Source organism: Sorghum bicolor, chromosome 10 (genome assembly GCF_000003195.3).
Source record: "Sorghum bicolor cultivar BTx623 chromosome 10, Sorghum_bicolor_NCBIv3, whole genome shotgun sequence".
Taxonomy (NCBI): Eukaryota; Viridiplantae; Streptophyta; class Magnoliopsida; order Poales; family Poaceae; genus Sorghum; species Sorghum bicolor.
In genome coordinates this window covers 51,696,136-51,766,781 of record NC_012879.2, presented here as the reverse complement: position 1 = coordinate 51,766,781, position 70,646 = coordinate 51,696,136, and the positions used below count along the sequence as shown (strand labels likewise).

Below are 70,646 nucleotides of genomic sequence, written 5' to 3'. Positions count from 1 at the left end.
CTCTGCGTCGTCAGGAAGGACAACAAGGCCGCGCTACTCGCGGACGCCGAGGCGAAGGCGATGGTGGTCGGCGAGGAGCTCGAGAACGGCGTCGTGGTGGAGTGGTGCGACCAGGTGCGGGTGCTGTCGCACGCGGCGGTCGGGTGCTTCGTCACGCACTGCGGCTGGAACTCGGTGCTGGAGAGCGTGGTGGCGGGGGTGCCCATGGTGTGCGTGCCCCGGATGTCGGACCAGCGCACCAACGCTCGGCTCGTCGTGCGCGAGTGGCGCGTCGGCGTGCGCGCGCAGGTGGACGACGGCGGCGTGCTGCGAGCGGCGGAGGTGCGGCGGTGCGTCGATGAGGTGATGGGGAATCTGGAGGCCGCCGCGGAGGTGCGGCGCATGGCGGCAGAGTGGAAGCAGGTAGTGACGAAGGCTATGGGCAATGGAGGGTCGTCGGATCGTAATCTCATGGCGTTCGTGGATGGCGCGAGCTAGCGCCGTTTGAAGATTGGCCTGTGTTGTTTCTTTCTTTCAGTGACAAAGGACAATGTTTTTTTTTTTGCGAATAGACAAAACAATGTTGACTGCGGATATTGCGGGCCTGTTTGGATTTCTTGCCGTATGGCCACACCGACTCTGGTGGAGCACGGAATAATCACTTTGTTTACATTAAAAAGTTTTTGGATTTTGATATTATATCATTTTCGTTTTTATTTAACAAATATTATTTACAATCTGTATAATTAGTTTTTATTTTTATTTTCATGCATTTGCTACAAGATTTGATGTGATGAGGAATCTTAAAAAGTTTTTTGTTTTTTTGGTGAATTAAACAAGGCCTAAGATATGACGAAATTAATAGTGTACTTATGTACTAAAAATTCGTTCCAAAATTATAGTTCGTTTGACTTTTTTACGTTTAATTTAACCACTCGTCTAATTTAAAAATTTGTGTTAAATATCATCTCTTTTGTGGTGGCTTACTTTATTAATAAAAGTTCTTTGAGAATAACTTAAATTTAAGAGTAAAGTCCATCACCAGTCCTTAAACTTGTTCGGGTGTGTTATCCCGATCCCTAAACTTGCAAAACGATCACTTAGTTAACTAAACTTGTTCGGTTGTGTCATCCTAGTCTCTAAACTTAGAAATCTCTCATATAGGTCCTCAAATTTGTTCAGTTGTATCATCCCGGTTCCTAAACCTGTTTTTAAGTCTCATCTGGATCAAAACAGGGCGAATCTAAAAACTCTATATAGAAAAATAATTCATAACTTTTACATATGAGTTCAAATGAAGATAAACTTTATATCAAAATTGTAGTCAGCAACACGATCTACAACTTTGTAGTTGAAAAGTTTTAAATTGAAATCTTTTAGGGTCCCAAAATATTTTTTGAAAATTTTTAGATCTAGAAAATTATAATTTAAAAATAAATTTTGTGACATTAAATGACTTTAAATAAAAAATATTTCAACTACAAAGTTGTAGATCACATTGAGGGCTACAACTTTGATATAAAGTTTGTCTTCATTTAAGTTCAAATGAAAAAGTTATGAATTAATTTTTGATATAGAATTTTTAGATCGCTTTGTTTGATCCAGATGAGACTCAAAATCAAGTTTAAGAACCGGGATGACACAACTGAACAAATTTGAGAACTTAAACGGGCGATTTCTAAATTTAGGGACCAGGATAACAAAGTTGAACAAGTTTAGAGACCGAGATGATATAGACAAACAAGTTCGAGCCCTAAACGGTCGATTTATGAGTCTAGGGACCGATTTAACACGACAATATAAGTTTAGAGACCGGTGGTGGACTTTACTCTAAATTTAACTATGTTTACACAAAACTTTTGAATCACACGAGCAGTCAAACTTTGGAAAAAAGTCAAACAAATCATAATTTGGAACTGAGATAGTAGACAACAAACTATGATGTAAAATCAAACTATTTATACCTATATCTATATTGATATCTATATCTATACCTAATAATAAATAGACAAAATTTCCGTAATATTTTTGGTTTGTTTTTTTTTTCTGTCTACTTATAAGAGGGAGATCGGATATAAAAATTAAAATTGCTTCGGACACAACAAAGAAAAAAAATTCTCTCCCAAATCGGACTCTTACCACTGTTGAAATCTAATCCAACCAATCCAGTCCAAGTTCAAATCAAACCAAAGGAAAAAACATCCCACCAATTGAAACCACCACGCGGCCCCTGTTTGATCCATCACTGGTTTTGTCCTTGTGTCGAATGAATCATTGCAGTCTCCTTACCCGAGTTATTATGTCTCACAGATCTTCAACTCAAACACAACTCAAATTCTCCAAATTGAACCAAAAATCAAATACAACAATGCTAAAAATTAAATCGAACCACAGAGTAAAAAGAATCAGATGATAAATTTTCCACTTTATTGCCCGGCTCATTGTCCAAAAACCGAAGAACGGACAAAGTTTATCTCAAATCCTTGAAAGAGATTCGTTCTTTTTTTAAACCCTATAAATTCTAGGGATCAAAATCAGAAAACGATAGAGAATAAAATCAAAAGAGCACAATATATTGGTCTTGTTTAGTTGGTGAACAATTTTGGGTTTGACTATTGTAACACTTTCGGTTGTATTTGATAATTATTGTCCAACTATAAACTAATTAGGCTCAAAAGATTCGTCTCGTAAATTATATATAGTACTTTGTATATCTATATCTATACCTAATACTAAAGAAGCAAAATTTCAGCCTAATTTTTTGTCTAGTGGTTTTTTTCGTCTGACCTTTCCTGGTGTCGGGTACCATAAAGAGGGATACCCAAATCAGAGCAATAAAAAACGCAAAAAACATACTAACCACAATCACCAAGGTACGGGCCCCAGTTCATTCAACTCGTTCGACCCCCCAGGGCCTCGGGCGCAAGTTCCGACTCGCCCGACCCCTCAGGGCCTTGGGCGCAAGTTCCGACTCGCCCGACCCCTCAGGGCCTGGGCCTCGGACGCAAGTTCCGACTCGCCCGACCCCTCAAGGCCTCGGACGCAAGTTCCGACTCGCCCGACCCCTCAGGGCCTCGGACGCAAGTTCCGACTCGCCCGATCCCATCTGGGCTCAGGTGCCGGACCCCGCTCCACCAGGTCGACAAGACTTCCATCAGTCGGCGCCCGTACCCCCGAAGTGACAAGCGCGATGACTCCCATACCGCAGCAGGGCATGGCGCCGACTGTTCCAACCACCCCGGTCACTGTAGCCTTACCTCTGTCACTATGCATCCTTACCTCTCTCACTGTGGCCTACTGCCTCACAGTAGAAAGGGAATGGGGGAGGTTAGTCAGCACCACTATTTGAGGTCATTTCCCACTGTTGACAGAATGTGCAGCAGTGCCGGCGATCCGACCCCCACGACCCCTACAGGGCTCGGTAACTCTCTACAGGAGCAGCCATACTGTCAACCATCCCCCAAGGACGAGATGGACCAGCTTCAACAGGGTCGGAACTGTGGTTTCACCATTCAACAGAAGAAATCTACTCATGTAAAAACCTGTCTTCCCTTGAGGCTATAAAAGGGGAGCCAGGGTTCACAACTAAGGACAGGTTCAGAAGGTTCACGCACACGCCCACCGCACTCTTTCATAGAGCAACGATCACCACTCTGTCCACCACTAAGCCGAGACCTGGGACTTAGCCCTCTCTCGCGACTAGCTTGTACCCCCTACTACAAGCACCTTCGGTGCAAGGTTATACAGAATCCACAACCACACTGGACGTAGGGCATTCTTGGCCTGAACCAGTATAAACCCTCTGTGTCTCACTTGCATCACCATCCAAGTTTGGGTAGTCACGCAGACTTATACTTGTTAGTGTCTAGACCACGAGTCTAGACGCCGACAGTTGGCGCGCCAGGTAGGGGCCTTCTGCGTGACATTCACCTGTCCCTACTGGAAAGATTTGGATGGCAGACGGATTTCACCCGCTCCGCCGCGGCACCATCATGACGTTTGGGAGTTTGGAGTTCATGTCCCTCGGTTCCGGCTACGACATGGTCCTCCTCCCGCCACGTGGTGATGTCGAGCCTACTCCCGAGCCAATCCCACCACAGTCAGTGCGTGGGAGCCGTTCGGGACACCGTGCGGGGGGCGCCCGGCGGGGGCGTCAGAGATCTAGGATCTCCGACCCTACCACTGAGGCCAGGACCCGTCCGGTCCTCCCCCCGCATATTCCTCACCAGGTCGCCCGCTCCTCCAGCCCGACAGGCGCTAGAGGAAGGGCTCGCGGGGCATCAAGCTCCGCTCCCAGGACCAACAGAGGATCATCGCGGCCACCCGTCCCACCCCGTTCGAAGGGGAAGACACGGCCCGCGCCCGTCCCCCGCAAGGGGGACAAAGGGGCCTCAACATCCCGACCTCCTCCACCCATGGGTAAAGGAAGAACAGCGGCACCCCCCGAGTTACCTTTTGGGCTCAGGAACGCCGCCGCCACCTACGCCTCTTCCGCGAGCACTTCGCTAAGTGCATACGTGGAACTTCCAGGTCACCACTTGAGGTCTACGCTGGACCTCATCTCCACGCCGCCCGTTTCGTCATACCCGGAGGATCCTACCTCAGGCGACGACGAGCGGGCCGGCGCTTCCGGGTGCAGCGACCCGGAAACCTTCATGCGCTTCTTGGAAGCCAGCAACTACTGTCTCGGCTACTCCGACTCCGACGACGGGAGCTACGACCCGACACGAGAATGCTTCAACCTGGAAGTCGGGGGCACACCGCATAACGCCTGGGGGGATGCAGGGCCCTCTAGGCAAGAGAATGCAACCCCACCACCCAACCCAACTCCCGGAACCGACCTTGGAGCCCGTGGGGTAGCATCAGCCCCCGTTGGGGGGAACCGCCCTGACCTCGAACAGCTCGATGAGCTGGAGGCTAGGCTCGAAGAAGAACGCGCACGCCTCCGTCAACTCCGCGAAGCCCTGGTCCGAGACCCATCCGGCCGCGGAGACGGGGGTGAGGCTAGACGCCGCGCCCGTGACGTCAACCGCCGTATTGTCGAGGACCAAGGGGGTGACGCCCCAGTCTTCAGCACGGCCAGCCAGAATGTGATAGCCGCTGCACTCCTCCTTAGAGCGATGCCCGAGCCGTCGACTCCTGAAGGAAGGAGAGTGTGCCAGGGGCTGTGTGGCCTCCTGGAGCAGGCTGTGGTGCAAAACGCGGAGAGTTCTGCCTCACAATCCCACGGCACGAGACGTCGTGAGGAACGACCACCCCTAACAAGGCACCAACGGTACAGGGTCCGCCGCCCCCTAACCCACAAGGGGGCAACAGGGCCCCGTCAGTACACGAGCGCGTCGGAGCCGACGCGGACGTGCGGGCGACCCTCGAGGCCAGGCGACGTGACAGGGACGAGGCCGAGTCCCGACGATACCGACCGCGCCGAGGCGGGAGGTACGACCCCGATCACGACCGTAGCACGTCACCAGAGCCTCCGGGCCCCCGCGTCTTCAGCGAGGCCATACGAAGGGCCAAGTTCCCGGCGCGATTCCGACAGCCCGCCAACCTCACCAAGTACTCAGGGGAAACCAACCCTGAGCTCTGGCTGGCGGATTATCGCCTAGCATGCCAGCTAGGCGGCGCGGACGACGACCTGCTCATCATCCGCAACCTCCCACTCCATCTGGCCGATACGGCCAGGGCATGGCTCGAGCACCTCCCTGAGCGCATGATCCACGACTGGGCTGACCTGGTCAGGATCTTTGTCAGGAACTTCCAGGGCACATACGTGCGCCCTGGGAACTCCTAGGACCTCAGGAGCTGTCGGCAGAAGCCCGATGAGTCTCTCCGAGACTTCATCAGGCGATTCTCCAAACAGTGCACCGAGCTCCCCAACATCACGGACTCCGACGTGATCGGAGCCTTCATTTTCGGTACCACCTGCAAGGAGTTGGTACACGAGCTCGGACGCAAGACCCCTACAAGCACTAGCCAGCTGCTCGACATCGCCACTAACTTCGCCTCAGGGGAAGAGGCAGTTGGCGCCATTTTCTCCGACGGCGCGGCCAAGGGGAAGCAGAAGGCCGAGGCCACCGAAACCTCGGGCTCACGCGACCCAAAGAAGAAGAAGAAGGGTCGCAAGGGGAAGCAGGGTCAGTCGGACGACAACCTAGTCGCCGCAGCTGATCGCAAGAACCCCAAGCGGGCTCCTGCCGACCCCGGTCTCTTCGACGAAATGTTGAAGAAGCCGTGCCCCTACCACAGAGGGCCAACCAAGCACACCCTTGAAGAATGCACCGTCCTCCGTCGGTGTTACACCGACATCATCACCAAGGAGAGTGCCGAAGAGCCTCCCAAGGATGACGACCCCCAGGGGGAGGTTTTCCCCAAAGTCAAGAACTGCCTTCTGATCTTTGGGGGACGTGCGGCTCGCCTCACTGCGAGTCAGAGGAAGCGCGAACTCCGAGAAGTTTGCGCAGTCAGCACAGCTACGCCCTCGTACCTCAAATGGTCCGAGAGCGCGATCACGTTCGACCGACAGGATCACCCGGATCGGATCTCCAATCCCAGGAGCTATCCTTTGATCGTCGACCCCATCATCGCCGAGACCCGCCTCACCAAGGTGCTGATGGACGGAGGCAGCGGCCTCAACATCCTTTATGCCGAGACTCTGGCCCTCATGGGGATCAGTAAGTCCCGGCTGAGGAACGACACAGCACCATTCCATGGAGTAGTGCCGGGGCATCGCGCCCATCCTCTCGGGCAGATTGATCTATCCGTTTGCTTCGGAACCCCTGACAACTTCAGGCGGGAGGTCCTGACTTTCGATGTGGTCGGGTTCCCAGGGACCTACCACGCAATCCTGGGACGACCATGCTACGCCAAGTTCATGGCCATCCCCAACTACACCTATCTCAAGCTCAAGATGCCGGGGCCAAAGGGCATCATCACCGTCAGCACGACCAGTCAGCACGCCTATCAGTGCGACGTCGAGTGCGTTGAGCAAGCCAAGGCTCTGGCTGAATCACTGGCCATCCTTACCGGACTCGGCGACTGCGACCAGGATGTACCCGACCCCAAGCGTCACGCCGGGAGCTTCGAGCCGGCGGAGGAAACCAAGCTAGTCTTCCTTGACCCCGGAACCTCTGAGGGCAGGGCATTGAGGATTAGCTCCAGCCTCGACCCCAAATAGGAAGTGGTGCTCGTCGACTTTCTCTGCGTAAACGCTGACATATTCGTGTGGAGCCCTTCAGACATGCCTGGCATACCGAGGGAAGTCGCCGAGCACTCCTTGGACATCCGAGCCGGCTCCAAGCCCGTGAAACAACGCCTGCGCCGATTTTACGAAGAGAAGCGTCGGGCCATCGGGGAGGAGATCCATAAGTTGCTGGCGGCCGGATTCATCAAGGAGGTATTCCATCCCGAGTGGTTAGCCAACCCCGTGCTAGTTAAAAAGAAAAATGGGAAGTGGAGGATGTGTGTAGACTACACTAGTTTAAATAAAGCATGTCCAAAGAACCCCTTTCCATTACCTCGTATTGATCAGATAGTTGACTCCACTGCGGGATGTGAAATTTTATCTTTTCTTGATGCTTATTCCGGTTACCACCAAATCAAGATGAAAGAGTCCGACCAGCTCGCGACTTCTTTCATCACTCCTTTTGGAATGTATTGCTACGTAACCATGCCTTTTGGCCTCAAGAACGCGGGGGCTACATATCAACGATGTATGCTCCAGGTTTTTCGGAACCTTATAGGCAAAACAGTAGAGGCTTACGTAGACGACATTGTCGTCAAGTCCAGGAAAGCGAGCGGCCTGGTCGCCGACCTGGAAGAAACATTCCAATGCCTTAGGGCAAAGGAGATCAGACTCAACCCCGAAAAATGCGTTTTCGGGGTCCCCCGAGGCATGCTCCTCAGGTTTATTGTGTCTGAGTGAGGGATCGAGGCCAATCCAGAAAAGGTCTCAGCCATCGCAAACATGGGCCCAGTCCGTAGCCTAAAGGGAGTACAGAGGGTCATGGGATGTCTGGCCTCCCTAAGCCGTTTCATCTCTCGTCTCGGGGAAAAAGGGCTGCCTCTGTATAGGTTACTCAGGAAATCTGAGCATTTTTTCTGGACCCCCGAGGCCCAGAAAGCCCTTGACAAACTCAAGGCTCTGCTCACCAACCCTCCTATCCTGGTGCCCCCCGCCGAGGGGGAACCACTACTTCTCTACGTCGCAGCCACTGATCAGGTGGCCAGCGCAGCTATCGTGGTCGAGAGGAAGGAAGAAGGGCACGCCCTACCGGTCCAAAGGCTGGTGTACTTCATCAGTGAAGTGCTCTCCGACACAAAGACCCGATACCCCCAGATCCAAAAATTACTCTACGCTGTAGTGTTGGCCCGGCGCAAGCTCCGACATTACTTTGAATCTCACCCGGTCTCAGTGGTCTCATCTTTCCCTATGGGAGAAGTGATTCAGAACCGAGAGGCCAACGGAAGGATTGCTAAATGGGCCATAGAGCTCATGGGCGATGGGATCACCTATGAGCCTCGGAAAGCCATAAAGTCCTAGGTCCTGGCAGACTTTGTGGCAGAGTGGACTGAGACTCAGCTCCCACCACCTCAAATCCAGCACGAGTGCTGGACCATGTACTTCGACGGGTCTTTGATGAAAACCGGGGCCGGCGCGGGCCTTGTCTTCATCTCACCCCTCGGGGTAAGGATGCGATACGCAATCCAGCTCCATTTCCCCGCTTCAAACAATGCAGCAGAGTACGAAGCCCTTGTTAACGGTCTCCACATCGCGATCGAGCTTGGGAGCAAACGGCTCGACGCCCGAGGCGATTCTAGACTCATCATCGACCAAGTCATGAAAGAGTCTAGCTGCCACGACCCCAAGATGGACGCGTACTGCAAAGCAAACAGAGTTCCGACCCCAAAGACGCAGCCGCTCAAGAACAGGAGGCCATGGACATCGAGCCAGAGCCACCTACATCTGACGACTCGCCCGACTGGCGCTACCCTTTGCTTCAACGCCTGGTCGGCGGCACTTTGCCCCCGGACCAGGCTGAAGCAAGGCGCGTGGCTCGTCGTGCCAAGACCTTCGTCCTCCTTGATGGGGAGATGTACAAGCGAAGCCCCTCGAGCGTCCTCATGCGTTGCATCCCACGACAAGAGGGGGTCAAGCTCCTACAGGACATACATTCGGGGGCTTGTGGCCATCACGCCGCGCCTCGGACGCTGGTAGGAAATGCCTTCCGACAAGGCTTCTACTGGCCCACCGCAGTGGCCGACGCCACAGAGATCGTAAGGACCTGCGAGGGATGCCAGTTTTACACTCGGCAGATACATCTACCCGCTCAGGCCCTGCAGACGATCCCCATCACCTGGCCTTTCGCTGTCTGGGGCCTCGACCTGGTCGGGCCTCTGCAAAAAGCGCCCGGGGGCTTCATCCACTTGCTTGTCACAATCGACAAGTTCTCCAAGTGGATCGAAGTCCGACCCATTACAAGGATCAAGGCTGAGCAAGTGGTGTTGTTCTTCACAGATATCATCCATCGATTTGGAGTGCCAAACTCCATAATCACCGACAACGGCACACAGTTCACTGGGCGAAAGTTCTTACAATTCTGCGACAGACACCATATACGTGTGGACTGGGCGGCAGTGGCTCACCCCAAGACCAACGGTCAAGTGGAGCGTGCCAATGGGATGATCCTCCAGGGTTTGAAGCCCAGGATTTTCAACCGTCTGAACAAGTTTGGAAAACGGTGGCTCAAAGAGCTACCGGCCGTAGTCTGGAGTCTGAGAACCTCCCGAAGCCGAGCCACGGGCTTCACCCCGTTCTTCATGGTCTATGGGTCGGAGGCCGTCCTCCCCACTGATCTGGAGTACGGATCCCCAAGGGTACAAACCTACGACGAGAACAGCTGCAAAACATTCCAAGAAGACGAGCTAGACCAGCTGGACGAAGCCAGAGACGTAGCCCTCCTACACTCCGCCAAGTACCAGCAGGCCCTCCGCCGATACCATGCGCGACAAATCCGAGGTCCGGCCTTTCAAGTCGGCGACTTGGTGCTAAGGCTCAGACAAAGCAACAAGGGTCGTCACAAGTTTACACCCCCCTAGGAAGGACCCTTCGTCATCGCTGAAGTCCTCCAACCCGGCACCTACAAGCTCGCCAACTAGGCAGGGGAGGTCTTCAAAAATGCATGGAACATAGAGCAGCTACGTCGCTTCTACCCTTAGGACTTTGTAAAAATTTCTTCGTTTATTCATCACCTTGGAAGAATAAATGAAAGTTCAAATTATATGGTCTTTTTTTTATCAGGGAGACTCGGACCTGCCTAGCAGAGTCCGAGCCGTTTTTATCAGGGAGACTCGGACCTGCCTAGCAGAGTTCGAGCCTCCCTCGGGGGCTAACAAGGGGGGAACCCCCTGTGGCGACTCCAAATCTTTTTCCTCTTTTCGCTCAAGTCAAAGGAACCCCGACCCAAGGTCTTCTTCCTCTCTCCTAGAAAGATTTAAGAAACCAAAGACACATCCCCTAAATCTTAAGGCATGAGCCCGAGGGAAGATCTGCGCTCACGAGCAAAGACCGCCTCTGCTCACCTTAGATTCGGGGGACGGATTTGGACTTCTAAAAGTCACTAAGGAAAAAGGAAAAAGACTTAGGCTCAGGGACTCTGGCTAGCGCAAAACTCTAAGTAGCTTACCCGACCTCGCGCTGCCGAGGTCGGATCGGCATAAGGAAAAAGAAGACAAGACACTTAGGAAAAAAGCTTAATAAAAGCAGCTACACAAATATCTACATACACTAACATTGTGTATATGATACAAGGCCTACTGGCCTCAACACCCACACAAAGAAAAAAGAAAACTAAGGGTCCTGCTGCCCTATCTCCCCAGGTCCTTGAGCCCCAAGGGACGAAAGCTCCACCTCGTCGTCGAAGAAGGTGGCCAAGGCATCTCCGGGGGCAGCCGCGGCGTCCTCAAGCCTCTGCACCTCCTCCTGGGCCTCAGCCTCATCATCCGGGAGAACGTAGCCCTCACAGACTGCCGGCAAGTCAATGCTGGCATAGTGAGAGCTCACCACCGCCAGGGCTTTCTTCACCCCGGCGTGGAGTGCCTCCCTCATCCTCTCCCCGGCCCGGGAGTAAAGGGCCTCGACCCGACTCCGCAGCGACGATCCCGACGCCGACACCCCAAGCCCCTCACATGCCGAGGTGACCACGGTCTCAAGAGCCGAACGGTCCGAAGCCTCGGCGTCAAGGGTCTTCCGCAGGGCCTCGGCAGTAGAGGTTGCCTCAACCACCTTCCTTTCTAACTCTGTCAAAAAACAGAGTAAGAAACAAAAAGTCAGAAAAGACTAACTCGAAAGTGTAAAGGGGTCCAAGGTAAAGGACGCAAGTCTTACCCTCGGCACGCTTCTCGTGCTCCGCCGAGCTCTGATGCCAGCGGGCCACCTGGCTCAGAGCCCCGGCTAGGTCAGTCTGAGCTTGGTTCAGGGCAAGGTCTTTTTCGGCGAGCAAAGCTTCAAGCCGAGCAACCTCACCCCTGTACCCCTCAGCCGCCGCCTTCTGCACCTCGTATTCCTGGGCAAGGACCCCAATCCTCTCCTCCAGGGGGGCGACCTTGTCCCGGGCCTCCCGAGCCTCGATGGCCAGTGCCGAGCACTTCTGCCGGAGCTCGGCAGAAATCTCGCACTCCTTCACGAGCTCCCCCTCGGCCGCCTCCCTGGCAGCCCTTTCGTTCTCATAAGACGCCCAGGCATCCCTTTCCCGGCGGAGAAAAACTGACTTCTCCAGGGATGTTGCCTTGAGCGCCTACAGAATTGGAAGTCACACAGGGAGTTAGCATTGCAAAATAAGAACAAACATACTTTACAACATGGGTGAAAACCTTACCTGGGCCAAATTAAACATGTCCCGGGCCACGAGCTGAGAAGCTCGGTTGATGGCCTCGACGCTGGATGCCCACATGATTCCAGACCCTGCCAGAGGTAATTCTCCGACGGGTCGTCCATAACGAATCTGGCTCCCCCCTCGGCAACGCCAAGGTTAGGCCAGATTACGGGGCTCTTGCCCCATCCGGTATCTTCCTCCCTTCCCGCCGCGGGGGCCTCGGGCGCCGCGCTGGACGCCACGATGGCTCGGCCTTCCTCAGCATGCGCAGGTCGGACCACACCTCCCAGATCAGCATCCTCCGGAGGAGACGCAACCCCGGGGGCAAGGGCCGTCTCCTCCGGTCCTTGGGGCTTCGGCGCCCCCGTATCCTGCCCCTGGTGGCGCCCTCCCTCCTCGTAGTCCGGAGGCGGCGGCGACACAGGCCTAGCCGACCCAGGAGTCGACTGAGCCCCCCTCTTTACAGCCTTCAGGGGGGCCAGCGCCACCGAGGGCGCCTTTTGCTTACGGCTGGGGGAACAACACTAGGTTAGAAGAAAGAGAAAAACAAAAAATCAGCAGAAGGATCAGAAATCCTATATGTACCTCGCTCGGGGAGCAGACTTCTTATGTGAGCTCGGAGCTCCTTGGGGGTCTCCCGCGGCGCTAGGGGCCGTCGGTCGAACCCCCGTCTCGCCTGCCGACGGCGCAGGGGGCACCATGGTGGCCTCGGCCTGCGACGCCCCCACCAGGGCACCGGTTCCCGCCCCGGACGCTGGGGAGGGCTCGGCCAGACTCTCCGGCACTACCGGATGAGGTGGCACCTCAGGCTCGGCCCCCGACGCCTTCTCCCCCTCTTGAGGACCCACGGGGGCTGAACCCTCACGAGGGGCGCTGTCCTCGTCGTCCGCAATGATGTGGGGGACGGACTGTCCGCCCCCGGCGCCTGGGTCCCCTCGGGGGCCTCCGACCCACCTCGGGCCTTTGACCCCTCTGGAACCTCGGTCCCCCCGCCTGCAGGGTTGACCACGTCGTCCTCCTCCATCAGCTCGTCAAGCCAGTCGGCGTTGCCGCCCCCGCCCTCTATCTCCGAGACTGAAGTCTCGGGAGAGGGGGGCGGGGCGACCCCCGCCTTCCCGGCTTCACGATGATTCTTGGCGGAGATCTCCCGCCGTTGCGCTTTCCGCGCTGCTTTGGCCTTCTTGTCCTCCTTGGCCTTCTTTTGCTCCTCGTTCCGGGCCAGATTCTTGGCCCGGATCTCCTTGTCCTCTGGGACAGGGGGCAGGGAATCCTTGACGACCCCCATCCTCTGCGAACGATCAGGAGTCAAGAAAAAGGCAAGAAGGAAAAGAGAAGAAGGCGCAAAAAATCCACACTTACCAGGGAAATGTAGCCCTTTTCAGGGCGCATCGGCACCACCCGGGAATTCTTCATCTCCGGGTGCGTCGTCTTCTCGACCCGGGCGGTGATGTCCGAGGCCGATATCGGCTCGGCTAACATCTTCGTCCCGGCCCAGGGGACGTCTCAAGACATCTCGAACATGTACGCTCGCCACTGGGCCAGCGGAAGCAGACTCCTCTTGTGGAAGGCGATCGCCACCGTGGCCGCGGTGACTTCGGCCTCTCGCAGCTTTTGAAGCCCCGCAAGAAGCGGGGCGAGCTTCTTCTGCTCCTCTGACGGAGCGCCCCACGCCCACTTCTGGGGGGCCTCCGTCACCATCTTCTCGGTATACTTCGGCAGAAGACCGCCGTCATTCCGGAGGTAGAACCACGCGCTCTGCCACCCCCGGTTTGACGACGGCATCGAGCTCCAGATGTACAATCCGGACCGTTGCTGACGAAGCTCCAGCGTGCAGCCGCCGGCTCGCAGGGGGATCTTCTCTTTCCCCACGTAACGGGCCGACATGTCCGCCTTGAAGAGGTGAAGCCAGAGGTTCCAATTGACAGGAACCCCCAGGAACCCCTCGCAAACCGTGGTGAAGACGGCAGCCTACATCACCGAGTTGGGATTCAGGTTGTGCAGCTCCACCTCGTAGTAGTGGAGGATAGCCCTGATCAGGCGACCGGCTAGGATCCCGAACCCCCGGTCTAAGAACGACAGGAAGCAAACCACATAGCCCGGCGGCGGGTTTGGCTCCCTGTCGTTCGCCGAAGGAACGATCCACTCCGGGAACCCGACGTCCTTGAGAGGACGGAGAATCCCGACCTTCACGCGCGCTTCCAGCGCGGACTTGGTCACGTTCAGAGCGGCCACGCCTCAACGCCGGCCATGGCTTTAGGAGGAAGAGGAGTGTCTGCCCGGCGGAAGTGGAAGAGATGGCGGCAGAAGAAAGGGCAGGAGGCAAGGGCTTTGTGGCGCAGGAGCAAGAGGAAAGAAACCAAGCCCCCAGCGGCTGCTTTTATAGAAGGGGCACACCATGACCATGCCCCCTGCGAAGAAGGCCAAGAGGGAGGAAGAGCAACCGTCGCCCACTCCCCAGGTGAAAAATTCGAAGCGTCAACTCCCTCCGATTCTCGCGCCCCCCGCACGCGCGCATTTATTTCACAGGTGAAACGTCCCATCCACCCAGCGCGAGACGGCACGGCCGTTTCGACTCCACACGCACCGCGTCTCAAAAGAAGCGCCCTGAAAAGTTATGTCAGGGCGGTTCCTTCTAGGGGACGCGGCGCCCGACCCCCCGCTGACCAAGCGTCGCAGGAAGGTCTCCGTCGGGCACAGTTCTCCTCTCGCCCGACCCCGAGCAGAAACTGCAAGGCGGTTTCCCGTCGGGCGCAGATTCCGTCTCGCCCGACCCCGACACTACAAAACGAGTTTGAAAAAAAAGCCTTTCGAGGCCCAAAATCCCCAGGCCATGGCCACCTACGTTCCAGAGGTTGCGAGACTGACCTGCGACACAGGTTCGAACAGTCGCCTCAGGATGACTGAGCGAGGGATGACTGAAGATGAGCACAATAGAGGCCAAGGTCCAAGTGAAGGGTCGAGATGGCGGACTAGAGGGGGGGTGAATAGTCCTTTCTAAAACTTAACGCACCGGCTAGCCGAAAACAAATGCGGAATTAAATCTATCGGCCTAGCCAAGACTACACCCCTCTATCTAAGTTCTCTAGCACCTTGAAAAGATCCTAAACAAGCAAACAAGGTGCTACCTTAGCAAGAGCTCACCTAATCAATTCTAGGAGCAAGGTCACACAAACCTATGCAACTAGTACTTTGCAAACCGGGGGAGCTCCTACACAAACTAGTGAGGCAAAGCACACAAAGCCTAAGCTCACTAGCAAGCTCAAAAACAAGGCAACCAATGCCAAATTAGAGAGCGCAACTTACTTAGCTAGACAAACTAAGCAATGTGACTAACAAGGTTACACAAACCAAATTAGTCACGCAAGGGAACTACTTCTAGCTACATAAGCAAGAAGGTAACTAGCAAGCTACACAAGCTAACTAATTATAAGAGCATCTACACAAGCACAAGTATATAAATGTAAGAACAAGCTTGTGTTAGGGACTTTGCCAACCAACGGGAAGAACAATGTTGACACGATGATTTTCTCCCGAGGTTCACTTGGTTGCCACCAAGCTACGTCCCCGTTGAGACAAGCTCCAAGGTTGCCGCCGGTCCTCTTGCTAGTGGTGACCTGCAAGTCACACTCTCCCACGTGGAGTGCTTACCACAAGCTCTAGCACTTGACCCGGCCGGACCACTTGTCGCTCTTCACGTCTCGCTCAACTAGAGTTGCTCTTCGCGATCCCCGCGGGGTGAGCACCGTACCCCTCACAATCTCTTCTCCGGAGCACCGCACAATCCCCTTGCGTGCTTCGACGGAGTCACAAGCCACCAAGCCGTCTAGGAGGTGGCAACCTCCAAGAGTAACAAGCACCACCGGCTTGCAACACGAACACCTAGTGCCACTCGATGCAATCTTTCAATGCAACGCACTAGAATCGCTCACTCACACAATCGGATGATCACTATCAAGTATATGTGAGTTAGAGGCTTTACTAGCACTCTCCAAGCATGGACACTAAGTCCCAAGGGTGCTCAACCCCAGCCAAGGCCGCCCACCACTTCTATTTATAGCCCTAAGGGCTAAACTAGCCGTTGCCCCTTCACTGGGCAAAAGTCGTGAGCACCAGACTCACTATAGGTAGCACCGGACGCTGGAACAGTGCGTCCTGTGCTCCAAAAACAGCCACGTGTCACTAGCCGTTTGAACTTGACCGTTGCCGCCAACGGCTAGCACACGCACGCGCGTCTGGAACAGTAGCACCGGACGCTCTGCTGCTTCACACCGGACGCGTCCTGTGCGCACCGGACTCACACGCAGAGAGCAACGCAAACTTGCAGCAGCACCGGACTCTCAGCGTCCTGTGACACCGGACTGTCCTGTGCGCACCGGACTCTCAGCGTCCTGTGCCACCGGACTCGTCCTGTGCGCACCGGACTCTCAGCGTCCTGTGCCTGCAGTTCAACTTGTTAGGTTGCTAACTTCTAGCTCCGAACTCCAAATTCGATGATCTTGGACATTTTGGAAAGCTTACTTAGAGTACTATCCAATATATGAATACTCAATCCAAATCAAAAGGGATCAAAGCAGTATTCCACTCTAAAAGCCATCCTAATGTCCGGAGAACACCGAAAGACTTCTCTCTCTTCTCCAAGTTGAACAAAATCAACATCAACACCTTCTCCTTTGCAAATGTGCCAACACCACCAAGTGTACACCACTATGTGCAAGTGTGTTAGCATTTTCACAAATATTTTCCCAAAGGAGTTAGCCTCTCAACTTGCCACGCCACTCGATCCTAACACGTATGCAAAGTTAGATCGCTCAAGTGGCACTAGATGACCCATATGCAAACAAGTTTGCCCCTCTTGATAGTACGGCCATCTATCCTAAATCCGGTCATAAACTTCTCTACACACCTATGACCGGTGAAATGGAAAAGCCCTAGGTTATACCTTTGCCTTGCGCTTTCCATTCCATCTCCTCCAATGTTGATGCAACACATGCACCAACCAATCATCAAATGATATGATCCACTTCATATCATCACGCGACCGTATTGGTTCATTGATCTTGACCTCACTTGCTCTTCACCGTTGCCTCGGTCCATCGGCGCCAAGTCTTGCTCAAGCTTCACCGTCACACGCGGTCCCTCGCTTCAAAGCCTCCGACTTGCCCTTCACTCTTGCAACCGGTCCATCAAGCCAAGCCTCATCTTGATCTTCTCCACCTTGGTCACATGACTCCATGTCATGTCTCATATGCAATGAGCTCCTCCATCATCACATCATCACCTGTGGACTAATCTCTTGTGTATCTCATATAAACACTATTAGTCCACCTAAGTTGTCACTCAATTACCAAAACCAAACAAGGACCTTTCACCGAGCCCCACGGGGAGTCGGCGCATCTTTACAAGTCATATCTGAGACCCATGCGGGTGTCACGCGAGTGGGATCCCATCGAGGGAGGCATCGAGCCCTCGGAACCTAGCGAACGGTTCCGACATCCGCTGTGACTGCCCTCGGGTATTTTTTGAGATGTGCCCATAAGGCCACTAGCTGACCCCTAACGAATGGGACTCGGACATCCACTTGGATCTACCCGCCTGTAGCTCCCGGGAAGCATCGTCACTCGCCCATCGAGGGTAGTACGGCACAACCCACCCCTCCTCCGAGCGAAAGGAAGAATGAGGGACGCAATTATAAGACGAGAAAGAACCTGATCGATCCTTTTGGGGAAAGGGCTCGGGGGCTTCCTCGCACCATGGGAACAGGCACTACGTGTAAAGAACGTGCAACCTATCCCTCAAAAATACTCCAGACTATAGCTGCAAGGGGTAAAAGCCTTTGAAGGAATAATACCATTCCTCCAAAAGGCTCGGGGGCTACACCCGGCGGGTGCGCTCGCGCGCACCCTCCGGAGAAAAGTAAAAAAGCTCCCAGTCAACAAGCAGTCCCTGGGGAAAGAACCTCTAAAGAGGTGACCCCACCCCTTCAGAGGCTCGGGGGCTACACCCGGCGGGTGCGCTCGCGCGCACCCTACGGAGAAAAGTAAAAAAGCTCCCAGTCAACAAGCAGTCCCTGGGGAAAGAACCTCTAAAGAGGTGACCCCACCCCTTCAGAGGCTCGGGGGCTACTGTCGGGTACCATAAAGAGGGATACCCAAATCAGAGCAATAAAAAACGCAAAAAACATACTAACCACAATCACCAAGGTATGGGCCCCAGTTCATTCAACTCGTCCGACCCCCCAGGGTCTCGGGCGCAAGTTCTGACTCGCCCGACCCCTCAGGGCCTGGGCCTCGGACGCAAGTTCCGACTCGCCCGACCCCTCAGGGCCTCGGACGCAAGTTCCGACTCGCCCGATCCCATCTGGGCTCAGGTGCTGGACCCCGCTCCACCAGGTCGACAAGACTTCCATCAGTCGGCGCCCGTACCCCCGAACTGACAAGCGCGATGACTCCCATACCGCAGCAGGGCAGGGCGCCGACTGTTCCAACCACCCCGGTCACTGTAGCCTTACCTCTGTCACTATGCATCCTTACCTCTCTCACTGTGGCCTACTGCCTCACAGTAGAAAGGGAATGGGGGAGGTTAGTCAGCACCACTATTTGAGGTCATTTCCCACTGTTGACAGAATGTGCAGCAGTGCCGGCGATCCGACCCTCGCGACCCCTACAGGGCTCGGTAACTCTCTACAGGAGCAGCCATACTGTCAACCATCCCCCAAGGACGAGATGGACCAGCTTCAACAGGGTCGGAACTGTGGTTTCACCATTCAACAGAAGAAATCTACTCATGTAAAAACCTGTCTTCCCTTGAGGCTATAAAAGGGGAGCCAGGGTTCACAACTAAGGATAGGTTCAGAAGGTTCACGCACACGCCCACCGCACTCTTTCACAGAGCAACGATCACCACTCTGTCCACCACTAAGCCGAGACCTGGGACTTAGCCCTCTCTTGCGACCAGCTTGTACCCCCTACTATAAGCACCTTCGGTGCAAGGTTATATAGAATCCACAACCACACTGGACGTAGGGCATTCTTGGCCTGAACCAGTATAAACCCTCTGTGTCTCACATGCATCACCATCCAAGTTTGGGTAGTCATGCAGACTTATACTTGTTAGTGCCTACACCACGAGTCTAGACGCCGACACCTGGCTATCATGGATTCGGTCTTCACGATGATCGGATACATGACTATGCCGCACAGGAGTCGAGTTCAGCACGAGAGTTTCAATCCCAATAGAAAACAAAGAACAAATATAGAATCTTAAGAAGAGAAGTTGGTGCCCATCCCCCGTGCTCCATCCAAACACGGCTAATATAGATGAAGGTGTATGACAACAAGAAAACAAAAAATCAGGACTCCCCTAAGTATAATATTGCTATTCGGTATCCAGGCCACACGTACATAGAACCAAGTCTAGATTCCGTGCGTTGCAACGGGAGAAAACACTATCTAATATTTATAGAAAATAGTGATGAAAATATCCTCACAGAAAAATATGAAAACCCACATAACAATTGTATCATTTTTATGTGCGTGAGAATACACACAGAAAAACAATACACACTCACATAAAAATTGACATTATTCTATCAGGATTTTCTTAAACTCACAGAAAAAAGTACATACGCACAGAAAAATATAATTATTTCGTGGGTTTTTATATTACATACAGATTAAAATTACCTACGCACAGAAAAAAAATAAGTTTTGCATATGGATTCAGCGTTAGCGCCCAGTTTTTGGCATTGGCGTCCGTCTTTTAGTATTGGCGCGTGTAGAATAGAAAAGGCAGCAAAAAAAAAAAAAAGTTGGTGCCTCCTAAGATTCTAACAAGAGCAACTAGTTCAAGGATAATGTCCGTGGTCCGCATCTTTTGCAACTGGTACGAGAAAAACCAAATTGCTATTTTTCTTCATATACCACTTAGATTTGTGAAATGACATTTCCCATGGACATTGTCTTATTGACTTTTATTTGGGCCTTGTTTAGTTCCAAAACTTTTTGCAAAATAGGAATAGTAGCACTTTCGTTTGTATTTGATAAATATTGTCTAATCATGAACTAACTAGACTCAAAAGATTCGTCTCGTCAATTTCGACCTAACTGTGTAATTCGTTTTTATTTTCATCTATATTTAATACTTCATGCATGCGTCTAAAGATTTGATGTGACGAAGAATCTGAAAAATTTTGCAAAATTTATTGGGAACTAAAGCCCTGTTTAGTTCCCCACCCAAAATTTTTTCATCCATCCCATCGAATCTTTGACACATGCATAGAACATTAAATGTAGATAAAAAAATAAACTAATTATACAGTTTAGTTGAGAATCGCGAGATGAATCTTTTAAGCCTAGTTACTTCATGATTAGCCTTAAGTGCTACAGTAACCCACATATGCTAATGACAGATTAATTATGCTTAATAAATTTGTCTTGCAGTTTCCTGACGAGCTATGTAATTTGTTTTTTTATTAGTTTCTAAAAACCCCTCCCGACATCCTTCCGACACATCCGATGGACACCCAGAAAATTTTCAACCCTAATCTAAACAGGCCATAAACCAGACCTTGATGTTGGCGAGTAGGTACGGTTGTTCAGAGTCATCAATACATCAGTCTGCATCAGATGCGTGCATGACGACGGTCACGCGTGATGTCACGGCGATCGAAGCTTCGGCTGAACCACGGCACGGCCATATGCAGAGCACCACCAGGCTGCCGCCGCCGTAGGACCCTCCAGCCTCCACACGATAATGTTATCAACGCCCATGCATGCTTCGGCGCTCCGGCGGCCGGCCGGCCGGGAACCTTCACCTACGGTGACTACTACTACTTCTCAACCGACACAAACAAACAACACTAGCTTTGTAACCAACACAAACAAACAACACTAGCTTTGTAATAACCAAATGTTAGTTGAGCTTAAAGCTGAGTCAGAGTAGCTTTTTGACTAACAACATACCAGTCACTGTGTGTAGGTATAATGTATGATCACCTCTTCGTTCATGCGTATAAAACGCAGCACACCTGCACCCAAAACTCTCAATCTTGACTGTGCGCATCAAGAGCCACCCATCGCCTCCAAACACCGGGAAAACCACTCGGAAAAGACCCCCACCAAGTCCAAGACACCCGGGACCGAGCGAGCGATCATGAAGGCCGGGCCTCCGCCGCACGTTGCCATGCTAGCGACGCCGGGGATGGGTCACCTGATCCCGCTGGCGGAGCTGGCGAAGCGCCTGGCGTCGCGGCACGGCGCGACGGCGACGCTCATCACCTTCGCGTCCACGGCGTCGGCAACGCAGCGCGCGCTCCTGGCCTCGCTGCCGCCCGCGGTGTCGTCGCTCTCCCTCCCGCCCGTCGACCTCTCCGACCTGCCACGGGGCGCCGCCATCGAGACGCGCATGTCCGAGGAGTGCGCGCGGTCGCTCCCCGCGCTCACGCGCCTCCTCTCCGAGCTCGGGGAGACCATGGCCACCGCCACCGGCACCCGCCTCGTCGCGTTCGTCGCCGACCAGTTCGGGATGGACTCATTCGACGCCGCGCGCGACGCCGGCGTGCGGACGCGCTGCCTCTTCATACCCATGAACCTCCACGCGCTCTCGCTCGTCCTCGACCTCCCGGACCTCGCGGCGTCCGTCCCCGGCGAGTTCCGGGACCTCGCCGAGCCGGTGCGCCTGCCCGGCTGCGTGCCCATCCCGGGGTCCGACGTACCCTCGCCGCTGCAGGACAGGTCCAACCCTTCGTTCTCGGTGATGGTGCACCTTGCCAAGCGCTACCGTGAAGCTGATGCCATCCTCGTCAACTCCTTCGACGCCGTCGAGCCCGAGGTCGCCGAGGTGCTTCGCCAGCCAGAGTCCGGCCGGCCACCTGTGTACCCTATCGGTCCACTCATACGGCAGTTCGTCGGAAGCGAAGCTGATGGCGCCGGAGCGCTTCCACCGTCACCGCGTGCGGCGTGCCTGGAGTGGCTCGACCGGCAGCCGGCCAGGTCGGTCATCTTCGTCTCGTTCGGGTCCGGCGGCGCGCTGCCAAAGGAGGAGATGCACGAGCTCGCGCTCGGGCTGGAGCTCAGCGGGCAGCGGTTCCTCTGGGTGGTGCGCAGCCCCAGCGACGAGGGCACGCTCAGCGACAACTACTACAACGCAGAGAGCAAGAAGGACCCCTTCGTCTACCTCCCGGAAGGGTTCCTGGAGAGGACCAAGGACGTGGGTCTCCTGGTGCCGTCGTGGGCACCGCAGACACAGGTGCTTGCACACAGGGCCACCGGAGGTTTCCTGACGCACTGCGGGTGGAACTCGACGCTAGAGAGCCTGGTGCACGGCGTGCCGATGGTGGCCTGGCCGTTGTTCGCCGAGCAGCGGCTTAACGCGGTGATGCTGGCGGAGGGGGTAGGAGCGGCGATACGGTTGCCGGAGAGGAAGGATAAGGAGACCATCGCAGCGGTGGTGAGGGAGCTGATGGCAGGGGAAGGGAAAGGTGCCATGGTGCGGGTGAAGGTGGCGGAGCTGCAGAAGGCTGCGGCAGAGGGACTCCGTGACGGTGGCGCCGCCACGGCGGCGCTTGACGAGGTGGTGGAGAAGTGGGAAGCTGATGAAGCGAACTAGCAGAAGGTGCCCGATCGAGAACACCTAGCATTGCAATTGCAATGCTCTGCCCAGCAGAGTATGTCTGCAGTTTTAAGACAAAATCTCATGAGTTGTATGTTCTTGAATTGAATCTCCCGTAGTTTTATGTATGCAAGGATTAAGTTTACAGAGAGGACCAGTGGGTCGTTTCTTTGTTTGATCTTCATTTGTGTGGTCATGTAAATAATCATTGGAGGGACCTAGATCAGATGCAGCAGCAGTGTAGCACCTGATCCGACCATCCAGCAAAGGATTCAACGTCCGTGACCATTCGGACATTACCACTCTAACTGGTAGCTGCTAAACTACTGCTCTTAGCATTAGCATTTAGCAACCGATGGGATGACTAAATGAAGCTATTGCTAGCTACTTAGCAATCTGATGGGATGGCATGGATATATTAAAAAATCATAGGTACGGTGATTAAAATATATATATATAGGCTCTTGTTGCCCCTTGAATGCCCCATAGAACATGTGTCATCATAGAAAGGGTTGCTCATTCCAATTACTAGATAATTCCCTACGTGTTACTACAGAAATTTAGAGACATAAATTTTAGATAAGCAAATATTAAATTAGTTGGATATTTAATTAGGATATTGTTGTATGAGAATAATATTTGAGATCTCATGGAAAAGTATGAGAAGATAACTTCATTCAAGTTTTTTAGTAGTAAAAGTTATGTTGCTTTAGTGAAGTATATGAGAGAATAATATATAAAGAAACAAACTATTCTCCTAGGCTCTGATTACCATGTAAGAATGGTTGTGGTTGTAACGTGATGCGGGTCGTTGAGGGTTGCGTGTTAAATAGAAGGTGGGAAGAGCCCCCACTGTGGCTTACAAGAGACGAGCTGTTACAACCATACAAAGGCCCAAAGACAGGAATCTAATCTATGACTATGCTCTATGTTTAGTACAACACATATGCATGATCATGTATGGAAAGAGGTCTACCACTAACACTAGCTAAATGCTAACATCTCTAATGATCAAATAAGTCATATCAAAATGAATGATATTTATGTGAAAAATTTTAATAAAATGGACGGTCAAACAAGATAATAATATTTTTGAGAGGGAGGGAGTAGTGCCGAGTTTGCACTCAAACAACTGCTTGACTCAAAGCTTTAGCCATCCCTCCCTTCGAATCTTTCAAACCACTTAATTGATGCATATATAAAGGAAGTGTCTGTAGAAATTGGGTGAACGAGAGTTAACCCTTCCTGGGTCTCTCGGTGCGTGTTATATTAGGCAGAGAACAGTCCTCTGCGTGGCGCTTACAAAGTGGAGATATAGTTACAACAACCTCTTGGATCTCAACTACCTATACCGAGACTTATGGTACAAGTACCTAGATTACAATCTATTGTCTAACACCCTTCCTCAATCTCAGCCACTGACAAGGTTGAGATTGTCTCTAAAGAACTTCATCTTGCAAAACGCCATAGGCTTGGTGAACCCATCTGCAAGCTGATCATAAGTGTGTATATATCATATGTCAAGCAACTTTTGAGCTACCCTCTCACGAACAAAGTGAAAAATCTATCTCTATATGTTTTGTGCGAGCATGAAACACCGGGTTTGCAGAGAGATATCTTGCACCAATATTATCGCATGATAACTGACCCACTGGCTGATGTGAAATTCCAAGCTCACGTAGCAATTGTTGAACCCACATCAATTCCGCTGTGGCATTAGCTAAAGCCTTGTACTCAGCTTCAGTGCTCGACCTTGAGACTGTAGGCTGTTTCCGAGCACTCCAAGAGATCAAATTTGAACCAAGGAAGATAGCAAACCCACCAGCGGATCTCCTGTCATCAACACAACCAACCCAGTCTGCATCAGAAAATGCACTTACTATCATAGAGTCACACGGCCTGATCTTCAGACCCATATGTAATGTTCCTTGCACATATCGTAGTATCCTCTTCACCGCACTCAAATGTGTCATAGTGGGAGAATGAAGATATTGGCACACTTTGTTAACCGCATATGAGATATCTGGTGTAGCTAATGTAAGATATTGTAGTGCACCCACCATACTTCTGTATTTAGTGGAATCCTCAGGACTAAGGCTTGATCCACCTGCAACACTCAACTTTTCTTTGATGCACACAGGTGTATCAATAGATTTGCACTTACTCATGCCCGAGCGCTTCAAAATATCAGTAGCATACCGAGTTTGTGACATGACCAGACCATCATCCAACTGTTTACCTCTATGCCAAGGAAATAATGAAGAGTCCCTAGATCCTTTAGTCACTCGTTCCCACCCTGTAACAATTTCTTGTCTGTAATTAATCCCTATTTCAACCATATGCTGTTCGGTTAGGTAGGGATCTAAAACAGATATTGCTTGGGGCACTAAGAAACACCTCTTTTTCTGGGCAGGGATCTTCAACCATGTACCAACTATCACAAGTGTTTGAGTACTGCATAAAATACATTGCAAATACTTTGCAGCAACAGCAAACACATGCTCTTATACGGAGTACATTACAGCAAAATGAGATAGATAAAATCTCCCATATTTTGAGGTTCTTGATCTGCAAGTCTATAAAGGATATGCTAGCTAGTGCCAAAAGTGACAAGGTGCACCAAAATGCTCTCATGATCCACTCATGAAATTACAATCTTTTCTCACACAAACCATCACAAAAGTGCACAATCCAAAGCATAATTTAAACTAGTAGATAACTAGTCTAATCCTACTCAAAGGTGTCATTACTGTGCCCAAAGAATACTTGGAGATCCTCATACGAGGCATTGTGACTTAACATATATAGGAAGAAACCCAACTTCTCCTCCACCGTGATCCTAGTATCAACATCAAGCCTTTTCCTTCTAAGGTAAGTTGCCAATTCTCTAAAGATGTATGGTTCCATCCTAAATGCAACTTGACAGTTCTTGACATGTCCCTCGAGGAGTCTACGAACTTTAACCTCGCCTGTTTCTTCCGAAGTATGGCGTTTCCTCCTTTCTCCCCCTCTAATAGAACTCATAAGATATAAGGTAGGGAAAATAAATAACATCATGTCATCATCTTCCTCCTCCCTCCTCTTTCTAATGCGATCTCGCAGTGATAGACTCATTGTAGAACTGAAGCATATAATTTTATAGTCATAAAGAAGCTAAATATTATTAACCATGTCATATAGAAGCTAAATATTCTAGTGTACCTTTTGGAGTTGGTACCGGATCCCACGAAGGCGGAGGTTCACCTTCCCCAACTCTAAATGGTGGTGGAGAGATCTACAAATAACAATAAATAGCTACATTTAGCATAGCATGCTAGATTTTTGGAAACTGAATAGTACTGGAGGATGCATAATAGTGCTACAAGTAACAAGAAATAGCTACAATTAATAAGAAAACAAGCATAGTTGCTACTGTATAATAGGACTGAATACTGATCGATAAAGTCTGCATATACTGCAGTAGCAACTACCAAATGGTGGTCCATTCCCTAATCAAATCATATCTACACATTGTAGAGCTATACCCCATCATGCACATTACTACAATTATGTTAAATCGCATCTCCTCCCAGTGCACCAAAATCACCCCCTGTCAGTCCCAAAACAACATGGACTGAAAAAACATCATGCACATTACTACAAAGTGTATGAGCAGCAGAGGTCAAGTGAATTTTGGACTGAAAAAATCAAGACAGAATTCAACACCACTAGCAAACAATATATTTGTGTGCTCGCAACTGACTGATGGTAGCAAACTACAGTGGGAAAGGCCAAGTATACACCAACTATACTTTGGAGTGAGAAGGAGATCCTAACTAAAAAAATAAGGCATCTAATACTATGCTTCAGTATTCAAAAAATAAGGCATCTGAAATATGCTTTGTGCGTGCCTGATTCAGTGGCATGGTCGTTCTGCACTTGTGCTCTCCTCCGATCCCACTCATATGGCTCTTCTCAGTTCTCACTAGCCATCATCATTGCCTTGCCTCAGGGCTCAATCTCAGGGAGATTCTAAACATTGCTTCAGCATGCACATGTACCATACGTCCATAGCACAGCCAGCTGCGAAAGTGGCAGGGCTAGCAGCATCTCAGTGAGGCAGCGCAGAGCCAAGAGCGCCCAGCTGCCTGACAAAGCGCTACAAAATCTCCTTTTGGCTTCTCATCGATCGATCACCACTTGATGACACACACACACCAACAGCTCACAAACGCAATCCTGTCACATAAAACCCGACGCGGCCCCACGTGATCAGATCATCACATCGTTGTCAGGGAAGACAAAAAGAGGCCAAACCTTCGTTCCTCCTGCTACACAGAGAGCATGCTACAGACAGAGGTGGTTAGCGAAACAGGGCGTACTTACGCAACTAACGCAGAGAGAAGCCAGCCACCTGCTACCGTCCAGTCCAACGACACAAAAACCGCACCATGACACTAGTTAGGAATTCAATATTCAATAGGCTTAGCATTATTAGCAACAAGGCAACTACAATCACATTGGATTTACATGGTACAGGAAGCACGAAAACCTAATCAGGATCTAACGGGTCACAAGCACGCACACGGGCTCCTAGTAGATGCCAGCAAGAATACCCAAATATGCCAAATACTCCGGATCCAAGACGAGACACGTAAGAACCGAATCAAGAACCCTAAAATACATGTCCAGATGAAGGGGAGAGAAGGGAAGAGCAAGGGGATCACCGGCGAGAAACAGGAAGGGGAAGGACGTAGGGTCGCCGTTGCGACACCTCGTGTCGCCGTGCGCCACGCCGCGGTCGCCTGGCGTCGCCCCACAGTCGCCTCGCATCGCCCCGCCGTCGCCTCTGCTCGAGTTAGAGCCGTCGGCTCCGGAGTTGGATTCGTTCCGGAGGTAGGATGGTCCGCTTTTGTTCCTGGCCATGGACACAAGGATATGTGAAGCCCGTTTTCGTTCTGGGCCAAGGATATGTGAAGCCCGTTTTCGTTCTGGGCCAGTTTTGTTTTCAGACCGGGCTGAAACGAACACACATTTTTATTTACAGCTGGATTGAAAACAGGCCGGAGCAATCCATCCGGAACGGGCCCGGAACGGGGCCAATCCGGTGGTGTCGAACGAGGCCTTAGTGTAAAGTCTTTCTCAAGATCTCAAAGTACGGTAGTAGTCGCTGTATCAGAAGAACTAGCAACCATAATGTCATCAACATAAATAAGAACAAATATGACAAGACCATCTTTGTTATAATAAAATAATGAAGTGTCACCCTTGGATGGTGTAAAGCCGAGTTGAATCAACTTGTTACACAGCCGCGCATACCAGGCCCGTGGTGCCTGCTTGAGACCATAGATAGCCTTGTCCAACTTGCAAACATAATTAGGATGTTCACGGTCTTGGTACCCCGGGGGTTGATGCATGTAGACTTCCTCCTCAAGAAGACCATGCGGAAACACATTCTAAACATCTAATTGGCGCAAGCTCCAGCCTTTAGACACAGCTAAGGAAAGAATCAAATGAATTGTGGCAGCTTTGACAACTGGACTAAATGTATCCTCATAATCTATACCGTACCTCTGCTTATATCCTTTGGCAACAAGGCGGGCTTTATATCTATTAATGCTGCCATCAGCTTTCCTTTTGACCTTATATACCCATTTGCAACCAATAATATTTTTCCCTTTGGGTGGAGGAACTAAGTGCCAAGTTTTATTTCTAAGCAAAGCGGAGTGTTCATGATCCATAGCAGTTACCCATTTGGAATCCCCAAAAGCCTCACCTATAGTTGTGGGTTCATCGGGAACAATGGTACTCATGATGCCCCAGCGTACCATACCATCTATGTAAGTTTTTGGTTTGGAGATACCTTGCCGAAGCCATGTAGTGGGACCGGGTCTACCCATGGGAGCAGCTGGTGCGGTAGAAGCTGAGGAAGATGGTGCCGGGTTCACAGGTGCAGCGGGCGCAGAAGATCCCGTTGAGAGATTGTGTGACCCCCCATCCGTAGAGTCCGGATCTAATTGCGCTGAAGAGGACGCCATGCTGCTTGGTGAAGCAGACGAAGCAGGCGTAGAAGATCCGGGCAGCGATCTCAGAGAGGATGGCGCTGTCGTGTCCGACCCGGAGGGCCTACGCTGCAAGGAGGTAGGCGTATCAGGCGTAGGCGGATCGGGCTCCGATCCGGTGAAGATTGCACAACCATGTCCGTCGTCAGCACAGGTGAATCTGCCTCGAAAAACGTGGCGTGGCCGTTGGCTTGTAGCGGACACATGAAATGATGAGTGTTTGCACTCATTTTTGCACCATTTAAGCCCAGATTTGAACCTGCATGATCCAAAACTCGAGCAACACTTGACTGTGCATTAGTAGGCATAACATTAACCATTGATTGATCACGGAGTAATGCATCCCCAACAGATGATGACGGATTCTTAAGAACATCAGGTAAAAGATCAAATTCATCTCTAAGCCAAGCACCAGCGTTTGGATGTAGTTGTGAAAAGGGAAACACTTGTTCATCAAAAACTACATCACATGAGATATATACTCGCCCAACAAATGGATCAAGGCATTTGAAGCCTTTGTGTTTGTTGTTGTACCCGAGGAACACACAACGCAAAGAGCGAAACTAATACTAAAGAGGCAAAATTTTAGCCTTAAATTTGGTATGGAGTAAAATTTCGTCTAGCCTCGCTTGGCACGCTTGGTGCGATCGGTCCGGAAGAGGAAACTAGGAGACGCGTGGCGCTGGCTCGTGGGCCGAGCCGAGAGACGAGGATCGAGGAGTCTGTTTCGTGCCTAGGCGCCGTCAGCGGTGTGAGCCTCCTGCTGCCCCACCAACAGCAACAGGCCCTCATAAAAAAATAGCAGCAGGCCTAGCAGCACTAGCGAAGCCATGATGATGGGACGCCAGCTGCTCACCTTCATTGCTGACCTCGCCCGGCCCGCCCTTCTTTCCTTGTGTGTTTGGTTTGTGTCCTCTGTAAGCCTGGCTAGTAAAACTAGGCCAAGCTAGCTCAAGCCTGCCTGTAACAAGCCAGGATAGACTTATTTGGTTGTATGTATTAACTAAGCTTGGTCAACAACTAAATGTGTTTGGTTGTCTGATTTGTACTGCATACAATTACCTCTTCTTTATTCTGGTGAGCTCACCCCTCTTAGACATTTCATCAAACACATGGTCTCCTCTACTACGATTGAGCATCACGAGCGCCTGGGAACCAAACATCGCGAGCGTGTGCTCCTCTCGGAAGCCACTGAGCATCGCGATCGCCCGAGAACCAAACATCCGCAAGAGAGAATCGAATCAACGGTAGCTACCGCATGCCAGTAATTGCTCGTTCCCCGGTTAGCAGCAGCATGGTAAACTCTGCTTTTGTGCTTGTGTTTGTGCAGTGGGTACTACCGCTGCAGCAGCTCTAAGGGGTGACCGGCGAGGAAGCAGGTGGAGCGCAGCCGTGCGGACCCCACTGTGCTGCTCGTTACCTACACCTTCAACCACAACCACGAGGCGCCGCAGCCGAAGAGTAGCAGCCACCGGTGCCGAAGCCTGTGCCCATGGTCGAGCAGGATGAGCTGGGTCCGGAGCATGAGCTGGCAGAAACAGAAGTGCTAGAGTAGCAGGAGTCGGTGGAAGAGGAGCAGGAGCAGAAGGTCATCCCAGGTCTGGCCGGGCCGAAAGCGGAACCAGAACTAGAAGCAACCGCAACGGTGGCACTGGCGGTAGCCGAGGAGGGTGAAAGCTTCGACTTTGGGTGGTTCGACTAGTACCCGACGTGGCACCGTCCGGCGCTGTACGCGCAGCTGCTGCCGCTGGAGGAGTGGGAGTGGGAGCTGCAGGGGGAAGACGCCCTGTTCGCGGGGCTTGACGAGAAGTTTGCTCCCTACTCTGCTTTGCTTTTGATTCGGTCCTAGAAGTTTGCTCCCTGTTGTGACTTGTGAGCTTAGCATCCACCAAAATTGGCAGTCAGTGGTATTGGGGAGAAGAAAATTTTGTTCTCGAGACCAAGTACCCCAGGGGCATTCAAGTCTATTGCCAGGCCACTTAACTGCCGTTAGGCTTCAAAATGGACGGAATGACACACGGGTATAGCCGAAGATGAAGTTGGGCACAACGGTACGAAACAACTTTTTAGTGGCTTCCTAGTTTGATCGATCTTTCATAATGGCATACAGGTAAAAGGCTCTCGTTTCCTTGGCTTCTCCATCTTATCCAAATACCAGACCTCAAGTCAAGTCTCCTCCTCCCACACGGTTCCTTCAGTTCCATGTCCCTCTTGATGCCTTCGACCGATCCACCCCCTGCTACGCACAGAGAAAGCCCACCCCCCCGAAGCGGGCAAGCTGGCCTCCCCACCGTCGCATCCGGCCACACACCATCATCAGCGGGAGCCCAACCACGTCCTAGCACGGTAGTATGGCACTACACGGCCGCCTCCACACTACCCCCAACACTCACACTTGCCTACGCCTCCCTCCCTTGCTACTCCGTCACGCCATAGGCTCAGCGCTCACCGTAGTTGGATCTGCACCCAAACACATTTTGTAACCACGGCCAGTGCTGGTGAGTCCGATGAGATGCATGGGGAGGGGAGGAAGTGCCACGGTGGGGCGAGGCGGGGGAGGAGACGGGGTGATGGAGCGGCAAGGGAGGGAGTGAAAGGTCCAAATGGCTAGAGGGGGGGTGAATAGCCTATTTAAAATTTCTACAAACTTCAACTAGACAAGTTGATTAGTAAAACAAAAGGCGAAGCTATTCTAGCACTAGCACGACTAAGCTATGCAAGCCACCTACACAAGTCTAGCAAGAAAACTAAACACTAGTTACAACAAGAAAGCACAACAAGAAACTTGCTACACTCCTAAACAAGAAGACTAAACTAAACAAGTAAGTAAAGGAGTGAAGAGTGATTGTTATACCAACGTTGTAGAGTAGAGATATATCCAACCAATCACTCACAATCACAAGAGAATCCTTGGCAAGAGATGACACAAGATTTTTTACCGAGGTTCACTTGCTTCCCGGCAAGCTAGTCCTCGTTGTGGCGATACACCCACTTGATGGATCACGAGCTAATTGGCAATCCAAAGCCAAACCCTCAGCGGGTGCCGCACATCCACTCACAAGATGGGGATCCTCCAAGCCACGAGCAATCCACTAGAGTAGCCAATTGTGATCTCCCGCGGGGAAGGCTCAAGAACCCCTCACAAATCACTTGGTGAGGCTCGAAACAATCTCCAATCACGAGCTCAACACCACCGCTGCTCCAAGCCATCTAGGGCGTCGGGAAACACCCAAGAGTAACAAGAAATCCGCAGCAAACTCAAGAATCAAGTGCCACTAAATGCAACTCTCAAAGCAATGCACTTGAATCTCACTCAATCTCACTAGGATGAGCAATCAAGCAAGGAGATGAGTGGAGGGAGTGTTCTCTAGCTCAATGTATGTCTCAAGTAATCAAATGTGCAAGAGAGAACCTCCCAAAGCCGGCCACCAACTATTTATAAGCCCCTCAAAGAAACTAGTCGTTGGCTGTTTTCACTGGGCTGAAAACGGGGGCACTGGACGCTACCAAGTGAGCACCGGACGCTCGACTCCCTGCGTCCGGTGCACTGGAGTTGGCCACGTGTCTGTCCTGAATCTTGCGTGTCAGATTCTAACGGCTACCTGCAACACACCGGACGCTCTGCAGGTCCACACCGGACGCGTCCGGTGCACACCGGACTCATGCGCAGAGAGTTCCGCAATCCTGCGGGTCACCGGACGCTAAGCACCGGTAGCGTTCGGTGCTCACCGGACCCATGCGCAGAGAGGGTCGCAAAACACCCTCACACCGGACGCTCTCAGAGTGCGTCCGGTGCTCAACCCTAGCAGGGTCAAGCACACCGGACTCTGAGGCCAGCGTCCGGTGCCTCCACACTCAGCGTCCGGTGAGTGTTTCTCACTGAGAAAACACTCCCGCGACTTCTCCAAATTTCCCACCGGCGCAATAGAAAATATACACTTATTTTTCTCAAAAGCGCCGAATCCCGCCTCGCAAGCTTGGTGGGAGGGAGAGAGGAACCCACACCTCTTCAACCCTAGGAAAACCACCTCCTTTGCAAATGTGCTAACACCAACAAGTGTCCACCACCAAAGTGCATGTGTGTTAGCTTTTCACAAACATTTTCCCAAAGGAGTTAAGTCAACACTTTACTAGATCCTAATGCATATGTTCAAGATATGGACCTAGTAGCACTTGATTTGAGAGATGACCATGATTTCCCCTCTTGATAGTCGGCTATCTATCCTAAACCCGGTCAATCACTTCTCTACTCACCTTAGACCGGCAAAAGTAAAACCCTATGTTTATACCTTTGCCTTGATAACTTTGCTCCTCATCTATCACCATGATCTTCACTTCATGCTTCATCCCTTTGTGATCATGTGGCCACCTTTCCATGCCACCATGCACCTTCATCACATGTGTTGCTATGCCTAACTCAAATCACTTAAACACAAGGCATTAGCAACTTGGTGTCATTAATTACCAAAACCAAACTTGGGTTTTCAGGGAGGCGTAGGCAAGTGTGAGTGTTGGGGGTGGTGCGGAGGCGGTCGTGCAGTGCCATACTACCATGCTACGACATGGTTGGGCTCCCGCTGACGATGGTGCGTGGCCATACACAACGGTGAGGAGGCCAGCTGTAACACCCAAAATTTTGAATTTTAATTAATAGGATTTAATTTGAATTATTTAAGAATTTTAGTGAGCATTTAATGTAGCAAATAAATAATTTTTGTGAAAATTAAAATTTATCATAAGCTTAGTAACATGATTTTGTGCATTCATGCTGAGACATATTTTATTTTGTGTTGATTGTATTTGGTTTGTATTTAATTGTCCTCAAAATCCTTTCTGAAAAGGCTTTGAAAAAAAAAATAAAACAAAACAGAAAAGAAATTAGAAAAAAAAAGAGAAAGCCCCTGGGATCCAGGCCGAGGCCCAGCTCCCCTCACTTCCCCCGGCCTGCTCTTTCTTCTCCCCTCCCCCGCGCCCCGGCCCACTCCCTTTCCTCGGCCCAGCCCGCGCGTGGCCTGGCGGGCGCGCCCCTCTGCCTTGGCTCGCTGACGAGCCGGCCCCGCAGCACAGCGCCTCCCCCTTCTCTCTCAGTCGCTGACAACCGACCCCACCCGGCAGTGTCTCGCCCCCTCCCATCTTCTTCCCAGCGTCGTGGGCGAGACGGACTCGGCCGGATCGAACCGAGGCCTGAGTTCTCGGGATTTCCTTCCCAAACGCGCAAACCGAGACCCATATAACGTCCTAGGTCAACCCCGCGGCTCCCTCTTTGCGTCAAAGTTGAGGAACCGAGCCCTAATCTCCGTGGTGCGAGCTCCTCTCGTCGTTCTTCGGCCCCAGCGAAGCACCTCCTCGAGTTCGCGGTGAGCTCTTCGTTCCGATGGTGTTTTCCTTTCGCGAAACGGTGCTCGGAATCGAGAAGCCCGTCGTCGCCGGCGAGCTTCTTCCGGCCGGCAATGGAATCCACCGTGCCGGAGCGGGGGAATCGGCCGGCCACCGCCTGCGCCCCCTCCTGGCTGTTTTGGGCCGTCGGATTTGAGATCAAAGGCCAAGAACAGAAGATACCCTTTCGTCTGGAAATCTTCATTAAGAGTCCCTGCAACTTTTCCTTATTTACTCCGCAGTCCTTGGCGTTTTGGGCAGTTTGCGCTTCTTAGTTTTGAAAGCGTAATCTAGACGGCAGGTTTCAAATACGCTTTCTAATAATTACAGAATTACCACTGAACTTAGATTGCTTATAAAATATTCATTTTAATCCCGTTTTTGTCCATTCAAATTCCGTTAGATTCGTAATTACGAGCTCTACATGTTAGAACTATTTATTCTCTGTTTTGAAACTTTCTAATTTCCTGGTATTATTTAATTAATTATTTCTTTATAGGAAATCTTAGAAAATTCATATCTTTCACGTTTTAATTCCGATTTTCGTGAACTTTACGTTTGTGTGATCGTAGCGCTGCGTAGATTATTTTGATAAACTTTTATCTTTGTTTTACCACTGCTTGGTGTAATGTTCTAATTATATCTTGTTTGCTTCGTGTATGATTGTCTACATTGGATTGCGTGTTGTTGATTGATGATTGGGATTAGACGGTGAGCCGTACGTTGGTGATCAAGACCAAGCTTTTAAAGACCAGCAGGCTCAGGAGAGCTTTGATCAAGGCAAGTATAACTTGGGATCATCCTTGTTACCTATACACAATTAATACGTTATATATCATATGCATGCTTTCACCTTGATAACCTTAGCAAAATCATAGATGATTGTTATCCTGAATTCCTTGTTACCTATTTGGATATGCATTTGGGTAGTTCTTGCTAGTGCTTGATTATTAATCCATGATCTTGTGACATGAATATTTGAATATACAATAAACAATAAAATAAGCTTTCTAGCAACTTGAATATAAAGGGTGGAAAGAACTCTAGCTTTTGCTAGATTGATCTTGACCCTCCATAAGGACTTATCCCTTGGCAAAAGTCGGGACAACTCGTACAACCATGAGGGCTACATGGCTCTGGTTTTAGCTCAGTATGAGGACCTTTTTCTAGCTTGTTAGCGGTTACCTTAAATGGCGTAAGAATGGCTAGACACGTTGGGTATAGTGTGGCCTCTGTCCATGCGTATAGGCTGCGAGTTATGTGCCATGGAAGGGGGGCTCTATATCTGCCTGCCGAGTGAATCTAATGGCCCTAACTTGTTAGACGAAACCTTTGAAAGGCTTCATAGTGATCCCTGCCGACCTCCCTAGGAAGGGGGTTAAGAGACTTGCAACCTCGGGCGAAAGGGTAAATCACGACTCATGGGTAAAGATGTACAACCTCTGCAGAGTGTTAAATCTGGTATACTAGCCGTGCCCACGGATACGGGCGGCCCGGAAAACTGACAGAATAGGCGGACTCTGATGAACATGACTAATGATGATAAATGATGGTTTATTATGTTGTTTATAAGTGTTATTCTTAATTCTTGTATACATTGATCATGTGGTTATGGGATTTAGTATGCTACCTTGATATTGCTATCCAATGATTAAATATGTTATCTACTATTAAAAGCTAAATGCAGTTAAACCAGTGTCAGCCATTTGAGCCTCATGAACCCCTGGTTATACTTGTTGAGTACGATATGTGCTCACTCTTGCAATTTCCCCCACACTTCAGGAGATGTTAGGCTTGTGCTCAACCAGTCAGTTGGATCCTGTGGAGAGAAGTTAATACCCGAAGTTTGATGTTGTCTATCCGCTGTTTGCTATCAAAGGTTATATCTTTTATACTACGTTCGTTATATAATTTATGCATTGTCTTTTGATATTACCCCTTATTTTGTAGCTATATGTGAGATTTGGCTTTTAAAACTCACATATGGTGTATATCTGGTTTTGTCCTTAAAATCGAGTATTACACCAGCTTGCCCGCTTCGGGAGGGTGGGCTTTCTCTGTGGGTAGCAGGAGGAGGATCAGTCGGAGGCATCGAGAGAGACATGGAACTGAAGGAACCGTGTGGGAGGAGGAGACTTGACTTGAGGTCTGGTATTTGGATAAGATGGAGAAGCCAAGGAAACTAGAGCCTTTTACCTGTATGCCATTATGAAAGATCGATCAAACCAGAAAGCCACTAAAAAGTTGTTGCACCGTTGTGCCCAACTTCATCTTCGGCTATACCCGTGTGCCATTCCATCCATTTTGAAGCCTAACGGAAGTTAAGTGGCCTGGTAATAGACTTGAATGCCCCTAGGCTACTTGGTCTCAACAACAAAATTTTCTTATCCCCGATACCACTGAATGCCAATTTTGGTGGATGCTAAGCTCACAAGTCACAACAGGGAGCAAACTTCTAGGACCGAATCAAAAGCAAAGCAGAGTAGGGAGCAAACTTATCGCCGAGCCCCGCGAACAGGGTGTCTTCCTCCTGCAGCTCCCGCTCCCACTCCTCCGATGGCAGCAGCAGCGCGTATAGCGCCAAATGGTGCCACGTCAGGTACTGGTTGAACCACCCAAAGTCGAAGCTTCTGTCCTCCTCGGCTGCCGCCGACGCCACCGTTGCGGTTGCTTCCGGTTCCGCTTCCGCATCCGGCCCGGCCAGACCTGGGATGACCTTCTGCTCCTACTCCTCTTCCATCAGCTCCTGCTGCTCTGGCACTTCTGTTTCTGCCAGCTCATGCTCCGGACCCAGCTCATCCTGCTCGACCACGGGCTCAGGCTTCGGCGCCGGTGGCTGCTGCTCTTCGGCTTTAGCACCTCATGGTTGTGGTCGAAGGTGGACGAGCAGCACGGTGGGGTCCGCGCGGTTGCACTCCACCTGCTTCCTCACAGGGCACCCCTTGGAGCTGCTGCAGCGGTAGTACCCACTACACAAACACAAGCACAAAAGCAGAGTTTACCATGCTGCTGCTAACCGGGGAACGAGCAATTACTAGCATGCGGTAGCTGCCGCTGATTCGATGCTCTCTAGGGTCGACAGACGAGGGGAGAGTGAGAGCTCTGGAGTCTAGAGAAATCGAATCAGAAGGGGATCGGTCAAATGTGAAAACAGGGCAAAGCGCCCGGAAGGGCAAGAAGGACATTGTGTTACCCGGGACCTACGTGTCAGACCCCATAAATGGAAGAAAACGAAGAGAATGGGGACAAAATGGCACACGGGTATAGCCGAAGATGAAGTTGGGCACTACGGTGCGAAACAACTTTTTAGTGGCTTTCTAGTTTGGTCAATCTTTCATAATGGCATACAGGTAAAAGGCTCAGGAAACCAAGAATGGTAAACATGAGAGGTAGAATAGAAAAAATAATAAAGAGATAAAAAGAAGATTTCTTTCGTTTTTTTCATTTATTTTTCTAGCCGTGTTCCAGAGCTCGTGCTGCGTTCTGTCGTCGGGTTATCTGTTTCTCTTCTTTTTTCTTCAATTTTTTATCCAGATTTTTTCTTTTGCTTGGTTTTTTGGTTCAATTTTTTTACCACATGTACTCCTACGCATGTGGTCCTTTTTACATAACTAGCCAATGCCTGTGCATTGCTACGGATGACAAAAATATGTTAATATAATTTGTTACTTCCATAAGAAGAGTTTTTTAAACAATATTAGCGCCAATAATGAAGTTAAAGAAACACATGATGTATTGATTTGCATCACTGATATAAGTGGAAATGAAATGTTAAATGCACCTTGTCGAAATCCACCAAAATGAACATTAGCTAAACTCTATTACAGTTCGCTGCACCGCTTTGCTGCAATAACAAGCCAAGAATATCACTGATCAACATTCCAAGAAATACGGCCTTCTCAAGCTCCTAAACCCTATCTATTGTAGTCCCTGTAGGCAAAGTGATCTAAAACTTTCAGTTCCACGATGTGATAGGTGGATCAGCATGGGCCTAGTTGAGAAGAAGAACCAGGCCAAGCATGACCAGCTTGTCCACATGTGTTTGGTTTGCAGTCAGGCTACAACGCTACTAGTTGGTTGGCTGACTTGTTGGCTTGATTGTTGTGGGTGCACAGTGAGGTTATGACTGTCGTGAGCATTTTCTTGACACGTCTGGATAACAGAGAATACAATCAAAATAACCAAGAATTGAGCTACCATTATTGCATACTTTCATGTCTCAAAATGGCAAAATCACTGTCTCCACACAACATAATTTCATTGGGTAAAACAAAAATTAGTGCATGTGTGCCTGAACAATAATTATAACATAGTTTTGCATACATACAGTTAAAAGCACACTTTCTCTATGTAGTGTCACGCGTCCTCTCAATCTTAGCCATTTTCAGATCAGCTTATCCATCTTGACCATAGTATGCTGCCCTAGCTTCATTTTTTTATTGTGTGCTATAACAAGCTCATATTTGGACCCCTTGTAAAAATACACCATGTGCACAACAACCACTCAACTCCTATTACAAATTTTCTTACCTAGATTTAGAAAACTGCTGGTGCTCACGATGAATATGCATCACTTATTAGACTTTTCCCCAATCGAACACGCAAAGAAATCATGCCCCTTGCAAACATGTTTTTCCACATCTATTTCTCCTCACCACCTAAACCTGCAAAAAGACGACAAAATTATAAGGAAAAATATCTCAGGCAAACCGTAAATATATATTTAATGTAATTGCGAAGAAAAATATTTCCAGGTGAGTAGAAAAATTCAACCCTCATATTACAACTATTAGTATCAAGAACTAAACTTGTGGTAATTGTTAATTCTTTTAGCTCTACAAAAAACAGAAAATACACCGTTGCGTGAATGTCAGCTAAGAACTACATCCTAAATCGAACTATACATGAATGTCACCTACGAACTGCACATGGACACATCTTGGTACAAGCAATGCAGCGCCACCAAACACATCGGTGGGCGCCATGTTCACGTGCTGAATTAAAGATCCCATCGTGGAACCGTTGGTTTTGGAGGGTGTTGCCAATCTGCATCTGGGACCATATATAGCTCGATATCGATTCTATGCTCGAGGGGAGTGGGACCAGGTTGCTTGTGAAATACTCCCTCCGTCCCAAAATAAGTGCCATTTGCGCTTTTCGAGAAATAACTTTAACTAAATATATAGTAAAAAAATATTAATATTTATAGTACATAATTAGTATCATTGAAAAGACCTTTAAGTCTAGTTTTTAAAAAAATTATTTAGAGAAACAAATATTACATGAATTTTCTATAAATCGAGTTAAACTTGTGGGCATAAAAACCTAAAATGACACTTTCTTTGGACGGAGGGAGTACACTGTTGTGCCATCACGTCGTCTTACCGGGCCTTGTTTAGGCCTTGTTTAGTTCCCCAAAAATTTTGCAAAATTTGTTCAGATTCCCCGTCACATCGAATCTTTAAACGTATGCTTGAAGTATTAAATAGAGATGAAAATAAAAACTAATTGCACAGTTTGGTCGGAATTGACGAGACGAATCTTTTGAGTCTAGTTAGTCCATAATTGGACAATATTTGTCAAATACAAACGAAAGTGCTACTATTCCTATTTTGCAAAATTTTTTGGAAGTAAACAACTTTGTTTAGTTCCAAAATATTTTGAGCCAAATGCCAAAAATTTTACTATTTTGCATTTTAGAAGTAAACATGCCCAAAATATTTTGGCCCTAAACTTTTTGCAAAATTAAATAGCCTTGTTTACTTCCACCCAAAAATTCAAAAACCCAAAAAAATTTAAGATTCCCCATCACATCGAATCTTTAGACGCATGCATGGAGTATTAAATATAGACAAAAATAAAAACTAATTACACAGTTTGGTCGGAATTGACGATACGAATCTTTTGAGCCTAGTTAGTCCATAGTTGGACAATAATTATCATAAATAAACGAAGTTGCTAGAGTGTCACGAAATTTTTTCCTTCGGGAACTAGGCCGTGTTTAGTTCCCGAACCAAAAAAAATTGGACACTGTAGCACTTTTGTTTGTTTATGGTAATTATTGTCCAATCATAGACTAACTAGACTTAAAAGATTCGTCTCGTAAATTTCGACCAAACTGTGTAGTTAGTTTTTATTTTTGTCTATATTTAATACTCTATGCATGTGTTTAAACATTTGATGTGACGGGGAATCTTGAAAAATTTTGGGTTTTTGGGTGGAAGTAAACAAGGCCTTGTTTAGTTCTAATTTTTTTTGCAAAATGGACACCGTAGCACTTTCATTTGTATTTGACAAATATTGTCCAATAATAGAATAATTAGGCTCAAAAGATTCGTCTTGTAAATTACATATAAACTGTGCAATTTGTTATTTTTTATCTATATTTAGTGATCTATACATGTGCACCAAATCTATACATTCCCGCCTAAGGTTGTTGTGCGCGCTGGCCTAACAACTTCATAGCTAAGAGCAGTGTTCTATTGGGGGAGATGGCTCGCCACTAGTCGGCTGGGGAGGGGTGGGGCGGTGGAGGAGCCGTCAGAAGCAAACCGCAGCAGAAGCCTCTGTTTTTTTTTTCAAGAGGCTGGCTGGCTGAGGGAGTTGGGTGGGGAGGCAGAGGGAGGCAGAGGAGGCACGTTGAAGACCGTTGACGTCTCCAGTTTTATCTTTTTAGGTGTAGAGATATAAACGTCAAAATAAAATAAACAAGGTCACTATTAATTAATTTTCTCTACAAAAAAATTTGTCACTAAATTGTTGATCCAGTATTGATTATAAAAAAATTGTTTTTATTAAAACCTAAATCAATCAATAGTCTATAAACTAAATCTTGTTCAATTTGTTGTGGTTTATTGACTAATTTAGTCTAAATAAATATATTTCTAAAATCATTGATATCCAGGGGCGGACGTACGGCCCGTGCTGCCCGGGCTGCAGCACGGGGTGAAGCTCAGGAGCAGTAGAGTATTGTTTCATAACTAGTTAAGTGCCCGTGCGTTGCTACGGGTATATATAGAATCTTATGATGAATAGCTACACGTGTAGAACATATGTAAAATCTCATCTATTCATTAACAATTTATTTGTCATAAAGCTAAATATTAATCATAGAAGAAAAGAAACATATTAGAAATAATAATCATCACGTTATGAATTAAATATAAACATAAATTCACATATAGTTATTGAAAACATATTATAATATAACGAGTACATCTAATCAGTAACATGTCCAAAAGATCATCATACACTACTTGTCTCCTATTATTCACAAACTTCTTCTACTACCTGAAATGCAAATGAATATGATAAATGTTAGTAACAAAGGACACAAATGTAAGAAAATATAATAGTTATACAAAACAGATAATACCTTTTTATAGAGTGAGGACCTCCTTGTAGACAATATTTTTCGTGTATATACCATTTATTTTTGTCTTCTTTTTCTTATCATTCCTATCACTGGGCGGGACAACAAGGATCCTAATATTCGATCTGGCAGTGGCTCTAGATAGTGCAACATACAGCTGACCATGAGAGAACACTGGTTCAGGCAAATACACACCAACATTGGGGAGAGTCTGCCCCTCTGCTTTGTTAATCGTCATGGCAAAACTGAGTCTAATAGGAAACTGCTTCCTCTTAAACTGAAACGGGAACATCTCATCATCTGAGGGACATAATGGAATCCGTGGTAGGAAGATTCGCTTTCCGGCATGGTCTCCAACCATAATTTCTGCATCGATAATATTTCTTTGGAACCCTCGAACCACCAACCTGGTTCCATTGCAAAGTCCACCCGCGGGATCGATGTTCCTTAGCAATATGACCGGACACCCAATCTTGAGTTTTAACACATGTGGAGGGAGACCGTTGGGGGTCAAAGTGTTGAGGAACTCAGATGGGTAATAGTTATGAGGATCATCCACTGCACTATCAAAGCTATGGTACACCATCTCATCTCCTTGGAAACGACTTATCATCTTCATGTTAATCATATCAACCCAGTCATTCCGTGCAGATAATATTGCTCGTGAGGTGATGTAGCTCTTGTTTGACATATTGGCATTAAGGGCAGGGAATATGTAGTCAATTAATGTATCAAGATCATTGTCTTTCCCAGTCTGTGGAATGCATATATCATTAGGAAGGTGGATTTCATCATCACAGTCAGCCTCTCTCACAGCCACAGACGTGCGGTCATGACCCTTGTAAATGTACTTAAACAAATACTTCACGGCCTTGATGCTCCCACACGCCTCAACATTGATGTGGCAGTTGAACAAACGTAGGAGGTATGGGTTATAAGGCACGACCCATCTATTGTCAAGCTCGTGTCCGCGAACTTTTTCTTTTCTACCATTGTCTCGTCGTCTATAAACTGGGTATGAATCTTTGCCCTGTAATGTGGCATCGCAGAAAGGTCGTGAGTAACGGTTCTTGCATGATTCACGGCCCTTTGTGCACGGACCATTGCGATTAAGTACTCCACAAGGTCCATGCATCATATGCTTTGTAACCATTTTATACAAGTCTGGATACTTCTTCTTGTTTGGGAGTTCGGCAGAGATGAGAAGGTCGTACTGCTCTGGGCACGTGATCTTGTAGCGTCTGTCCATGATTAGCAAAAAATGTGCATGCGGTAGACCCCTCTTCTGGAACTCCACAACATACACGTGTGCACGGACCTTTCCAAGGATATCCTTTTTTAACAACATGTGCTTAAGCTCTTCTAGTTTTGCCCTAAAGACCCGATCAATAAGGTCTGGACGATCCTGTGGTGTTTGTCCAGGGTACAACTCACGTGTGATCTCATCCCACTTTGGATTACATGTCATAGTCAGGAATATATCTAGTTTTCCAAACCTTCGCACCAGTGCCATGGCATCCATGTATCTACGTCTCATGTCCCTCGGGCCTCCGATAAACGATGAAGGCATCACTGTCCGCTTTCCAACAGCTTCTGATCTACCCTCACCAACATGTAGGCTATCAACCAATCCTTGGTAGAGATCAGCCCTAATCTCAGTTTGATGATTGCATATGTAATCCAATCGACAACTCTCGATTTTGATGTATGTGTCCACTGCAAATTGTTGAAAAAGACGCTTGCCATAAAGTATGGGATTAAATATTCCTGGCCGTATCTGGAACTTGTAGCAGTAGTAGTCACGCACAGAAACACATAAATTTCTCGGAGAGTCTGAAAAAACTATGGTATTAGAGGTGTTCATGTGATAATGGTTTGATATGCATGAAAAATACAAGAAGTTATACAAACCTGTTTCTTCTTCTTCAATACCACTACGAGCCTTACGCAGGGCACGAGCCGTGTTGACATCCTCTATAGTAACACCTTTCTTTGGGATATCCATATGCCATCCAAGCTCACCTCTAGGGAAAAAGAGTGGGTATGAAAGAGCATCATAGCATCCATGGTATGATCGGATGCCATGCCTGCTCCTATCTTTCCCATGTAGGACAACACTATTCTAAAATTGACCAAGGAGTTCACTACCCTCGATCCAAACAGCAGCCACCTCTAAAGCCATCGGCACGTTGTATGTCCTTTGGTCCAATCGCTGATCGAGGTTAAGTGTAAGACGATAGTCCTCGAGGTGTTCAGTGTTCCCCAGACTCCTCAAATGTTGTGAGTATGGGTTTTCATGAAGGATGGCCACCAGTCTATTTATAACTTCTTTATCTTTTTGATACTGCTCTTCACGACACCTTCGGTACCGGTACTCAAGGCTCGGATCTTCATCATAGAAGTAAAGCTCGAGATGCCTGGGCTCCTTACCATCTTCTCTCCCAAATGACCTTATGTTGTGATAGATCATGCCATGTGCACGAAAAGTATATATGCCGATGTTTCTAATGTTAGCAGTAGCACTGTCGAGGCGACAATACAGGGAAGTGAAAGAGAAGTGGCCATTGAAAAACCTGATATTGTTACGAAAGTGCCTAGCATCCGCGTCAGAGCTTGTCCAAAGCCTCATAAGCTGGTTTGGTATGACGGGCGCATTCAGCTCAACCTTTCCGCTGCGACAACAAAACCCAGGAGGTTCTTTTGGAAACCTCTTTGCTCCACAATGTTTGCAATCTGTGACAGGTTTTAGCATGTGTGTCTCCCTAGGCATGTTACTATACACCACTTCATACGGGTCAGGTCCTTCAAGGTTAGAAGTCGTGTCTTCCTCGGTAGTATCACTATGGACATCGTCATCTGATTCCTCTGTTGAAAATGATTTGAACATAAAAATAAAAGTTATATAAATGAGTGGATGTTTAGAAAGGTAATCGGTATTTGGTACAAATACCTTGACCAGCAAACAAGTATCCCTCATCCTCTTCCTCATCATCTTCAAATATATCGCCCTCATCATCATCTGTGATCGCCACAGTGCCATGATATATTACAACTTAGGTAACATTAAAGGAAAGCAAATATTGTACACAATGTTAAAAGTAGTACAAATTACCTGTATCATCAAATAATGGTTGTTCAGGTGTAGCTGAAGCAAGTTGATTGCTTGGTCTACCGCTTTCTGTCAATCACATAATGGACATGGTTAAGATAGGAATAATGTTTTTTTATGTCAAGGAATGGGGATAGGGATACCTCATTATTTACCGTTGTTCGTCATAGTTGACTGAGGTAAGGGCGTATTTTCATCCGTGTGGTCTTCACCATCATTATTAGATACTCTGTGCTTTGACCGATGCGGCGCTCGAACATAGTGTTACGATGCGCTAACAATACATGTCTTTACCCAGATGGTACATTTTGTCTATGTGTCGTGTGACCAGATGGTATATCACCGCATTCATCTTTATCATCATATGTCTCCTCTTTCGCTTGTGGGGGGAAGCAAATAGGTGTTGCACTGGATTCTGGGATAGTCCAATCACTGGGGCTTATTGTGGGACCCTGAGGCCCGGATGAGTTTGCAATGAGCCACTCCATCGTTGGATTAAAGTGTGGGTTCTCCATTGCGATGGACTCACTATTTAAGGTGTGTCTCCGCATCTCCCTAAAGCGGTTTGTAGTAACTTTCATTGCCTCTTTACGAGATGGAGCTTGATTGTAAAGCTTTTGTCGCTTTTTCCTTTGTTCCCGTTGTGCATGTGTCATGTTTGCATGGCTCTTCATAGACGACGCACGATGAGCCATGATTTGCTCCTGGGTGCATTGTGATTGCTTTTGATAATTCATAACCATGTTGCGAGCAGTAATTACCTCACCACCTACATAGTTGTGTTTGAGTTTAAATAGTAGCAAAACAACAAGAATACACCAGATATCCGTCAACAAACCTCTTTTCATATATAAAGCTACTGATAGATTCACCAACACAAAAATGTAGTCATGAGTCCCATATTAGCAACAATTTAATTACCTGGTAACTGATTGGATATAAGTTCATCATCAAAGTTTTTTGCATGGAATGAATCATCCCTATGCAACCAATCATCTGTTTCAGTAGGATCAATATTTTCCTTGTTTGATGCATCCACACCATCTACCAATTGTGACACATCAAATATAAGAATCACCAATAGTAATATGCGTATTGTATTGTCATTCACCAACATTTCTACTATACTACCATTGGTATTTTCGATACATAGGTGTTGCTCCTTTCTCTCCTTTCTTCTTTTATACGCTTCTCGACGTTTTCTATTTGTATCGTCCCTTTTCTCTTGAGACATTCCGTGCCATCGAGCGCTATCTGTCTCCCTTTTGCGAACTCTAGATCTTCCTGTTCACAGTCATGAATTGGACATGTTACATCCTGTAGTAAAATTATAATATAGTAAAATGATGTTTCGCAGGAGTACCTCCATTGATAGTGTTGGTGTTGTCTCCGAGTGGTGTACGTGAACCGCTATTCTCCATTTAATGGAACCCTAAAAAACTTTAGATTTTTTTTCATATTAGTATTTATCGGATTGTTAGCAATGTCTTTTCCTCAAACTACTATTGAATGACAAGATATATTGAAAGATTTGTGCTCAGTTTAAAATTAACAATGTCAATTGGCAGTTTTAGTCATGGTACATGGAAGTTCAGAAAGTAAAGGCAGATTTGTAAACCTTGTTGAGCATTTTTGTAAATCTAGCTTAGCATATTTGAAGAAATAAGTTTACAAGTAATATTGATCCTAGATATATTTGGTGGCTGAGTGAGGGTGACTTTGAGAAAAGTTTTGGTAAATGAAGCAACCTAACCAAGGACCACGACATTGCCAAAAAAGATGATCACTTGCAAATAATCAAACAAGAATCAATTAAGCCAGCCAACCAGCCACCATGCCATGCTCCTAACCTTGTTTTCTATTTTTAATGCACTTAGTGTATGTTCAGGTTAAAGGATCTTTTTTTGTTTTCTATTTTCCAAATCAACAATCGACGTGGTTAATTTTTGGCAACTCGATTGGCCTACAGTTAACTGAAACAATAAGTGAGCCATGCTTCGAAAGGGTGCAAACTACCATAACAAGTCAAGTAGGAAGGGTGATGCATTGGTACTGGTTCTAAAGAACTTAGCAAATTAGGTTACCGGCTTGGTAATTGCTTTTGTATCAAATAGGGAGCTCTCTCTTATCATATTGGCTCACATGTGGGTCTTATCAGAAATATGCATATGACTGCACGAGTAAAAATCAGTCCTCAGCTCTCATTATTGAGTTAATAAATTATTTCAATGGTGCTTTAGTCTTGTGTTCAGTTAGCTCTAATAGATGTGATTCAATCCTGAAGTATTTTACCGTTTTAGCTGAAAATTAGCTATTTGACATTGAGCTTCATGTATCTCAATGCTTCACATAGTTCTAAATTTACTATCAATGTGTCATGGTTCAGTCTTTAGGTTGTGACTATTTTTCCATTGCAACACACGCACGACACTCATTCAATTCAAATCTTGAGAATATAGGGACGAATAAAAGAGCAAAACGAGGTAACCTGGAAGTGGCAAGCAGTCGATGATGGCAGTGCAGGACCGTTGCCATGTCCTCCGCGCTCCTGCTCTGGCAGAGGCTTAGCGAGGTCGTCCGGCGGCGAGATTGTCCCACCGCACATTACAGATGTAAATTTTAGTAGAACAAATTACAAGTGACATGTGAGCATCCTTAAAAATAGATATTTTTAAAGATGCTGCCATGCTGATAGCCTATTACTTTGTAATGGGAGAACTTCAGCATTCAGAAGCTCGTAATTAATGAAACTATTGTAGTAATTCTTAAACAAGGAAAATATGTAGTTTTACAATACTCAGAGCAACAAATAATGTATCCTATTTTTAGTTAGTGTTGTCCATTAGAGATTTATTTGTTTCCATATAGTTAGTGGACTATTTCTAGCTTCCAGAGGAAGTACAATGTGAATTGTGATAAGATGGCTACCGGTTAGGTTGGCCAATGTCCTTAAGCCTGTAACCTGTGATCTCCAACACAAACAATCAAAAGGCATGACAAGCATGTATGACTAAGACACAAATATGCACTCCGAGCCATAGTATTATGCTTCTGAAGTGCTGTAAGCTACTGTTAGCATTGTGAAGTCTACCTAAATTCAGGAAAATGAGCAGTTTAATTGCATGTTATTAATGCTGCCTTTTTGTTTATGTGACCTTTTTGATCTGTTATCTATTATTACATCTAAGTCCAAGGTTTATGATTAGCTTACTCTGTAACTTGCAAAACTGTTAGACTCTAATTTTATGGCATTTCTTTTTTATGTATCACAGTACTTTAGTAAGACTTGAGCTGACTGCCTAAAGGTTATTATGAAGACTCAACTTGGTAGCGCAGAGAGAGGTCAGGATTATTTGATTCATAAATATTGTTTAAAGGAAATATCAGCCACAAAATATAACTGGGATCAGACGCAGGAAGGATTCTGATTATCAAAGTATTTTTTTCATCATGCGATTAAACTCTTCAGTATCAAGTAGGTGTTTCTGCCAAAGGAAACACTGCTTTTGTCTTCTGGATGCATGGTGAGGAATATGTTTATCAGTATTAGTATACTTGTATATGTGCATCTTGCCGATTTTCAGATGGTCTGTGATAGGCTGAACAAATTTCTATAGAAAGAGCTGTTGCTGCCATGCTGTAGAAGAGTCATCTGGAGAACTGCTATTATTTATCTGAATACTTTCAGAAATTCTAGAAGAACAATTCTGCTCTTGCGTGGTGTCTCTGATACATGCATGTGTCATATATTAAGAGACTATGTGTGTTCCTCATTTTACTATTATATAGGTGGTGTGCAAGGTGATCGTAATATTTAAACATTAGTTTGATTCTTTGGTCCATATTCAAGTACAGTTTCAAGTTTAGTTCCTTTATTTAGTAAGTAAACAACACGGCTATGATAGAAAATGGATGCTTGATTATAGCACAATTTCACTAGTAAGTAAACAACACGGCTATGATAGAAAATGGATGCTTGATTATAGCACAATTTCACTGAAAGATACATATTCTGTCCATGTAGAATATTCGTATATAACTGATTGATTCACTGAAAGATAACTTATTCTGGATTATCTGTACTCTCTAATGCCGGAGAGAAAAATTTGTATGTAAAAAAAAATAATAAGCATGTGTTAGCTTTTGCACACGAGTGATATGTGCTGGTGATAATATCCAAACATGATAGAGATTGTGGCTCGAGAGTTACCTATTCTAGTGTTGTGGAATTACCTATTCCATCGAGGTTGCCCAACCTACCGGCGCCAGCTTCGCACTCGTGGTCGCAGGGGGCGCTCAGGACCGTTGTCGTGTTCGCCGTGGTCCTGCCCTGGCAGAAGCTTGGCGAGCCCGAACTCCGGCTTCGCTAGGTCCGGGGCGGAGGGGATCGCGCGGGGGAGGGGCGGCAGTGGCGACGTCAGTGGGAGCGGAGGGGATTGCAAAGTGGAGGAACGACGACGGCGTCAACCGGGGGAGGGGAGGGGCTGCGACGGCGGCGGCGTCAATGGGGACGGAGGGGAGGGGACTCGCGGAGTGTAGGGGCTGCGGCGGCGGCGGTAGTAGGGGGCGGAGGGGAGGGGCCTCGCGGAGTGGAGGGGATGCTGCGGCGTCGGCGGCGGCAGTGGGGGCGAGGGGCGGCGGCCGTGGGGGCGGAGTGGAGGGGATGCGGCGTCGGGAGGGTGCGAGGGGGTCGATTAACCGGCTGGTGGCATTATGTGAAGGGATATGTGGTGGAGCCCTGGAAGGTATTTTTTGGGAAGTTAACACCGTACATGCGGTCAATCGTACGGGTGAAGCGATGAAGCCTATCAGACGATAAGATCCGGCTCTTTTTAGTTGTAGAGAAAAAAACATAAAAAGGCTATCAGGCCCATTAGCCCACCCGAGTCAGAACAGCAGGAGCCTTCGTGCCTTGCTCAGCTTTTTGCCTAGCGCGTCGCATTGCCTGCTCGCGAAATTAATTGGCCGCCGCTTTTCCTTCCTCCGCGCCGACTCATCAACTCCCTCTCTTCTCTCGCGATCTTGAAGCAGTGACAGGCGACGGCCAACGGCGCCCCGCGCTTGGTCTTGGTCATCTCCGAACTCGACGACTCTGCCACTCCGGGTCTCCGGCCTCGCCCCCTCCTGTCCAGTTCGGCGATCAGACAACCTTGCAGGTTAATAAACGAGATCGAAATCTTTTCCCTATACTATTTGCACTCTGAATATTTGGTAATTTATTTTTCTTATAATTTGTATCCATTATCCAATGTGTATGGATGGAAAGGTACTTTGGCAAGAAGAAAGATGCACCAAATAGTATTAGTGTTGAGCAAAAAAGACCACAGATTGAACTTGATTTGAGAGAGATAGTGGAAGATCCAGGGAATAGGAAGCCAATTGATGAGTTTCATCATGATATTAGGGATGAGGCTAGGAGAGCATATCTACAGAAAGGTCCATATAGGCCAGCTGATCATAAGTTTCCAAAAACAAAATTCACTGATTATGAATGTGTGAAGCTAAAGAGTGACCTTCTTGTGTTCATTGATGAAGTTAAAAATGATACAGATTTGGCACCCGTACTGATCTTGGTAACCTTGCTGAGAAGATGGTTCAAAGTGATAGACATACAAGTTTTCCTTTGGTGTATCGTCTCATTGAACTTGCATTGATTTTGCCAGTGGCAACCGCAACGGTTGAAAGAGCCTTCTCCGCTATGAATATTATCAAGAATGAACGAAGGAATAAAATGAATGATGATTGGATGAATAATAGCATGATATGCTATATTGAGCGGGATTTATTTGCATCTGTTGATGACGAAAAAATTTTAAAGCGCTTTCAAGGCATAAGAAACCGTAGGATGAATTTGCCACGCGAGGGCCCAAGGTGTGTATTGTTATAGTACATTTCATTTTATACTGCTATCTTGATTTATGAAGAAGTATGACACTTTAAAAATTATATTATGTAGCATTGAGCGTGGTGGTCCAAGTGGTGTGAATTCATGAAGACCCAAGATATCAGACATGGTTCTTTTAAATTTGGAAGGCTTGTGTATTAGGTATTTTTCTATCCTCGTCATTGTACTATGTATCTTTTAAATGAATATTAATCTACATATATATTAGACTACTATGTGTAGCGAGTAAAATTTTTTTGTCTCTGTTATTTAGCCCCCCCCCCCGACCTAATCTACATATATATTAGACTACTATGTGTAGCGAGTAAAATTTTTTTGGTCTCTGTTATTTAGCCCCCCCTGGTGGTCCGTTTCTGGATCCGTCACTGTTGATATCGATGATGACTGCCATGTAAAAAATTAAGAGAGGTATCTCATCATAATCATCATCGTATAAACAAATTCTTGACACGTTGTCAAATAACTCCTTACAGACTATAATGAAACATTTTATGGATCCTAAAAAGTCATAGAGCTTGATATTTAATTTAAATCTTTTTTTATCTTGGAACAAGACACCAAAAGAATCTCTCAAGTTATATTTTAATTTGATACAAATTCAATAAGATATTGTCGTATTAATGACAACAATAAGTATATTATGGATATCATAGTCATCGTAAAATAAATTACAAATTTTAAGTTTTATAAAAAGGATAAATTATAAATAAAAATTATATCATTACGTGTCCCTTCTCATTAATGTTTTAAAGCTTTTTTTCTTCCGTTACAACATATGGCATGTTTTGCTAGTACCTAACAAGATTCAATGTTATGCCGAGACCTCCTCGGACGTAGGGGGCGAGGCGAAGAAACAGGATTTGTAGAGGCAGGCCACGTCCAGGCCATGAGCCGTGCAAGTCAGGGCGTCAGGGCGTGGTGGCATGGAGCTACCGGAGCGAGAGGACGTCGGGGCGTGGCCGCGTGAAGCTGCTTGAGCGGGTGAATATCCAGGGCGCTGTAGCGCAGGCACACATCGATGGCTTCAAGCCTTCTCTCTCTTTTTTTTTTGACAACAACATACATTAATTAATTAAACATATTAGAGCTATGTTGAACCCGGATCTCTCCCACTGGCCACGTCACCTGCAATTCCCAGGCTGAGCCACGTGCCCCTGGAATAGCTTCAGCGTGCACAGGGCTGTTCAGTAAAAAAAGATATCAACGCTTGTACGGGTTTAAAGCAGCCATAATACATAGAGGTCCTTTAAGAAGGACAAAGTTACGGCAAGGTTCTGCGACTAGAAAATATAAGACAGCAGCGTCGACTAAGTCGCTGAGGATGACAATTCAGCCAGCGAGGGGTATTCGCAGGGGCGTCAAAGACGTATGCACCCAGATGGACTGACCGCGCATAGCGACGGTAAAGAGTGGGTCGGTAGAGCCGTCGAAGAAAGAACATGCCGACAACCGAAAGATATTGTTGATGACGTTGCCAGAGGTAGAAGAAGCTCGAACCGAGACCCAGATGGAGGCAGAATCATTGAACCAGCGCCAAAGAAGTAGCTATCTTAGTGGAGTTGAGGATCAGTATGGCAACGGGTACGTACCCGATGGGTACTGGCCACCCGCACCCGCACCCGCCAGGTCAAAATCTTACCGGCACCCGCACCCGTACCCGCACTCGGGTAAGGAATTCATTCCATACCCGCACCTGCGCGGGTAATTCTTACCCGATGGGTAACCCACACCCGAAAATAGACCCGAGATTAGCCTCCACAAGCACAGATATAACAACCTGGTAATGAATTGTTCATCAAATAAACTAGCATTGCATTGTTTCGCAATTACAGATCACACATAAATCTTGCTACATACATCTCAGAACATACAATCTTGCACAGATCTACAAGGAACTTGAAAGTCATCATCTTTGCTTACCCAAGGGAACGCTTCAGGTGCTGGTTTCGCACTTTTTGAGCAAGAGCTTCACCGGCTATCATCTTGTCCTATCCCGGAGTTCTCCACCATGGCTACCAGCGAAGACGAGGCGAAGCACTCGCAATCGTCTGACCGTCCGCGGCGAAGCACTCGCAGTCGCGGTAGAATGACTTGGGCTGCGCCTGCGCCGTCCGCCGACTTGAGCTGGCGAACCCCCCAGCCGCGGTCGAAGCCTCCGGGGACCGAGGTCCTGGCGCGCGGCGAGGAGGAGTCACGGTCGCGTCGCGCAACTCGCGTGCCTCCGAGGACCGATGCGGCGATGCCTGTGCTGTGCGGCCGTGCGGGTGAGGCGGCTGGGAAGGGGATAGGGCAGTGGAGTGAATTCTAGGGTCCAAGGAGGATTCAACAATATATATGACTTGGATTTGGGCCAAATTTATGGGCTCCATGGGCTAGAATGACTTGGGCTGGCTACTTATTTATGCGGGTGTTTTTTACCCGCGGGTAGGCGGGTATGGGTAGTATACATCCACACCCGTACCCGCTTACCCGATGGGTACAAGATTTTACCCATTAACATACCCACGGGTAGAAAAATTCTTCCGTATCCGTCTCTTTAACAGGTAAAACTCGTCGGGTACTCGGGTTTCGGGTACGCATTGTCATCTTAAGTTGAGGATATGAGGACCAGAGGCTGCACTACATGCACAAAACGACAACAAGAAAGGAGACAAAGAACCCGGAGGCCTCTGTCAAAATAAGGACTAATGACCGTGTATGTGCATAAGCATAACACAAACATGCCATCCAAAATAGATGGACGGGAGAGTGGACACGACCCTGGGCAAGTGGACGCGTGTGGCCATGAGGTAGAGGAGGACGCTAGAGATTTGTGCATGCCGGCCACGATGCAAAGCAGAAAATGATTGCGGTCCCCACAGCACATGTTGCAGGCCCCACAGTGAAGCACATGAACACCAGTCCTTCCAGGCGAAGGAACAGCTCTTGCGTGGAGAACCATCCGCCGTCGTCAGGAAATCCGCCCTTGCATCATCCTTCCTTCGTCTTCCACTTGAACTGCGATGAAGACGAAGAAGGCATCGCGCCTCCTAATAAGCTCGATGCAGACGACCTCGCGAAGTCGTTGAGCGGCCCGAGGATTGAGAGCTGCCGCTACAGCCTGTAGCAGCTTGCCCGCACAGCACCGCCTGCGCTGTGCAAACAGCGGCAGCATCCAAACGAGTAGGACGCTCGTCACACAAACGCCGCCTGACATCATCACTCCTCGAACTGGCATTGATTTTGACGTTGTTGCCGCAGGTGACCACGGCGTTGTTGCTGACTGTGCTCTTGCCTTGGCTCTCCGCCATGGAAGGGAACAACACCATGTCGCCCTCTCCACCATGGAGCAACCCAGGAAGAAGCACAAGAGAAGTAGGAGACGAATTTATTTTATTCTTACTAACCTCGGAAGTGACGACAACGGCAATGAAGATGCCGAGGAAAACCTCAGTGACAACGACGAAGACGGCGACGACTAACTCCGGGCAGCGATTACCACAAAGGGACACACCCATAAAGACACTCTACTATACCTACTACAACTAAGTACGATCTACTAACTACTGAGGTGAGGCCCCTCTCCCTGCGCTCTCCGGCAAGCTCGCCGGAGGCAGAAGGGAGGGGGCCGGCTGGAAGATGCAGGAGCGGAGCCGAAGGCTAGTCCCTTGGATTCAAAGGAAAGAGAAAGGAATAGGTGGCTTGAAGGGGTACTTTCGGCTTCAAGCCTTCAACCCCAATATCTACAGCTCTAGTAGGCAGCAGCAAGCCGTAGCTCCAGCCTCCAGCCGAGCCCATCTGTCGGAGTCTCGGCCGTGCATTAGAGTGCTAGCTCCCCACAGACGGTGCTGCTACAGCTTGCTGTTGCCTGCCACATGGGCTCGGCTAGAGAGCTCTAAATAGTACAGTAACTAATAACATATTTAGGGTTTCAAAATACAACTAAATTAATGCGTAAAAAATGAGAGAAGAGAGATTATCTTGCTAGCGAAGATCTATGAATCAAATCTAAGTTTCCAAGGTCAAATTTGTCGATATCAAGAGATTGGGCGGATGGGGTAGATAAGAACCCGAGATGAAGGAGAAACAATAAGGCCTTGTTTGGATGTAGTCGGATTCGCATCAATCCACGTGTGTTGAGGTGGATTGGAGTGGAATTTGAACTAAATTCCACCCCAATCCACTTTTTTTTTCGAGATCACGACTTCACATGTTTTTCATTAAGAAGAAGAGCCGAAAGAAACGGTAGGTAACCTGATACAATGAGTTCACAAGTAATCCAAGGATTACCATTGAAACCCAGAACACAAACAAAAGCAAGAAACCTAAGGGGGGATCCTCCACCTAACCACCCCAACAGCTAAGCCAAAAACAAGAAGAACAACTCAACACCTAGGTAGCCAGCAGTGTTCGGAGCCGCAACATAAAGGACAACTGACGGCCATGCATCCGTCCCCACCTCTTCAGCCTCAACGACCAACCCAGCCGGAGACGCGTCCTCAGTGGCAAAGCGAACCAACCGACGGCCAAGCATCCGTCTCCACTTCAGCAACCTCGACGACCAACCCAGCCGGAGACGCGTCCTCAGTGGCAAAGCAACCATCCGACGGCCAAGCATCCGTCCCCACCTCAGCAACCTCAACGACCCACCTGCCGGAGATACATCCTTGGTGGCAAAGCAACGCACCTCGGCGGCAAAGCATCCGCCGGAAACACCTCGGTGGCAAAGCATCCACCGGAAAGAGCACAACTGCAGCTTCAACAAACACTAGCCAGCAAACCTGAGTGGAGAGCAGCATGAAGCACGAAAAGGCTCGGCACGGCGCTCGAGGGACCATGCGGGCAGCAGGCCACGCGTAGAAAGAACTTCGGCGGCAACGCCTTCAAGAAGGGAAGCGACGCGGGGAGCGCCACCGTTGCCGTCCCATACGGGCGAGGCGCCCTAGTTCCTTGCAACCATCAACCCCAGAAGGGACGAGCGCCGTCGGCCGAGGAGGGGTACGCAACGACATATGCCTCCAACGAGGAAAACGACGCCCCGAAGGCGTCGCCATAGTCGGCCAGAAGGCACGGCTTTCGCCTAGCGCCAGCCACTCGTGCACGGACCGCTCCAAAACGCCGACCACGCCGCCATGACGCCGAAGGCGAACCGCTCGAACAGCTGCCCACATCACCACGATGCAGGGAGCGCACGAGGTGAGCCGGCCGCCGTAGCCGTCCGCCGCCAAGCAGATGACCACCGCAGCCGTGGAGGAAGTGCCGAAGCCTTAGCAGCCGCCTCGAACGAGCCCAACCGTCCTGCACCCCACCCCGACCACGTCGGAGCCCAGACGGACGCCAGGCAGGCCGGCCAACGGAGGGAACGGGGGGAGTCGCACCAGATCGGAGGCCGGAGGCCCAGATCCGGCCGTCCCACAAGCCGCCGACGCCGGGGACAGGACGGGCAGGCCGGCCGACGGAGGAGAACGGTGGAGGTGGCAGCAGCAGCAGAACAGGGGGGCCGGGGGCCCAGATCCGGCCGTCCCCCGGCCCAGGCCGCCGACGCCCACCACCACGGAGGAGCCCGTCGTCGCCGAAGGACGGGTGGCTGGGCATCGTCCGGCACGCGGAACTGCGTCACGAACGCGCGCACGCCAGCCCTCTCCCTGAAGTGCCACTGCCACCTCACGGCGCCGCCGTCGTCGTCGGTGCCCCCTCCTCCTTTTCCTCGTGGCCCGCCGCCGGGGCGCCCTTATCACCGGCGTCGTCCTAGTCCTGCTTGTGCTTGCCGCCGCGCGCGGACGCGGAGGATGCGGCCGTCCACCAGCTCAACGGCCACCTGCTCCTTGGTTAAGCCCGGGACCGGGACGACGTCCATCATGAACACGTGCGCGTCCCGCGTCTCCTTCCAGTCCATCGGTGGCCTCGTCTCGCCGACGCCGACGCCGACGCCGGGGAAGCCGCCGGACGGCAGGGGGGCCAGGGGCCCAGATCCGGCAGACCCCCGGCCCTGGCCACCGGCGCCCGCCCCGAAGAAGACCTCGCCGCCACGCGACGAGACGGCGCCGCCGCAGGCCCCTAGGCCAACGGGAGAGGGGGAAGAAGTGGAGGGGGGGAGAGGAGCGTGGGGGAGGAGGAGGGGGGAGGGAGGAGCAGGCGCGGGCGGGCCGCCGCCGCCGCCAGGAGGGCGGCGACGGCGGCCGGAGCGTCGCGGCGGGGGTTGGGAACCGGGGCGGGGGTTGGGAGCTCTCGTGCCCTCAGCTGACAGAAGTCACGTCTATCCCTGCACCCCAATCCACTCCAACACATGTGGATTGAGGTGAATCCGACAACATCCAAACAAGACCTAAAAGGATACTCAAGTAGGGCAATTGGTGGGCTGTGGTTTATAAATTGAAGCTCGACACCAAGATTCATGGCTCCGAGGTCGGAGCCACAGATCTTAGCTCCAACCTCGGAGCCAAGATCTGTGGCGTCGAAACATGTTAACTCGGAGCCATAAGTTCTAACATCGACTTCTCAAGTCCAAATTTTAGATTATGTTCTTGAAGGGACCAATAGTATTTTTTTCAAAAAAAAAAGGCTATACTATAAAAAAATGACGGCGTTGTTGTCCACCGTAGCTAAGCCAAAATGCCCAAGCTTCATTTGAATCCCCAAATTCCATGGCAACAGGTATCAAACTAGGTTGCATTTCTCTAGAACAGAGAACGTAATATGAGTAGGGGACTTATGCAATTGCAGCTGTACATAACTATCGTACATAGGATTGAAACAATAAAATCTGTTTGATGTCAAATATCAAGTAATACAGAGGGGTTGTATTGCTCACTTGTTAGGATAACAACCTACTTGATTAGCCTCTTTTTTATACCTCTTCTACCATCTTCATATATAGAATAGAATAGAATAGAATTTCAACCCGTTGCTTTTTCCATGAGAAGAGGAAGCCCGATCTATGCTCAGAGCAATCTGATGATCAAATTAAGTTTGATTAAGTGCAGGTGCCATTCATGCAAATTATCTCAGAGAAGCTCATCCCTCAAACACTTGAGTAACCCAAAGAATCGTTCCCTTTGACGATGAAATAACCTAACGATCACCCTTTGCGCCTCCTTGGCCACATGTCGTCTATGAGTTTGCAATCACATCTTTTTTTTCTCGCCAGTGCGTGTCTATACAGTTCACTTGTGCCTATTTTCTCTCATTGTGCCATTTCCCTCCTCTCATGTGCTTGGTTGCCCTCCACTATCCAAATTATGGCTAGCTACTACTATTTTTTTGGTTGTTTTCTCTACCTATACTATTTAAAATAGTCCTCGCAAATTCATCCTAGCAGAGAGAGAATGACATGTGAGATCCACATGTTATCCTGTTCATTCTCTTATCGCCATTGAAAAACTTGGTCAACGTCAGAGATAGGAAAGAACCACAGGCACCAGGCACCGATGAGGGCCACGGAGGGACGCATCGAGCGTCAGGACGGCCATCGTCGCGCCGTGGATGACGGAGTTGCATCCTGTGCTAGGGATGGCCATGCCGCCTGCCGGAGTTGGGGCAGGGATGGGCGGAAACATCATCACGAGCTCATACAAAGAGGAAACAAACCAAGGAAAAAAATGGGTAGCAGAGTAGGATGGCCAACATGAATAGATGGTGGGAGAGAAAAAAATAGAAAGCCAACAAATTCAGAAGGTCTAATAGGAGGTCTATGTGCTTTAGGGGGTGTGGATGGCCGCCTCATTTTACCAGCCTAACTTGTGGCGCGCCGCAGTTGGATGGCTGTTGTTTGCTTTAGTTTTTAAGTATGCCCGCCGCAACCTTTCACAGTTCAAAAAGTCGTAGCAGCTTAGGCACTCATTTGTATCGCCACAAGTGAGTTGTAGCCGCACTGCCCATGACAATGCATGGCTGGCATCCAAACCCGCCCTTAGTTTCCAACACCTAAATTGATGATAGAGGGTTATTTGAGTAATTTTGATAGAGATACTCTTACTACTTAGGGAACGTGTCAGTGGCAGCAGAGCTAAATGTTGTGTGCCAGGGCCAGGTCTCCACTTGCTGCTTGTTAAGTTTATCAGCCAAATCTATCCGATATTCAACAATGTTTTTCTTTCACAACAAACCAGCCAATACTACTGTCATGGCTTCTCAGCTGAGGAATTGATGATTGATCTCTGCACCGCTTATCTCAGAGATGACGGCAACTCGTAGTAGCACTGAAAAGCTCTCACTGTAGTCTACCATACTCTGTCCATATCTGGGCCTTGTTTAGTTTCAAAAAATTTTGCAAAATCGACACTGTAGCACTTTCGTTTGTATTTGACAAATATTATCCAATCATGGACTAATTAGACTCAAAAGATTCGTCTCGCCAATTTCGACCAAACTGTGTAATTAGTTTTTATTTTCGTCTATATTTAATACTCCATATATGCGTCTAAAGATTCGATGTGATGGGGAATCTGAAAAATTTTGCAAAATTTTTTGTAACTAAACAAGGCCCTGATTTGGATTCATGGTCACGGATAGGCAGCGTCATTTTGTGTTTTGAGATTTTGCTGTAATTCTTTATTGTTTGGAAGCAACTTCCACAATACCATGACCACACACATGCTTGACACAGCTACCGGCTACCGCTAGCTCAAGCTAAGCTTCAGACGGGCTAGGCTCCGAGATGTCGTCACGGCGGCCGCACTTCCTAGTGTTCACGTACCCGCTCCAGGGCCACATCGCCCCGGCGCTCCGCCTCGCCAGGCGGCTGCTCGCCGTCGCGCCCGACGTGCTCGTCACGTTCTCCACCACCATTGCCGCGCACAGCCGCATGTTCCCGGCGGCCAAGTCGACGGACGATGTCGAATGCGGCGCCGAGGAAGAAGACGGCCGCCTCGAGTTCCACCCGTTCTCCGACGGCACCAAAGGCGGGTACGCCGGCGGCGGGAGCGGGAGCGGGAGCGGGAGCGGCGACGTTGCGGAGTTCAACGCCTACATGGCGTCCTTCCACGCCGCGGGCGCGCGCAGCGCCGGGGAGATCGTGGACGCGCTGGCGGCGCGGGGACGCCCCGTCTCCCGCGTCGTGTACACGCTCATGCTCCCGTGGGCCGCCGACGTCGCGCGGGAGCGCGGCGTCGCGTCCGCGCTCTACTGGATCCAGCCGGTCCTCGTGCTCGCCATCTACCACCACTACTTCCACGGCTACGCCGGCGTCATCGCCGAGCAGTACCGCCGCGGCGACCCGTCGTTACTCGTGGAGCTCCCGGGCCTGCCGCCTCTGGCGGTCAGAGACCTGCCAACCTTCCTCACCGAGTCCACCGACCCCGGCGACTACTTCCACACCGTCTTCCTCACGTTCCGCGACCTGTTCGACACCCTCGACAGGGAGACTTCCAATTCCACGGCCACCATCCTCGTCAACTCGTGCCAAGAGCTCGAGGTGGGCGCGCTCGCCGCCATTGCGCCACATGACGTGCTCCTGCTCCCGATCGGTCCGGTGCTCCCGACGGGTGACGAGGAGACGAGCATGTTCAAGGAGGAGGATGCTGCCAGGTACATGGAGTGGCTCCACAGCAAGCCGCCGAACTCCGTGGTGTACGTCTCCTTCGGGAGCCTGGCAACCATGGCGAGGGAGCAGGTCGAGGAGCTGCTTCTTGGCCTCGAGGAGAGCGGGAGGCCGTACCTGTTGGTGGTCCGGAAGGACAACAGGGCGATGCTCGCGGAAGAAGCCGAGACGACGGAGCTGGGCGAGCGTGCCAAGAACGGCGTAGTGGTGGAGTGGTGTGACCAGGCGCACGTGCTGTCGCACCCGGCGGTCGGGTGCTTCGTCACGCACTGCGGGTGGAACTCGGTGGCGGAGAGCGTGGCGAGCGGCGTGCCCATGGTAGGTGTGCCCAAGGTGTCGGAGCAGAGCACCAACGCGCGGCTCGTCGAGCGCGCGTGGCGCGTCGGCGTGCGCGCGCAGGCGGACGGTGGTGGCGTGCTGCGCGCGGCGGAGCTGCGGCGGTGCGTCGAGGATGTCATGGGGGACGGGACGGCCGCGGCGGTGGTGAGGCGCATGGCAGCGGAATGGAAGCGGGTTGTTGCCGAGGCTATGGGAAAAGGAGGCTCGTCCTACTGTAATCTCATGGCATTTGTTGACGGTGCAAGGAGCAGCGCTTGAAGGGGGGGACATGTGCCGCTGTCATCCGTCGGAATTCAGTCGGTGAAATCATGAACCGTGTGTCATGTGCAGGGGCGGCATCACTTGAAGAGTCGGATGGCACCGATCGAGAGCTGTCATGGTCCCGGGAATCAAGGCCTTGTTTTGTGAAAACTCATTTGTACTAGTCCTTGTTTAGTTCCGAAAAGTAAAAAGTTTTCGGTATTGTAGCACTTTCGTTTGTTTGTGACAAATATTATCTAATCATGGACTAACTAGGATCAAAAGATTCGTCTCGTGATTTACAGTTAAACTGTGTAATTAGTTTTTGTTTTCGTTTATATTTAATGTTTCATGCATGTGCCACAAGATTCGATGTGACGGGAAATCTTGAAAACTTTTTGATTTTCAGGGCGAACTAAACAAGGCCTCACAAAAGCTGCCATGGTCGAGCAACTGCACAAGTGATTGTTCCCAAGTTCAAGCATCCGACTGGATCTGCAGTGCTCGCACTGAACTCGGCCTGAAGGAGAGGAATATGCTTTTCTGAATTCAGGAGGCACAGATAGATGGACCAAACACTCATTTTATTTTAATTGACAGGTTTCCTCTGCACGAACAGTGGAAATGTCCACGCATCGTATGCACCAATGGTGCCCCGACGTGGCCGGTCGATCAGGCATCGGTCACAGCAGCCGTACCCAACGCGAACGCTCGGAGATTCGTCTCCGACGTCCCGCCGCGGGCCACCGCCTGACGCGACACTTCTCTCCAACGACCAGCCTGCGCCCGGATGGCCGCCGCCGCGGCCTCACCGTCGTCGCCCATGACCATCTCCACGCACCGCTGCACCTCGCCTCGCTCCACCACCCCTTCGCCGTCCACGCGCGCGCGCACGCCGGCGCCCATGCACGCGTCCACCAGCCACGCCACCGTAGGCTGGTCCGTCCACTGCGGCACGGCCACCATCGGCACGCCCCGCGTCACGCTCTCCAGCGTCGAGTTCCACCCGCAGTGCGTCACGAAGCACCCCACCGCCGGGTGCGACAGCACGCGCACCTGGTCGCACCACTCGACCACCATCCCCTGCGCGCCGGCGCCGCCGCTGCTGTCCGCCGGGCTCGCACCACCGTCGCCGCCGGCCTTCCGCGCCACCCACAGGTACGGACGGCCGGTCGCCTCCAGGCCTTTCCTCATCTCCTCCTCCTGCCGCTTGCTCACCGGGAGGATGCTCCCGAACGACACGTACACCACGGACCGCGCCGGCTTCGTCTCCAGCCACTCCGTGTACGGCTTCGCGTCGCGGTGGCAGTGCAACTGCAGGTCCGCGCGTGATGCCGGAGACACATCATCGTCCGGCACCGGCACCACGGGCCCGACGGCGTCGACCTCGAGCTGCGGCACCGCGCGGAGCGCGTCAGGCTCCAGCGCGTCGAACGTGTTGACGAGCACCCTGGGCCTGTGCTCGTCGAGGGACAGGAAGAGCTCGCGCACCATGTCGAGGACCACGTGGTGTCTGTGCTCCGGCGAGGTGACGGACACGACCGACGGGAGCGCGCGGGGCTTGAGCGGCGGCAGCCCCGGCAGGCGGACCGTGGCGTCCGGGTCGAGGCCGTTCGCGCACGCGGCGAGCGCCGCGCCGTGGCCGTGGAAGTAGTGGTAGTAGACGGCGAACACGGCGGCCGGCTGGATCCAGAAGAGCGCCGCGGGCACGCCGTGCGCGCGCGCGACGTCGGCCACCCACGGCACGAGGAACGTGTACACCACGCGCGTCGCGGGCCGTCCCCGCGCGGCTAGGCGCGCCACGACGGCGGACAGCGTCTCGCGCCCCGCGGCGGTGGCGCGGGCCCTGTACGTGCCGGCGTCGTGCACGGCCGGGTTGAACCCGTCGTCGTAGCCGTCGGAGTAGGGAGCGTGCAGCACGCCCGCGGCGTCCACGAACTCCTCGTCGGGGGAGGCCAGTGACGGGAAGATGCGGCGGTGCCCGGAGACGGCGGTGCAGAAGGTGACGCGCGCGTCCGGGTTGGACGCCATGACGCGGGCGGCGAGGCGGCGGGTTGGGTTGATGTGGCCCTGCATCGGGTTAGTGACGAACAGGAAATGCTGCTGCTGAGGGTGAGGTGGGTTCTCCATTGACAGTCAACTGGAGCTGAGGAGAGGAACTGGTGAAAGTGATCTATGGCTGGTCTAACTGCAGGCTGCAGCGGTTATTACCAATAAATAAAGATCACTTCTTGAGTATGGTTTCAGCTTGGCACCCACGGCACCCACTTATTTGAGTGGCGAGAGTCAAATCCAGCTTGGCAACCACGGCAGCAGTGGCGAGATATAGTCAAATCCCATGATCGGTGGCCCAAGGACTCCGTACATTGTAGTTGAGCGGCCCAGCAAGGCCGAGGCGTGGTGTGTGCACCACCGCTATGGCCCAAGCACATTGTTGTGGAGCAGTCCAGCAAAGGCGTGGTGGCGCCCCAATGTCGGGGAAGGGTGTAGATCTAGTGCCATGGAGGGTGGATCCGACATCCCCCCAGCCAGACCAGATCGGCTGGCATGGCGGTGTGGGGTTGATGGTTGTGGCAGCGTGTGGTGGCCGACTGGCCGTGGGGACACAGGCTCGTCGTGGTGCATGAGATTTTTCGCAATGTGAATGTAGGGGGTGACCTCGCAGAGTCGCAGTGAGGTGTGCGTCCTCTTGTGCTGTGCTCCGTGTTTGATGACGGATCCAAAGCCAAGCTGCCCTGGTCATTTCCAGTTGGGCACAATTGGCAGCTTCCTGCTTTGACGCTGCCTTGTCTCATGGCTTAAGATTAAGACATGGCTAAGGCCTTGTTTAGTTCACTCCAAAAACCAAAAAGTTTTTAAGATTTTTTGTCACATCAAATCTTACGGCACATGCATAAAGCATTAAATATAGATAAAAATAAAAACTAATTATATAGTTTGTCTATAAATCACGAGACGAATTTTTTTTTATGATTGGACAATATTTGCCACAAACAAACGAAAGTGCTACAGTAGCGAAATCCAAAAACTTTTCGCATCTAAACAAGGCCTAACGACCATTCTTGTGAAGTCAGCTCCACTGGTGGCTAGCTCGAAATGATGATACTTGACGGGGTGACGTCATCTGTTGTTGGTCAAATGTTGTGTATGACGTAGGTGTGTAGATATGCCCTACGGTTTTTGTCTAGTTTTTCCATATAAACTTGATCAATTCTCTCCTTATCATTAATATGATCTTCAAAAAAGGTGTTGTATCTAGTTGCAAAGTAAATGCAACTCAACTACTTAGGCTCTTTATAGTGAAATTTTTTTGCATTTGAGTCTAAGTCTATGATTTAACATGTGTGCTCGTATTTCTCATGAATTTATTTTAGGATTAAGTAGTTCTCTTGTCAATAGTAAGACGATAGTGGTGACTTCGTTAGTCACAATATTTGTTGATCCATTCTTTCAAAGGTGCTCATAAGGGTAGGAAGTGTGCATATGTATTTATAGTGGTAAGTGTGTGTACATATGTAATTATATCAAGTTTATGTGGCATCACATTTTATAGCATGTTGTATCATCATTCACTGGGAATAGCCTTGAGGCATTAGAAGACAAGAATAGCCTGAACCGGATATGTTGTGTGCCTCTATCTAAAATATTGGATCACAAACATTTTAGCAATGTAGCAACCTTGTTCGAATTCGTATCTTATACTCCTATAAAGCTAAACTCCACTACATATTTCTTTTGACATACAACCTGTTTGCCTAAGCAATCCACTATCACACACAATTAAAAATCCACTAGCCCATATAATTATGGTATTCACGTCAGCAAGTCATTATATTTCTTTAAGTATACAAGTTGTCCAACTAAGCAATGCATTATCATATATAACTAAAATTCACTAGCCATACAATTATAATGTCCACATCAGCAAGATATATAAGTATTTTATTTGTCCACATCATGATGTCATGTAATCCACCATATTTCCGCAGCAAGCGCGGGGTATTCTCTTAGTATATTAGAAGAGATCGTGATAGAAAATTAATTCACTTTTCACTGTAATTAACATAGATTGGAAGGGACTGAGCCTTGTTTGGATCCAAAAAGTTTTTGGATTTTGAGACTGTAGCACTTTCGTTTTTATTTGACAAACATTGTCCAATCATAGAGTAATTAAGCTTAAAAGATTAGTCTCGCGATTTACAGATAAATTGTGCAATTAGTTATTTTATATATATATATATATATATATATATATATATATATATATATATATATATATATATATATAATGTTCCATGCATGCGTCATAAGATTCGATGTGACGTGGAAATTTATAAACTTTTAGGTTTTTGAGTGCATCTAAACAAGGCCTGAGTTTATCCAAAGAATACCGTAAAGAGAGTTGTTTTTACTATGTCTTTGGTGATACTTCTTGAGGTTCAATATTTTATGATTTATGTTCCAACCAGTTATGATATAAGAATTAATAATAGATTCTCAAATATGATACAAGACCATTGTTGGAAACCTTTTTCGATCGAATAAACTATAGCGTTGTGTTTGGCTCATATGGTTAGGCTGAGATGGGTTGAGTGGAATCCATTTTTATGGGTATTTGGTTCGGGCTTTATGATTGGCGGCCGTAGTTTGAGTTCATCCCACAAAGAATATTTTCTAGAGATACGGAGAGATCGAGAAGGGTCTCTACGGAGGGACAAAGGGGTTGTGGAGAACTTTTTTTTATTGTGAGTGGTGGCGCGCCACAGAGCAGTGTGGCGACAAAAACGCCCGCCACACTTTGGCTGTAGCTTTGGCGAGCCACGCTTGTGTGCTTAACCGAACAGCTACCAAAATGAACGTGACGAACCTAGTGTTAGGCGTGGCTGACTTGTGGCTGGCGTCCAAACATCCTCTGAGTCTGTCCCTCCAATTCAAGCAAACGCAGAGGTAACCACTTCTCCCCAAGCCAAATTGATGGAACTGGCGGTGGTAGTGCAGAAGTGAGGATACGGAGATGGAGGAGGCATAGGCGAGCTCTATGTTCATATGTCCAGATACATTGAATCTTCCTCAAAGACATCGATCGTCATGTCGAATCTTTCCTCAAAGATTTCAGCAGCTGGATGCACATCTTCACAGTCTTTGGATCAGGCTCGACGACGACAACAAGAAAGCTACTCCTACTGAGCAGGCAGTTTAGCCGGCGGCCGGCCGATCCGCCGATGCCATTCTCGAACACCGAGCAATCATAACACGTACGTAATCCTAGATCTCATCGGAATGCGCGTATATAAATAGACGGGCCATGCATTGATATAAGATCACGATCATATGAACTTGGTTGTGAACAGTAGGCAAGAAGATGGTAAGCTCATCATTTGATTCTGTGCCGGCCAGATCGAGGCCGATGGCGACAATACAGGAGCACTTCCTGTTTGTGACCGATCCGATGCAGAGCCACATCGACCCGGCGCGGCGCCTGGCAGTGCGCGTCGCGGCGGCAATGCCCAACGCGCGCGTCACCTTCTCCACCGCCGTCAGCGGCCACCGCGACATGTTCCCACACCTGACGTCCCCCGACGGCGAGGTCGTCCAGGGCGTCGTCTCCTACATCCCCTACTCGGACGGCTTCGACGGCGGGTTCAAGTTCAACCCGGCGGAGGCGCACGGCGTCGGCGCCGGCGCGTACAGGGAGCGCGCGCGCGAGGTCGGGTCCGAGACGCTCGCCTCCGTCGTCGCCCGCCTCGCCAGGCGGGGGCACCCCGTGACGCGCGTCGTGTACACCGCGCTCGTCGGTTGGGTCCCCGCCGTCGCGCGCGCGCACGGCGTCCCCGCGGCGCTGTACTGGGTGAAGCCGGCCACGGTGTTCGCCGTGTACTACCACTACTTCCACGGCCACGGCGCGCTCCTGGACTCCTCCTGCTGCGCGAGCGACGTCGCGGACCCTCACGCCGCCGCCGTCGTCCGCCTGCCGGGCCTCCCGCCGCTGAAGGCCGACGCGCTGCCGTCCTTGGCGTCCATGGCCTCGCCGGGGAGCCGCAACTACCTGACGCTCGACATGCTGCGCGACATCTTCGTGGCGCTGGACGAGCACACGCCCACGGTGCTCGTGGACACGTTCGACGCGCTGGAGCCCGAGGCGCTGCGCGCGGTGCCGCGGTTCAACCTCGTCGCCGTGGGTCCGGTGGTGGTGGAGGAGCCGTGCAGGCCATGCGTGGAGCTGTTCCAGCCCAACGACGCCACCGCGTACGTGGACTGGCTGGACACGAAGCCGGCGCGCTCCGTGGTGTTCGTGTCCTTGGGCAGCGTCCTCTCGTTGAGCAAGCGGCAGGACGAGGAGTTGAGGCGCGGCCTGGAGGCCACCGGCCGGCCGTACCTCCTGGTGGCGCGCAAGGGCAACAATGGCGGCGGCGGTGGGCAGGGGATGGTGGTGGAGTGGTGCAACCAGACGAAGGTGCTGTCGCACGGCGCCGTCGGGTGCTTCGTCACGCACTGCCGGTGGGACTCGACGCTGGAGAGCATCACGGGCGGCGTGCCGATGGTGGCCGTGCCGAGGTGGGCGGACCAGCCGACCGTGGCAGCACTAGTGGAGGCGTCCGCGGGCGTGGGCGTGCGTGCGTGGGTGGACGGCGACGGGGTGGTGGGGCGTGGTGAGCTCCGGCGGTGCGTCGAGATGGTCATGGGAAGCACGGACAGTGCTTCGGCAGTGAGGGCACGAGCAGAGTGCTGGGGCCAACGCGCCAAGGAGGCGGCCGCCGTCGGGGGGACGTCGCAGAGGAATCTCCGTGCGTTTGCGTCCGGGCTGTGAGTTGTGACCGATGCGTCACGCATAGTATATGGTCAAAATAAACACGGATTTTACTATGAGCATTCACGTTAATAACGTTGCTGACAAGATGAGCCGTTACTGCTCATGGAGCAATCAACACTTGACGTCTGTACAGCAACTTCGTCGTCTTTGTTTCTTGCGGTTATTATTCAACAATTCGTGTGCTCGCTTGAGGCCTTGAGCTACTGCTGCTGCCAGTGAGATGCAGCTGCAGCCACAGCAACCGCTCCATAGCAGTCGTTTTGGTTTTTCCAGAAGATATATAGATATGGATATACGCGTAGCTAGTAATAAATAAATACTCTCTATGTTTTAAATTATAAGTTGTTTTGACTTTTTTATTTATCCATTGTGTTATGTATCTACATATTATTTATTTAGATACATAACAAAATAGATATATTAAAAAAGTTTAAACGACTTATAGTTTGAAATGGAAGGAGTAACAAAAACTATACATCTAATCTAAAGAAATTAAAAAACTACAATTAGCAGCAAAGGGAGTATATGTGAAAATAATTAGAACTTAGCTAACTTGCTTGTTGCTATTTATGTTCATTATTTGACATAGATCCTAATAGGACTCTAAGTCTAACTCTAAGAAAGATTCTATCTCTATCCCTAACCCTATATTTATAACTTAGACTGTCTCCAACTCGGAGATCTAAACCCAGAAATACGTCTCAAACGGCGCTTTGCCTATCAAAAACATCCTCCAACAGGTGACCTAAACGCATGACCCATTTTGCCAACCAGCCCAAAGGATACCCAAAAAAGTGTCGCCTCTCTCCTTGCTACGCAAATCTCCTGTTTGTGGCCTGCTCGCCTCCCGCCCGCGCATGCCCCACGCGGTTGAAAGGTCCTAATATGGCTAGAGGGGGGTGAATAGCCTATTTAAAAATTCTACAAACTCACTAGAGCAAAAGGTTAGTAAATAACAAAGCGAAGCTTTTTGCTCTAGCTCTAAAGAGGTGTTTGCAAGCCACCTACCCAACAATTCTAGTTGCTAAGATCTCTATGCACACAAGAACTAAGTCTCTACAAGTTACACTAGAGAACTAAGCTACACAAGTCAAAGTAAGCAACTAAACTAGTTACACTAGTTTGCGGTAAATAAAGATAAGATGAGATATTTATACCGCCGTGTAGGGGATGAACCAATCACCAATAAAAACAATCAAGCACCGGGAGAATGCCAATCAAACACAATTGAGACACCGATTTTTCTCCCGAGGTTCACGTGCTTGCCGGCACGCTACGTCCCCGTTGTGTCGACCAACACTTGGTGGTTCGGTGGCTAAGAGGTGTAGCACGAACCTCGTCCTCACTAGGACACCACAAGAACCCACCCACAAGTGAGGTAACTCAATGACACGAGCAATCCAATAGAGTTACCTTTCGGCTCTCCGCCGGGGAAGGTACAAGACCCCTCACAATCACCGGGAGATGGCCACGAACAATCACCAACTCGTGCCAAACCTCCTCCGCTGTTCCAAGCCGTCTAGGTGGCGGCAACCACCAAGAGTAATAAGAAAACCGCAGCTAGAACGATCCTCAAGTGCCACTAGATGCAATCACTCAAGCAAATGCACTTGGAATCACTCCCAATCTCACAAAGATGTTTAATCTATGAAGGAGATGAGTGGGAGGTGTTTGCTTAGGCTCACAAGGATGTCAAGTATGCTAGAATGCCAAGAGTGTAAGCCCCAAGCCGGCCAAACACGTATTTATAGCCCCTCAAACAAATAGAGCTGTTGGCTCTCTCACTGGGTCTAACTCGGGGTCACCGGACGCTCTTAAAGGGGCACCGGACGCTCAACACCAGCGTCCGGTGCTCCAACGTCAGCCGCGTGTCAGAGTCTAACGGTAACCTGCAAAGCACCGGACGCTGAGCAAGTTAGCACCGGACGCGTCCGGTGCACACCGGACTCATGCGCAGAGAGCTCCCTGTTGACGGTCCTTAATGCTCACATTTAACCATCAACTAATCATGGAAAAGGATCCAAATGCAACCAACACCTAGACTTAGGGTTTTATCTGACAGAATTCCACGAGTTTTGGTGTTTGTCTATTTCTGCAGGGGGTTATCAGGAATTATGGAAGAAAGGCCCACACGTCGGGTTTACATAGAGATATTAACGTGCCGCGCAATTTTCTACCATCTAGAAGACTCCACAAGCCACGGGAACGAACGGGAGGCCGATCGGGCTCAGAGGCAGGGCGCCCGCCCAGCTACAGTGTCCAATTCGGACTCGTTTCGCGTATTATGCTCCACCGACCTAATACTTCAAGGAAAACCACACGATCAATGTCGGTTTGATCCGACGGCCCAGATTCACTTGAAGGGACTATAAAACCAGACCCCCCTGGCCCCCTGGAGATCATACCTCTTCTACAGAATCAAAGCTAGGGTTTCAATTCTTCATCCAAGTAGAGAGGATCCCTCTAGTTCTTCTAGTTCTACTTCTAGTTCATCTAGATCTAGTTCTAGTTCATCTAGTTCTAGTTCTAGTTCCTCTAGTTCTAGTTCTAGTTAGTTCTAGTTGTAATCTAGAAAATAGAGAGAGAGAAGAGGAGAGCGGAGGAGGAGCCGGATCTGTCGGATCTTCCTCAACATTGTACTTTTGCAGCAACTGGTTTGTTCTTCATCGTTCTCCAGGTTCTTCAATTCATAATCCTGAGTTCTTTAATTACTTTTATTTACATTCAAGTTATTTATTGGATTCTCGCTTGCATCAAGTGCTCTAATCTTTGCAACATTAGAGTAGTAATTAATAGATTAGACGTGGTGTTTAGTCTTGCAATTACCTGGAATTGCACCCAATCCTGCGGATTGTTGTGGTAGCCTTAGGGTAGTGACAGCCCTAACGGTCGACGTATTCCACCTCGTTCGGATCGGTGTTTGTAGGACCGTAGTCAGACCTTCCTAGCCCCCTTCTCATCTCTTTCTGTGGTTAGTGCTCTGATGTCCCGATATAGATAATCTTGAAGTAATTCTTGATTCTTAGATCAAATAGAGAACTCTCAGGAAACTTCCTCTCTTCCCACCAAAAATAATTATATAGTTATCCTTGGGCGATCTTGAATCTTAATTAGTACACTCACGTTCTCTGTGGAAAATCGATACTCTGGAATACTCTCGGGTGAAAGCTACATCGGTATCCGTGCGCTTGCGGATTTTTCTGTTTGCGTTTAAAATACCCAACAAGCTTTCTGGCGCCGTTGCCGGGGAACGGTAGCTGTGCTAGTTTCGAACCAAGTCGTCATTGTATCCTTTTTCTTTTCCTTTTTTACCACACTCACCTTACCATTTTCACCACACCACATGGATTTCACTCCTATCTATAAATTCTTTGCTCCAAAGGGCGAGTTATTAGAGCCACCACCATCATCACATCCAATTCTTACAGATGGCTACGACCTCGGCCCTGATCTAATAGCCATGATTCAGGAGCAACCCT

General features: G+C 49.4%; 6 protein-coding genes, 1 long non-coding RNA gene and 2 pseudogenes across 13 annotated transcripts in view; 5 read left to right on the top strand and 4 right to left on the bottom strand.

Moving 5' to 3' along the window:
- The window catches only part of LOC8065052 (cyanidin 3-O-rutinoside 5-O-glucosyltransferase), a 1,834-nt gene extending 1,151 nt beyond the window's left edge, over positions 1 to 683 (top strand). Inside the window, exon 1 of the mRNA XM_002438583.2 lies at positions 1 to 683. This exon is cut by the window's left edge and continues 1,151 nt beyond it. Coding sequence (XP_002438628.1) covers positions 1 to 477 — 477 coding nt within the window. The 3' untranslated portion in view covers positions 478 to 683.
- Positions 20,866 to 22,765, top strand: LOC8079464 (UDP-glycosyltransferase 72B3). Its single transcript, XM_002438582.2, has one exon. It carries the CDS (start codon positions 21,000 to 21,002, stop codon positions 22,452 to 22,454), a length of 1,455 nt encoding a protein of 484 aa, XP_002438627.1. The 5' UTR covers positions 20,866 to 20,999; the 3' UTR covers positions 22,455 to 22,765.
- Positions 28,335 to 30,347, top strand: LOC110431176 (annotated as a pseudogene).
- LOC110431175 lies at positions 36,330 to 38,859 on the bottom strand (annotated as a pseudogene).
- On the bottom strand, positions 41,038 to 41,645 carry LOC110430806. The gene is made up of 2 exons (XR_002448191.1): positions 41,250 to 41,645; positions 41,038 to 41,164 (listed from the first exon to the last, which is right to left on the bottom strand). It is a non-coding gene; the product is annotated as an uncharacterized LOC110430806 (long non-coding RNA).
- On the bottom strand, positions 45,179 to 49,018 carry LOC110430863. Of its 7 annotated transcripts, none has more exons than XM_021448982.1 (4): positions 46,844 to 48,557; positions 45,719 to 45,787; positions 45,487 to 45,639; positions 45,179 to 45,399 (listed from the first exon to the last, which is right to left on the bottom strand). In XM_021448982.1, the coding sequence occupies exons 1-4, from the start codon at positions 46,958 to 46,960 to the stop codon at positions 45,244 to 45,246; spliced, it is 495 nt and encodes a 164-aa protein (XP_021304657.1). In that variant the 5' UTR covers positions 46,961 to 48,557; the 3' UTR covers positions 45,179 to 45,243. The 7 variants fall into 7 exon arrangements, 1 of the variants encoding a protein (XP_021304657.1); XR_002448254.1 differs by adding an exon at positions 48,566 to 49,018 and having other exon boundaries at positions 45,247 to 45,639; positions 46,844 to 46,908; XR_002448255.1 differs by adding an exon at positions 48,589 to 49,018 and having other exon boundaries at positions 45,247 to 45,639; positions 46,844 to 46,908.
- On the top strand, positions 58,666 to 60,586 carry LOC8079337 (cyanidin 3-O-rutinoside 5-O-glucosyltransferase). Its single transcript, XM_002438581.2, has one exon. The coding sequence runs from the start codon at positions 58,896 to 58,898 to the stop codon at positions 60,372 to 60,374; it is 1,479 nt and encodes a 492-aa protein (XP_002438626.1). The 5' UTR covers positions 58,666 to 58,895; the 3' UTR covers positions 60,375 to 60,586.
- LOC8065050 (crocetin glucosyltransferase, chloroplastic) lies at positions 60,922 to 62,771 on the bottom strand. The gene has a single exon (XM_002437175.2). It carries the CDS (start codon positions 62,484 to 62,486, stop codon positions 61,029 to 61,031), a length of 1,458 nt encoding a protein of 485 aa, XP_002437220.1. The 5' UTR covers positions 62,487 to 62,771; the 3' UTR covers positions 60,922 to 61,028.
- Positions 65,179 to 67,303, top strand: LOC8079336 (cyanidin 3-O-rutinoside 5-O-glucosyltransferase). The gene has a single exon (XM_021450297.1). It carries the CDS (start codon positions 65,719 to 65,721, stop codon positions 67,162 to 67,164), a length of 1,446 nt encoding a protein of 481 aa, XP_021305972.1. The 5' UTR covers positions 65,179 to 65,718; the 3' UTR covers positions 67,165 to 67,303.

Bases quoted from the DNA above. Each gene is read 5' to 3' on its own strand.
- LOC8079464 (XM_002438582.2), top strand. From the start codon at position 21,000: ATGAAGGCCGGGCCTCCGCCGCACGTTGCCATGCTAGCGACGCCGGGG.
- LOC110430863 (XM_021448982.1), bottom strand. From the start codon at position 46,960: ATGTGCGGTGGGACAATCTCGCCGCCGGACGACCTCGCTAAGCCTCTG. The intron at 45,788-46,843 runs GTTACCTCGTTT...AAAGTTTTTTAG, and splicing joins CGACTGCTTGCCACTTCCAG to GGTTCCATTAAATGGAGAAT. The intron at 45,400-45,486 runs GTAGTATAGTAG...CACAATTGGTAG, and splicing joins ATGTATCGAAAATACCAATG to ATGGTGTGGATGCATCAAAC.
- LOC8079337 (XM_002438581.2), top strand. From the start codon at position 58,896: ATGTCGTCACGGCGGCCGCACTTCCTAGTGTTCACGTACCCGCTCCAG.
- LOC8065050 (XM_002437175.2), bottom strand. From the start codon at position 62,486: ATGGAGAACCCACCTCACCCTCAGCAGCAGCATTTCCTGTTCGTCACT.
- LOC8079336 (XM_021450297.1), top strand. From the start codon at position 65,719: ATGGTAAGCTCATCATTTGATTCTGTGCCGGCCAGATCGAGGCCGATG.